The 69,688-nt window shown below is 56.9% G+C and overlaps 1 protein-coding gene across 6 annotated transcripts; it reads right to left on the bottom strand.

The window, feature by feature from the left end:
* Positions 1-10,705: 10,705 nt before the first annotated feature.
* Positions 10,706-62,978, bottom strand: AP3B2 (adaptor related protein complex 3 subunit beta 2). 6 transcript variants are annotated; one of them, XM_077827596.1, is made up of 28 exons: positions 62,260-62,978; positions 50,631-50,706; positions 49,237-49,311; positions 48,485-48,580; positions 45,996-46,213; positions 40,801-40,867; positions 40,134-40,316; positions 39,119-39,295; positions 38,233-38,330; positions 37,701-37,755; positions 37,319-37,390; positions 36,868-36,930; positions 35,387-35,519; positions 34,790-34,899; positions 33,680-33,856; positions 32,810-32,996; positions 32,511-32,629; positions 32,169-32,225; positions 31,409-31,520; positions 30,385-30,565; positions 29,661-29,847; positions 28,216-28,291; positions 23,304-23,410; positions 22,202-22,433; positions 21,169-21,253; positions 20,122-20,219; positions 12,037-12,175; positions 10,706-11,354 (listed from the first exon to the last, which is right to left on the bottom strand). In XM_077827596.1, exons 1-28 carry the CDS (start codon positions 62,487-62,489, stop codon positions 11,204-11,206), a joined length of 3,561 nt encoding a protein of 1,186 aa, XP_077683722.1. In that variant the 5' UTR covers positions 62,490-62,978; the 3' UTR covers positions 10,706-11,203. The 6 variants fall into 6 exon arrangements, with proteins under 6 accessions (XP_077683722.1, XP_077683724.1, XP_077683728.1 ...); XM_077827598.1 differs by having other exon boundaries at positions 45,996-46,156; XM_077827602.1 differs by lacking the exon at positions 62,260-62,978 and adding an exon at positions 56,968-57,066.
* Positions 62,979-69,688: the final 6,710 nt, after the last annotated feature.

Here is a 69,688-nt window from a genome sequence, read left to right as displayed (position 1 = left end):
TCAGAGCTCGGGGCATTTTGCAAGAGAAGCAAGAGCAGGATAGGTCAGCTCTTGGGTGAGAAACTCAGGTTCTGTTAGCAATTGCTGATTCAATAGGTGGCACTGTTTTCTCTGTGTCAGTACTGGGCTAATGCCCCAGGGTGAGGCTAGGGGGCACTGTGCCGTGGAAAGAACTTATACTTTGTATTTGACAAAAAGGTGAGCCTGAGACTATGGTGTAGTCATTATAGATCTTGGGAGACAGCGATGTTCTAGCCTAATTCACATTCCTCTTTCCTAAAATTCCCTCTTCAGTTTCAGTTAGAATGTGGGATTCTTCTTCACTTCCTGTCCTAAACTGTGGTGTTGTTTGCACTGCGGAATTGACCAGAGGGATGGAAAACATGGTTATTATCCTGATCTTCCAACGCTCACCCCTCATTTTCCTTTTTAACTTTTTTTTAAACCTTTAAAAAAAATTACAAGCCATCAAACAGCTTGAAAGATTATTCTTCCTGAACTGCAGGCATTCCAGCATTTTCTCAGCTTTCAGAAAAACCAGTTGTCAAAGATCTTGTCCATTTTAGTTTGTTTCATTTTCTTTCCTAGATAACTCTTCAGGGGAGTTGGGGACATTACTGAATTATTCCAAGCTAGGATTTCTCTCTCTTTTGGACAATAAACCCTTTAATTTCTCTCTCTATTCCATCATAATTCTACCCCTGTCTTAGCCAGGTTGTAGCTGGCTGCCTCTTAGACTTAACACCTACCAATTGTTGGTACAGAGCGGACAATCCAAAGCGTATTAGACCAGCCTGCTCAAAAGCCAGTGGGTAATAAATACCAAGCCCAGATAAGCAAACATAGCTATGTGGAGCAGCTATCTCAGAATTAAGTCAGACGTCCTCTGAGATTAGACAAGACAATCAGTGACAGAGGAAAGCTCAGCATCTATCTGAGCACCAAAATAAGGGGCCGGCCTTTCAAAGAGCACTTTGTGTGGTGAACAATTTTGAAAATCAGGCCATTAGTGTGACATTGGGAGCTGAGCACATGGGAGATCTGTCGCTTATTTGGGGGCCTACCCAGGTGCTGAGCTCCTTGAAAGGCAGACCCCACATGTTACTAGTTTATCCCACAGAGCATGTAATGGTACCAGACTGTTGGCCTGTGCTCATTAGAAGCCTCCCCTGAATTCTGCTGTTTGAGGCTACGGAGCAAAGGGGCATGTTCCAAAGCACTGTGCTTTGTTGGTATTTGTTCTGCAGGACGAAGAAGTGCAGGTTGGGTGCCCTCAGGAATAAAGTCCCTTTAACTCCATTAATTCCCTGCGGCACTGGCCTAAGATCTTGGTGGGGCTCATACACTCTCAATCCCTCCCAGCCATTCCATGGCCCCACTTGTGGCCCCAGGATCCAGGGGTCTTCACTCCAGCTTCCTTTAAGAGATGATCTCTCCTCTCAGTAGCATCCTTTCCCTATTGGAGTAACGGAGTGAGTTGCCATTCTGCTCTCTCTTCTCCAGGAATTTTCCATTGCTGGCTTTTTCAAGCATATCAAGCTCAGCGCTAAGCTGCCCACCCACGCTTTGTATCAAGTACTTCGGTGCATGCATGGAGGGTGTTTTGCATCCTTTAGCTTTAGCATGCAGTATTCTCTGCTGGCCTGAGTCTGTTGGGAGGCGGGCCACAGAGACAGTGAGGCTGTCTCTTCTCTCCTGCTGGTTAATTGCCAGGCACACTTAGGGCCTGATTACACGTACACTTGCAAGGAGATAACTAGGGCTGGGCTACACCCCACTGGAAGTGAAGTAACTAGATCCATTTTATTTCACATCTTTTGTTGTTTCAGTGAAAGTCTCTCTGTGTGGACACGCTTATTTTGGATGAAGACTGTCCTGTTTGACTTTAATCTTTCTTTTTTATATACCGACTGAAATAGGCCACTCTTAGTCCAAAATAGGTATCCAGTCCACCCAGGGACCTGCCCCCAAATAACAAAAGGTGTGACATAAAACTGGCTGAGGATGTGTCTACAGACAGAACTGCCCTAGTTTCACGTCAGGTGGGCTTTTAAGATGAAACCAGTGCAAAAGGTTGTATGGATGCTTGTATTTCAGTTTAACCAGATTTCTGTTGGATTAGCTTCAGCTGATTAAGAACAGGTGTAAACTAAACCAAAACTAGCCCCTCTTAAATCAGATCAGCCATACCGTAGTGTGCAGTGGTTTAACTAAACCAGTTTAATTAAGGTAGGGTGTTAACAAGACTTTGTTATTATGGTACATGTTTGTGGGCAGACCAGTCCTTAGAAGACCACCACATTTTCAGGCTTCCCCCCACCCATAGCACATCCTCCACCTGATAAGCTCCCCATAGTATCATATTGTGCAGGGTTACACAAGAAATGGTGCCACTGGGCACTTGCACACCATCAGGAGGATTGTAGTCCACCCGCTTTGCAATAGCTTCAATGCCTATTTAACACCAATGCCTAGGCAATGTGGGGAGAATGGGTCTCTTTGTTAAGGTGTTAACACACCTTACTTTCCGTTTAGGAGTGAAAGGACTCCAAGACACAGCCCCTGGATGCCCTCCAGCAAAACCAGGGAGTGGCTTGAGATTTCTCTGGGCACGTCTACACTTGCAATGTTACGGCGCCGGGAGTTGCAGCGCCACTCAGAGAGCGCTGAAGGAAAACCACTGTTGTGTGTTCACACTGATAGCGGCCTGTGCAATAGCATGTTCACACTTGCGGCACTATTCGGAGCAGTGCACTCTGGGCAGCTGTCCCACAGAGCACCTCTTTCTCTTTTGTTGCTAAGACTTGTGGGAAGGCGGAAGGGGTTGCAGGGCATCCTGGGTCCTGTCCCAAGATGCATTGCTTTGCATCCCAGCAATCCCTGTGCTTCCCTACACATTTGGCGCCATCTTTCAACGGTTTATGTATTGCGTGCCCTGCCTTGCCTCTTTCTGGCTGCAGGAATGGATCCTGAGCTGCTGACCAGTATGCTGCTCACGAGTGGTAGTGGAGTTATTCCTTAAACTACAAAGGCAAGAGGAGTGTGACGTTGATCTTGCCACACGTAGTAGCTAAGACACGAGATTGCTTGTGGCATTCACGGAGGTGCTGACCACAGTGGAACGCTGCTGTGGGCTCGGGAAACAAGCACTGAGTGGTGGGATCACATCGTCATACACGCCTGGGATGACGAGCAGTGGCTGCAGAACTTTCGCATGAGGAAAGCCACATTCATGGGACTGTGTGATGAGCTCGCCCCAGCCCTGTGGCACAAGACCATGAGAATGAGAGCTGCCCCGCCATTGGAGAAGCATGTGGCGATTGCACTGTGGAAGCTGGCTACTCCAGACTGCTACCGATTGGTCGCTAACCAGTTTGGAGTGGGAAAGTCGACCGTTGGACTCATGTTGATGGAAGTGTGCAGGGCCATTAATCGCATCCTGCTTTGAAAGGCTGTGACTCTGGGCACCGTGCGTGAGATTGTGGATGGCTTTGCATAAATGGGCTTCCCTAACTGCAGAGGGGCGATCGATGGCACGCATATTCCAATTCTGGCATCAGACCACCTAGCCACCGAGTATATTAATCACAGGGGGTATTTCTCAATGGTTCTCCAGGCACTTGTGGATCACCGTGGGCATTTTACAGACATTAATGTAGGCTGGTCCGGAAAGGTGCATGACACATGTATCTTTTGGAACAATGGCCTATCCAAGAAGCTGCAAGCAAGGACTTTCTTCCCTGACCAGAAGATCACAGTAGGGGAAGTCGAAATGCCCATTGTGATCCTGGGAGACCCCGCCTACCCCTTAATGCCGTGGCTTATGAAGCCATACAGGGGGCAACTTGACAGCAACAAGGAGCGGTTCAAAAACAGGCTGAGCAAGTGCAGAATGACTGTTGAGTGTGCATTTGGCCGTTTAAAAGCCCACTGGCAATGCCTGTATGGGAAGCTGGACCTGGCCGATGACAATATTCCTATGCTTATAGCCGTGTGCTGTACGCTCCATAATATTTGTGAAGGGAAGGGTGAAAGCTTCACTCAGGGCTGGACCGCAGAGGCTCAGCACCTGGAGGCTGAGTTTGAACAGCCAGAGACCAGGGCTGTTAGAGGGGCACAGTGCGGAGCCATAAGGATCATGGATGCTTTGAGGCAGCAATTTGAAGCTGAAAGTCACGAATATTTGTTGCTATGCTCGTAATGTTAGGAGGTGATTGGTGCATATGATGCAAGAAGGGACCTTAACATAATTGCATGTTGCTTTGCAGGGCTCTTTTTGCTTTCACTTAACAGAATAAAGATTGCTTTCAAACCAACCCAATTCTTTTATTGAAAGACAGCAACAAGAGGAGAGAGTCAAATGAAAAAAATCATCAACAGGGAGGGTAATGGGGGATGGAGGAAGGGAAGGTCTCCAGAGGAGGAGGAGGGGTCCCGGGACGGCTACAGATTTGTTTATGTCCAGGGATCACACCAGCCTTCTCCTCTGGAGTACGATGCAGCGGGTGCTGGACTTCAGCAGGGCCAAACTGCAGAGGGATGGGTGTTGAGTGCGGTGGGTGGTGGGAGTCCTCAGTGCTGGACTGTGAGGAGGGAGGAGTGGAATGCTGCAGGTAGAGAGTGGAGCCAGAAGGTTGATAACAGTGTGTTGGTGTGTGTGTGTGGGGGGGTGGGCACATGGGAAAGAGTTTTGCGACAGAGGCTGCAGGGTAGGGAGGGCATGGGGCTGCTCGGTTTGAAGAGCTAGTATCACCTGGAGCACGTCCGCTTGGTGCTCCATAACTGTTAAGAGCCGCTCTGTGGCTTCTTTCTCGTGTGCTGCGTTCTTCTTTCGGTCCCTCTTCTCACTGTCCCGCCAGTCCTTCTATTCTTTTTTCTCTGGCAACATAACCTCACGCATAAAGTCCTCCTTAGTTCTTTGTGGCTGCTTTCTAATTCTGCACAGCCGTTCTGCTGCTAATAAGGGAGGCTGGGCTCCCAAGGTCATCTCTGTGAAGTTAAAATGCAACATTTTACAGAAACAGTGTTGTCTGAAACACAGATAACACTGTTTCAGTGCTTTAAAACACAGCCAGTACTCACACACCTGTCACTAACTAACTGGCTGACCCCAGGCAAGCACACATGAACCACAAGACCCCCAGAATGGTGAGTAGCCGCAGGGGCTGAGTAAATCACTGTTCCCGGACCCTGCTGTACACTGGGCACAGGGCTCTTGGGCACTTGGGGAGAGCCAGCACTGTAGGGTGGGCCTGATAATCATTCCTGTCTCCACACTTTCCACAGGAGATGATCATTTTGGAAGATACCTCGCTGCTGAGGGTGAGCAGGGAATCAAGGGAGGGTCTTCTCCAAGCCTGCAGCTTCCGTCCTGGCCCCTATGCGGCTCGCCTGTGTGCAGCAATGGTCCCTCCCCCGGCCCACCCCCATGATGGCACAGTGGCGCAGGAAAGTTACCACTAATGGGGCAAGAAACAAAGCAGCTCTGCTGAGGAACCTGCGGCAGTGGATTGCCCAGTGTCTCCACAAGAGTTTCCTGGAGATCTCTGAGGGAGATTCCCATGAATGAGGGAGTCTATCAACAGCCTGTTCTGCAGCTCAGGCTAGGGATGAGGTGGGAGACGCCTGCTTTCTGCAGCCCTCCTGCCCCCAACAACGCGCTTCAGCAATTCCCAAAATCAGATCTACTTAGATCATAGAATATCAGGGTTGGAAGAGACCTCAGGAGGTCATCTAGTCCAACCCCCTGCTCAAAGCAGGACCAATCCCCAATTTTTGCCCCAGATCCCTAAATGGCCCCCTCAAGGATTGAACTCACAACCCTGGGTTTAGCAGGCCAGTGCTCAAACCACTGAGCTATCCCTTACCTGGGTCCTCCTCTCCTGTTTGCGCTTCACCAAGCTCCGACAGCTGTGACTGGCTAGGCTCCTCCGTGGTAGAAAAGAGCTCCTGACTGCATGCATCTCTGGCCTCCGAGTCATCCTCTGCCTCTGGGTCCCCCTCCCCCTCTTCGTCCAAGATTGCCTCCTCCTGGCTCGGTCCACTCTTGACTGGCAATGAAGCGAACAATGTATCCATATTGGTCTTTGCAGTGGAGGTGGGGTCGCCACTGAGTATCGCGTCCAGCTCTTTGTAGAACCGGCAGCTCGTGGGTGCAGCACCGGGGCGGCGGTTTGGCTCGTGTGCCTTGTGGTAGGCGTTCTGCAGCTCCTTCACTTTGACCCTGCACTGCAGCGTGTCCCGGTCATGGTCCTTTTCTATCATGCATCTAGAAATCTGTCCGTAGGTATCATAATACCTATGGTTGGAGAGCAGCTGGGGCTGCACAGCCTCCTTTCCCCAAATGCTGATGAGGTCCAGCAGCTCGACATTGCTCCAAGCGGGGGATCACCTGGTGCATGGAGCTGGCATGGCCATCTGGAAAGACCACTGCACGCATCACCGAGCAAACAGGAAGGGGACTTTCAAATTTGCAGAGGAACGTACGGGGTGCGGCTGACGAATTCAAGGCCCCCTAGATCTGCAGCTAAGGGATACTAGTGTACAAAAGTGCTGAAGGCTGCAAGGTTTCTACAAGGAAACAGCATTAAACCTGTCCTGTGTGTGCACTTGGCCAGCACTGAGCTACCTGAAATTGTGTGCTCTCCACTGAGGGCCAACCCTGTGCCTCTGGGAAATAGCCATGCTCATCCCCCTGTAGTATGACTCCATTCCTCAGGGTGCCTACCACAGTCCTTCCTTGGGGAAAAAGGCTTGTGTGGTGTCTGGTGGTTTGGCACCCGCCTGGGGCTTGGGCCACCGGGGATCACTGCCCTGCTTTGCTTCAGATTTGCTGCCTGTGTGAGCTTGGGAAAGTCACAATCTCTCTGTGCCTCAGTTTCCCATCTGTGAAGCAGGGCTAATAATCCTTCCTTCGTCTAAAGAATTGCTGCTTGGGGCAGGCACAACTTCTGCCTGGGTGTTTGCAACAAGGCCCTGATCACAGCAGGGGCCTCTCGCTGTTACTGGAATATAAACCAACAGTCATGATCATTAATAGGGAATAAAGAGCTCCCTTGAGCCAGTGAAAGCCCAAAGCAGGCTGGCTCCATGGCACCCTGGCTTGGGGGGAGCTAAGCCCCTTGTCAGGAGCGCCATGTACACCAGGGAATTAGCCAGGTTCTTGAAATAAAGGGTTTCAAACCAAATCTCTGGCCTGGTTGCAGGCCACATGGCCACGTTGGCCAGCCCAGGGAGCTGGCTCTGAAAGCCATCTGGTCTGGTGGGCTGGGCTGGATCCTAGGTGCAGGCGTGGGCCCTGTGTGACCCGCACCCCTGGGGGCACAGTATGGCCCTGCAGATGCACTGCCCCCTCCTCCCCTGCTGGGCACCCAGATCCGAGCACGCTAGACAAGATTCGGCTGTGAGGGCTCTCGTTTCTTACAGCGTCTCGGCTTAGTCCTTAGCGTGACTGGGAGAGGCTGATGACTCCGGTAAGCGGCCCTGCCTGCACCCAGAGTCTCTCAGCCCTGCAGAGTCTGTGCTGATCATTCCAGCTGGCTGCAGCCACCACTCGGCTTCTCTGAGCATCCCCTCTAATCCTGGCCTGGCTGGGGGGCGGGCAGGCCTCCTTCAAGCTGGATACTCCTTCGCTGCCTTGGGCTCCCTGCAGATTTCTGGCTCAGCCCTCGGCCTGGGCCTGATTCAGCTGTGGGAGCTCCCTGTCATGTGGCTGTGCTAACTGTCCCGAGCTGTGGCCGAGAGCTGAGCCAGGCACAGGTGGTCCTGGACCAGAAAGGGCCCCATCAGCCTGGGACATGCTGCCTCTGCCCTTCTCCGGGTCTCCCCCACCCTGTGCCTGGCACCCGTATTAGATCGTGAGCCCTTCGGGGCACACCTGACACAGGAGGCGCCTGAGCTGTTGGGGCCACTTCGGGAATACAAATAATAATAACCCGCTCCAGGATGGGGCTCCGAGGTACTGTGGCCACGCGTGCAATCAGATGACGTCCGCTGTCCCCTGGCGGCTTGCCAGAGCTGGCCATCGCCGCTCTGGCAGCCACAGCTCCGGGCAGTGTCCAGATGCCAGTTTTCACCTGTGGGGGGCAGGGAGCCGTGTGGCGCAGACCCCGGTCTGACGAGGAGGAACGTCGCTGCGCTGCAGTGGGTCGTGTTCCTGGCACAGACACCAGCTGGGGCTGGGAGACCCTCCGGGCCCTTCAAGCCAACTGACTGTTTCACAGTACCACCCCGGGGCGACTGAACACTACACCCCACGTTCCCCCAGCCCAGGCCGGTCCTCCCACCCAGCGGAGCTGCTGTGCCATGAAACCACAAGAGGGGAGAGGAGCAACAGGCGCACTAGGCGTTACCCAAATGCCGCAGGGTGCACCAAAGAAACCTGCCTATGCTCAGCCGAACCGTCCCCCGGAAGAACTAAGGGCATCAGCCCCAGGACCCACAGACACAGCGTCCCGGAGAACAACTGCAGGTACTGGGGCGGGGGGGAGGTGCAGTGTGTTTCCAGGCTGGCTTGGGGGCAGCAGAATGGGCCTGCTGCAGAGGGAACAGACGAAGGGAGCTGCCATCCAGGCCCTGGGATGGGTGAGATCCTGGGTGCTCTGGGGAATGCAGTCCCTTGCTAGAGTCTGGTTGAAAGCTGCTGCAAGGGCACCTATAGGGTATGGTCTAGTGGTTAGAGCAGGGAACTGAGCTTTGTGGCCATGGTGAGTCCCAGCCCATCTGTGCCTCAATTTCCCTACCTTTGTAAAGGGCTTGGGTTCCCTCAGTGGGAGGAGCCAAATGCGGGTGTTGTTATAACACAGCAAGGGCTGTAGCTGAGTTCAGGGTCCCAGCACGTGTTATTCTGGATGCTAATGGGCTCGGGCCTTGCTTCTTCCTCAGGGCCCAAGACCAGCCCACGGGTTGGTGTCATGGCCAAAGGGGCCACCTGGCCTGGCAGGCTGTGAGGGAAGCAGGAGATTTCTCGCAGGGGCACTGCTCCCACAGCATGCCCGTCCCCAGGTGTGAGATGGGCAGGGAGCCTGGGCCAGCGCCAGGAGCCTGACTGGTCTGTGCCAGTGTTTGTTGGTGGCAGGGGGTGGCCGATTTCTGCATCTGGGCGGTGGCAGTACTATCCTGGAGGTGGCCAGAAGCTGCTGTGGAGAAGGATGCCCTTGGCTGCAGCCCAGCAGGGCATCTCTTCCTGCAGTGCACCTCAGCCCAGTGCCAGAGCGTCAGTTCTTGGCCTTTCTCCTGAGCCAGCCAGGGAGGGCCCAAGGCAGTGGGGAGGCCTGTGATGCGGACATTCAGCGCTGACCTGGGGTGAAAGATTCCCTGTCCCACTGCCAACCTCCTGGGAACATACTGTGGGCACTGTAACCCCACGCCAACCTGGTGCCCACACTTGAGAACCCCTAAGAAAGGGCCCAGGCTCCCCCCAGCTTCATGGGGCAGGGTTGGGTCGAGGTGCTGGGCTGGGCCCAAGTTGGGTGGCACCTCACCACGAGTGCTGACTGCCCAGCCTCTCCCTGCACTGCACCATCATACTCCCATACATGGCGCCGAAGAAGACTGTAGCAGCAGATCCAAAAATCCGCGCCCTCCAGGGGGCAGTCCTCCTGCCCCACCTGCAGGGTGATTAGCCTCGCCTCTTGGCTGCAGCTGGGCAACAGGCATCACGCCACTGAGTGGCCTCCAGAGGGACTGGCCCACAAGCCGCCCCAGAGTCCCAGGAGGGACTGAGGCCAGGCTGCTGAGCAGGGCCTGGGCAGGATGAGCTGGAATTTGGTTGAGCTGGGCCTTTCACTTGGCCCCATGGAGATCCCTGCAGCGGGGGGCTGCTCCCTGGTGAAGAGTGGGGCCCTTGCTGCAGCTTGCTGTTAATGGGGATTCCCCTCTCCCTGTGCGGAGCTGCCATGTAGGGTCACCGTGTGGTGCTTACAGGCCACTAGCCTGCGCCCCAGAGGCAGCTGCAGTGTTGGGGGAGGTGCACTTGGTGTATGGCTGGCGTGTTGAGTGGCTATGTCAGTGAGGGGGGCTAGCGAACACAGGGGCTCTCCCCACCCCCCTGCCCTGAGCTCTGCAGTGCCAAGGCCCCACTTCCCCACTGCATTCCTGCCCCTCCCTCCCAGGGACCCCCTCTGCAGGCCTGACAGCTGCACTGGCTGGAGGGCGGGGCTGGGCCAAGGCCAGGGCAGGGCTCTTCAGAGCGGAAAGTGCAGAGAACCCTTCCCTAGGTGCAGAGGGGCCTGCGGACTCTTCCATCTCCTTCTGGCAGAGGGGCTAATACCGCCCCAAAGCAGCATCATCCATGGGGAGCACTGATCCAGGGCCGGCTGCCCCCTTCCTACCCTCTCCAAGCCCAGAGGAGGTGGCAGAGGGGCTCTCTGGACCTCCCCTCCCCTCCCCTCCCTTCCTGTGCTAGGCTCACTCCAAGCAGCATGATATTTCCATGGCATCTCTCCTCCAGGGTGTTTGCCAGCAGGGCCCCAGGAGCTGGATCTTGCAGATCAGGACGCTAAGGCCCCCACCCGCTCCCATAGCAAGGCTGTGCCGAGAGGTGACAGCCTCGCCACCCCCTTAGACTGGGGCCTACGTTACAGGGCCAGCTGCCAGCCGACTGGGACTGGAGAGGCTGCCGAGCCTGAGTGGGATGGGCACCTGGGCAGACCCACCGGGGGCTGGAGGAATGATTCCATACACAAGGCAGAGCTGGGGAACGGGGCAGTTTCCAAGGGATTGTATTGAGGTTCCTGGTCATAATAAATAGAGCTACAGCGAGACCGGCACAGAGTGACTTCATGGCACAGGGACCATGGCCACACTGCTAGGGCACCAGCAGGGCTCGCCCTCCGTTGGCTGCTGCTCCGGTACCCACCCCCAAGCTCAGCAGCCTTCATCTGCTCCCCTCCCTCATCCCCTGCTCCTTAGGGATGCAGCCAGGTCTCGGGGGGGCAAAAACCTCCAGGGCAGTGACGGTGCACCAGGGGCGGGGGGGGGGTGGGACGGGAAGAGGGGGGCTACGGACAGCTGGGAGCATCCCGTCCCGGTTCCCAGGCTGCAGAAAGGGGTGGGAGGAGCAGGTCTGTCTGTCACTGCTGCCAGCCAGTGGAGGGGGGCTGAGATGTGGACAACGGAAAGTGTGGAGGGGGGATATCGGTGGAAATGGGCAGGGTGCTGTTCACAGGCTGTGGGGGGATGGGGAGGAGCAGCAGCCTCCTGGTCACTGTGCCAAGGCCTGGCTAATGTCCTGCACCAGCATGGTGCCAATCACCATCTTCTCACTGTTGACAGTTAGGTGGGCCCTGGCTCCTTCCTTCTGCTCCAAGGTGATGAGGACGAGGCTCCCGCTGGTCACCGTCTTGGCAGCGAACCTGCCCATGGGAAAGGAGGGGGTGTGAAAGCGCTGGCCTAGGGCAACGCCCAGCTGTGCCGCTCTCGCTCATCCCCGGGGCTGCAGCCCAGTGCCAGAAGAGGCGGCCCTGAGGCAGCCACAGCCTGTGCATCTGCACTGGGCCTTAGCCAGCCCTTGCGCCTGCATAGCGCCGGAAGGGGCACACTGGGGGCAGAGACTTCCCACCGACGGCTGCTCCGTTCACCCACCTGGTGCGGCCAGACCCGCTGACCACAGAGCTGCCTTGCAAACCATGGGGGAGCTGGGCCGCAGCCTGGAGCCCCTGTCCGAACAAGGGACTGCCACAAGCAGCATGCCAGCATTACATCCACTTTACAACAGTGTCCCCTGGTACTAATCTAGCCCAGGAACCGGCAGCCAAAGGCACCAGGAGCTGGCGGGTCCCAGAGTGGCACCGGCAGGATCAGGGAGGGCGAATGAGTAGAACATGGACCTGCCCCAGCCAGTGCCTGCCTGTTTCCCAATGGGGCAACAGGGGCTCTGGCCACAGCCCCTCTGTAACCACAGCTCCTCGGTGTGGTGCTGTCTTCCCCTAGGGGTGGCCGGCTCACAGAGGGAACCTGCTCCAGCCTGGGCTACCAGGGCTGCTCCTTTCAGCTCCAGCAGTTGGGACTTGTGTGTGTAGATTGGGGTCCCCCCACCTGTACTCATTGTCTGCTCCGCAGGGCACGCGGCTGACGTTGGCGGCCGCTGTCACTCGCTGGACGATCGTGTGGTCGCTCTGGCATTTGTCCGGCAGCGTCAGCTTCTCCATGATCTCACTCATTCCTGTCAGCTTGCCTGGAAAGGGGATTGGGGGGGTCAGCCTGGGGCAGCTCCGCAAAGGGCTGGGCGGAGCCGTCTGTGTGGCTGATCCGGTTTAAAGGATGGATGTGGCCAGGGCTGCGTCCAGCCCCCCGAGACAGGCACCTTCCCTGATTCGAATGGCAGGGCTGAGCTGCCCGAGGACCCTCCCTGCAGCGGCTGGAGGAGGCAGGGCTGGGCCTTTGGCAACAAGGACGAAAACCACGCAGGGAGCAGAGGACAACTTCGTGCACTTTTGTGTGTCCAGCAGAGGGCACCAGCTCCCTCTCTTTGGGATGCCTGGTGTCAGAGGGATCAGTGGGGCTCCAGCAGACTGCCCCAGCGGGGTGGGACGGCTCCGTCCCTCCCTGTGCTCCCAGGGCTGAGGTCTTTTCCTGCAGTAAGCAGAGCTGACACAGAGTCACATCCTCACGTTCCATCTACAGTGCATCACACCAGCGTAACAGGGGGCTGTTCAGAAGGCACTCCTGTCCTAATAGCACCCGCTATCGCCAGAGAAACAGATCTTCAGGTGGCTAAAGAAAACTGTCTGGTGGCAAGGAGCCACTTCTCAACAGTTCCGACTGTGAACTCTCTACTTCTATGGTTTGGCCTTTATGGTCTCTACTTCGCTATTGTTTATCTGTAGGGTCTCCGTCTGGTTCTTCGATTGTATTTGATACACAACTGATTTTGCAAGGTATAAATTGACTAATGCGGTGGGGTCTAATTGGTTAAAGAATTGTTTCATAATGGGCTAGGATGGGTGAAAAATTCAGTTTTGTGGACTTTAGTTTAAAATGATTGGTTGAGGTACAGTTAAGTAGGACCCACATTTTAACTATATATACTGGGGTCCAAAGGGAAATTCTTTGGAACCTAACTTCAGGGCGCAGCCCACGATCAGAGCTGCCAGACCTCAACAGCCTGCCAACGACACCTTGCAGAAACTGGAACCCCAGATGACCTGATCTTGACTGGCCAGCAGGAAAAATCTGCCTGCCTTATTGTCAGTGGTGAGCATAGTATGCTTAGCATGTGCGTTCTGTTTTGGGAACTGTTAATAAATAGAGGTTAAGGATATTACTGTGTAAAGCTCTTTCCCTGGTAAAAGGCCCCGCAAACCTGCAGATGAGTACGCCCTGAGCCCTAGGAACTGGGTCAGGGTGCATGCCTTTCAGCCCAGGCCCTAGGAATTGGGAAAGGGTGGAGGTGCCTAAATGAACTGGGTGATGCCTCGAGGCCACAGAACGGTAAAGGTGGGGCACCCTACAGTGTGTGGGTAACAAACCGATGCCAGGGACCAGTCCACACATGACTCTTCCAGACACCAGCTCCACCCAGCATCTGAGGACCCAGGTGGGCTCCTTCTGCCTGGGCCAGCACCGCCCCAATGGATTCTCCAGCGAGAACATGGCTGGCGGGTCAGGCGATGATGTGGGCCGGAGTCAGGCAGGGGTAGCTGTCTGTGTCAGCCCCAGGCTCTCCAAGCCTGCTGAGCAGTGCTGGGCAGGGCCAATGGGCCGACTCTAGCGGCACTGTAACAAGCTCCGGTTGTGCCTTGCAGCTTATGTCAAACATCAGAGGAAGGAGCCAGCTGGCCCGTGGGGCCCCAGGAATAGTGCGTGCTAACTATACATGTGCCAGGCCTAAGGGCACACCCTGCTGCTCCAGCTGATTTCAAACACACAACACAGTGAGTGCCACGAGAAGGTCCACAAACTATTTAAAGGGATACTACCTATGTACTACATCAATGGAACGAGAACCAGGAGGGCCACAGAGTCCCTGTTCACAGAGGCTGGGAGAGATAGTCCCTTGGGGGCTCCTCCCAATTCACCCCAAGCCCTGGGGTCTTAAAAGGCCTGAAAACCCCCACAGCGGCTGAGAAGGAGTGGCGGTGAGCCCAGGAGCACTTCATGCACTGGCTGGGGGTGTCATGCCCTCCCTAGGGCAGGCCAGCTCCCCATGCCCTGCCCATGTTGGTTCTGACACTGGGCTGGACCTCCTGCACTGGGTGGCCACAACCTGTTATTGAATGAAGTCAGAGAGTTGAACCCTGTCTGGGGCTCCCCGTGTGAGCTCATCTCTGGGACGGTTGAATCCCAGACCCCCAAGGCCGGGTCTGGGTCCAGAATTCCAGTCCCCACAGTGCAGTGTTCGTAGTGGGGAACTTTGCTGCAGGCTCCGATCCCACTGAACTGTAACTGCTCCTCATAGATTGCTCTGACGCTGCACAAGAAATGGCTCAAAGGCCATTAGCTTTACTGGATCTTGTGCAGCCATGTCCTGCAGGCACTGTCCATGGGGGGACACAAGTGGGAATTCCCTCCTTCGCCCTGTGCTAACAGGGCTCTCTAGCCTAGGCCCAAGTCACACAATCATCATTAAACCAGCACAGGGTGGCTGTGAAACGCTCCCGTTCCAAGTGAGCAGCGTTGTACCATGGGCCCTTCTTGTCCAGCCTCCTGCAATAGCCACCAACAGCTCCTCACAAGGAAGGCAACCCCCCCACACACCGAGCCAGCTCCCGCTGTTGTCCAGCAGGACAGGAGTTCTGTCCTGGCTGCTCAGCGCCCAGCTTAGCCCCTGCCGCTGCAGGAGGTCTGACCTTAGCCTGCTGGCAGCAGAGCCAGCCATGGCACTATTGGCCACAAACCCATTTGGTTCAGGAGAAAAAGCTAGCAGAGCAGAAAAAGAAGTAAAGTAGTTATATATCTCGAGCTCAGCTACAGCCAGCTATGGGGTGTGGGGTGGGGGGCTTCCTGACAGGACAGGCGGGGCCTAGCTGGCACATTGGGGTGACATGAGGCTGGACTTGCCCTAGGGAGACGTATGGGGCAGCCTAGGGGAACTGGCAGGAGCCCCCTTGCTCATTTCACCTAGTCCAACGCTAATGCTAGGGACCAATCTGGCACTGGTCCCAGAAGAGGGGCTGGACAGGGCAGCAGGCCTTTTCCATCGCATTCGACCAGGATTCTGACATCACCCAGCAAGTCCTGCTTTTGGAGAAAGAGGCAAACCCCTTCCCAGTGAGGGGGTGGGAATGAGAGGGGCTAACGAGCCCAGTGGGCCAGTGGAACAGCGCAGGCAGCCAGCCCCACGCGGGAGCTGCCAAACAGCCCAGGGGGTCCAGCTCCAGCTTGTTCGACTGGGGCAGGCCTGAGGGGGTGATGCTTGCAGCGCCAAGGCTGGTGGGTGATTGACTGTTAGGGGGCATTGCTGTAAAGCTGCCTCCAGCAATGGCCTCAGGAACCATGAGACTCAGCTCTGGTAGAGGCTGCACTGAGCCTGGGCACACATACCCACGGATGCAGAACTATACACGGAGGATGGAAACCCCTCCTTGTCCCACCATGGCTCTCTGAGTTGCTGCCTGCCCAGAACCTCAGCACCAATTAAATGAATCTCCTCTAGCTCCCCACACTTCTCTCTGCACCCCTGTACCCACAACACCAGCTGCTCTGGAGCTCTGTCCATGGCCCAGTTTGGATCACACCTCCCACCCCATGATCCAGCTGGAGGGACCATGCTTCAGCAAAGGGCCTCTTCCTTTACCAAGCAGGAAGAGCCCTGAGAATGCACATGCCAGCAGCCTCCCCATTGCCATGCTGGTATGGGAACCCGAGGGACGCTGGCTTACAGCGTGAGACCCTGGGCTCCTCCCTCCCCTTGGCAGGTGGGATTGGCGGGGGATGGCCAAGCCCCTCCTGCAATTTGCAGTCAGACCCCCCTGGGGGCCCTGGGTGCATCTTGCACCCCAAGCTCATGGGCGTGTAAAGCTTCACGTTGATTGGGGGTCCTGACATTGCACTGATGGTGCAGAGCAGTGACGCACCATGATGGCCGCACAGGTATGAGAGGTGGTGGCTCTACCACCCGCCACCAACAGAGGGCGCCAAGAAACATCTATTGGAATTTAACCCTTTCGTGTCATGGGCTCCTCTGTATCTGCCTCCCAGGGAACTCGCTGTTGCTAAAGCATGGTGCCTAGCTGAGTGCAGCAGAGGAGGGAAGATTCCTCTGCCATCAAACCTTTCCCATCCCCAGTCTGGGGATTGTGGGCACCTGAGCTCTCCTTGCCTGCAGCTCTCAGGATCTGGCTGGGACTTGAGCATGGTTGCTGTAATGCAACCAGTCAGGCAGGAGCTGGGGGGTCCTGGCCAGCTCCTGGGACTGCCAGGCAGATTCTGCAGCCTCAGGAGGTTCAAATCTGACCTCAGAGCTTCCCACATCCCCAGCCTGGGCCCATCCCAGGGAGTTCCCAGAGCTGATCTGTAACCTGTTTCCAGGTGAGCTATTAGACAGGAGTAGCCCTTGGGATCACACTGGGGAGAATTCCTCCACCTTCCCCACCCTCTCTGAGCCAGGCTCTGGGGATGGTTGGGCCTGAGGTGTGTTACGGCACTCAGAACAGGAGCACGTGCAAGCCACAGTCACGGGTCAATGCAGGCTCCGGCCCAGTGTGGCCAGCTCACAGCGCTGTGGGCTCATGTTTACGGTAAAGATGCTGCCAGGAAGCCCCCACTTGGACACCAGGGACCCAGCTCCTGAGCACAGCTCCGAACTCTGCAATGCAGGAGGGCAGCTGGTCAAACATTCGTGCCGGATGCTGGCTGGTCCTCTGAACCTCGGGGGGCTGCAGAGTGTGGTTGCAAGCATCCCCAGTGCAGGCTCAGGGGGGAGATGGTGGGAATTGGGAATGCTACCAGGGCAGCGTCTCTGTGGTATTTGAGCATGTCTGCTTTCCCAGCCATTTACATACCAATACCGGGGCCAGGGGCTGAACCTGGCACCTGAGCACCAAGAGTCAGGCCTTGGCCTAGAGCAGTGGTACCTAAAGTTTAACAGCCCGCGAACCCCTTTCACTAAATTGTGAAATCTCGTGAACCCCCTCCTAAAAATGAATATTTCCAGGGATTTAAGTTTAAATTTCCTCCGCATTCCTCCTGCTGCTGGACCCCGTTGACTGCCCTGGTCAACTGATCTCCACTGAGCTCGGGCTGCAGGTCCTGCTGACTGCTGGGGCTCGGGCTGCCAGCCCCAACTGCCCGGCCCCGCTCTCCCTGGGGCTCGGGCTGCCAGCCCCAACTGCCCGGCCCCGCTCTTCCTGGGGCTCGGGCTGCCAGCCCTGCAACCGCCCGGCCCCGCTCTTCCTGGGGCTCTGGCTGCCAGCCCTGCAACCGCCCGGCCCCGCTCTTCCTGGGGCTCGGGCTGCCAGCCCTGCAACCGCCCGGCCCCGCTCTTCCTGGGGCTCGGGCTGCCAGCCCTGCAACCGGGTCCCACCTGCTGCCTCCAATGCCTGGAGTCCTCTGGCCACCATTAGTGAAATGTTTCTGGCGAACCCCCTATAACGTTCTGCAAACCCCAATTTGGGAACCACTGGCCTAGAGGCATGACTCCACTAGGCTCAGCCCAGAGGGCAAGCTGTGACCACACACAGCCACTCCCGTACGGACCCAGGAGAGTCACCAGGAGAGTCCAGAGCCACGAGGGACAGTGAGGTCGAGAGACGGGCCAGCACCCAGGGTCCAGACCAGGCACAGTGGGGAGTGGGGGCAGGCTTCACATTAATGGGGAGCTATCCTAGGCCGGCACGGGAGGAAGGTGTGAGCCCTGTGGAGGGAGGGGAGGAGGCAGAGCGGTGGCTGGGTGCTCCACCTCGAGGAGAAGGAGCAGTGAGTGTAGGGCAAGGGGGTGAGAGGGTGATGCATGGTGAGAACGGCAGGGCGGGGGGAGGTGACCTGAGCAGCCTGGGATGTGCACTGAGCAGAGGGAGATGGGGGCGGGACAGGAGCTGGCTGAGGGCACCCACCCGTAGCCCCCGCGAGGAGCTGCAATGCCATGCTTACCGTGGATACTGCAATGTAGGCTGCAGCTGCCCTGGTCTAATGCGGCAGAGCAGCCTGCGGAGCCGACAGGAGCCCTGCACCCGCAGAGACACAGCCCAGCATACAAGGCTCTGCTTGGCTCTGGGCACCCTCTGCTCATAGCAGGGTGGCCCATTGGATGCTGGGAGTGTATTGTCTGATCCCAGCCAGCCCCCCGGGGAAGAGACCGCCAATACGGCGGGCCCACGCCGTGACCTGGTTGATGTGGGCCTCTGGATTCTGCCTGATGCTCCTTACTGCCGGGGGAGCTCCGTGGTGCCCTGGGAACCGGTCTCCTCCTGAGCCCTCTGGCAGTGCTGCACCACCTCCTCCCCATCCTGCCCCGATCTCCAAGGCCAGGCCCTAGGCTGGGGATGGGGGCTAAAACAGTGCTAGCTTGCTGATCTAGAGAGCAGCTCCCTGCCATGGACTCACTATGGGGCTGGCAGCAGAGCTAATGCTACAGCTGGTGGGGGAGTGGGGGAGGTAAGGGGGGCAGCAGCACCTCCTCCTCTGGGAGCTCCTGGAGCTGCGACTTACCTGCACCCGTCCTTAACAGCTGTGCTAAGGAAAGCAAGGATGCAGAGGGGGATAAAACTGGTGTTAACATCAGCCACTGGCACAGTCCCGCCAAGTGCAGTGCAGGGAGCCCCCCCTGTGCTAAGTTGCTGCAGGGGCGGGGGCTAGAAGTCACACAAGCATTAACTGAGAGGTGCTACCAGGCAGCGGCGGAGTAGCCACTGGGCCTACGGGGCCTGTGCCCAGAGGTCCTGGCCAACTGGGGGACCCTGGAGCCCCGGAAAGGTTGGGAAAGCCCCCGCGCCATGACCCCGCTCCTGGGCAGCGGCGCCGGGCAGGTGGGGCTGTAGGGGAAACCCCTGTGCCTCTTGACCCCGCTCCCCGACAGACAGCCGGTTGAGGGAAACTCCCGCTCGCCCCCGCTACTTGGTGTCCGCACTGGGGGAAGCCCCCTGCACCCCTGACCCCGCTCCCCAGCAGCGCCGGGCGGGTGCAGGGGCAAGGTAAGCCCCCCGTGCCCTCCTGACCCCATCCCCAGCAGAAGCTGGGGGGCAGCAGGGGAAGCCCCAGCACCAAGACCCCCGCTGCGGCCCCGGGGCTGGAGGAGCTCTCCCTCCCCGCTGCGGCCCCGGGCTAGGAGAACTCTCACTCTCTGCGGCAGACTGTGGCTGGGGGACAGAGCTTCTCCAGTCTTGGGGCCGCAGTGCGGGGGCAGAATGGGGAGGTACCCTGGGTGAAAGAGGGGCAGGGCCTTGGGGAAAGGGCAGAAAGGGGTGGGGCACAGGCAGGGTCACATGCAAAGGAAGTGAAAGGAGAGGGGAGGGGAAGGGAGGGGCCTCCCCACTTGCTCTGGCCCAGGGCCCCAGGAAACCTTAATCCGCCTCTGCTACCATAGGGGCCCTGCTGTGATGGCAGAAAATGAGACTTGAGCAAATGCTCCTCTTGGATGCGCCCAGCTGGTCTGGGCTCTCATATCTGGCTCCCCCTGTTGACCAGGGGTAGATCTGTGGCATCCAGAGCCTACGGCTGTCAAGTGGTACCCAGGGGAACGCTGCTCATCAAAGCCAGGGAGCGGGCAACAATGGAAGTAGATTGACTTGGATCAGGCTCACCCTGGTGCGGGGAGCCAGCACACCCAGCACAGGTTCAGAGATCCCAGCTGTGCTCTCCTGGGGAAGCAGTGATGCCCATGCGCAGTGCACAGCCTGGGGCACTGGCCTAGGGGCCAGAAGTCTTGTCAGCCACCAAACCCCCTTTTCAGTCTAGGCAGAAGGGGAGCTGGCTTCAGCCAGTCAGCACCTCCTGGTGTGGGATCAGGCCAGGTGAGCCAGTGAGGCCTGGACCTGTCATTGGCCAGGTGGGGAGGGAAGGGGTCATGAGGTCTTTCACCCTGCTCCGTGTGCCAGGGACACTGGACTCTGGAGACCTCCCTGCTTGGGCTGGGCAGGGCAGGGAGGAAGGCCAGGAGAGCTGTCCAGTGGGCTCTGGGTGCCCACGGCAGGGTGAGCTTTGCAGACGCTCTAAAGGCAATCAACACGCTCGATCAGCACTCACCTTGCTCCTTCTTGAACTCGTTCTCACTCATGAACACTGGGGCCATGAGCTCTCCCACCGGTGGCTGGATGGAGACGTAGAACTGGCGTGAGTGGGTGCTGGAGGAAACACACCACAGTGAGAAGGACCCAGCCTGGTTGAACCCGGGGAGTTGAGGGCAACTGTCAATCCCCACCATGCTCTGCCCTGCATGCCAGGCCCAGCTCATCAACAGCGGCAGCCACTCCTCCAAGAGCGCTCCAAAGCCCTGTGCAAATGGGGAAGGTGCCACTGCCCCACTATAGGGGTGGGGAAACTGAGGCACAGAGGGAGGGTCAGAAGGAGACCCCACCAGCGCTCAGCAGCCAACGCAGCAGCTTGTTATGACCCAGCCCTTGATGCTCTCTGGACAGCAGGGAGGAAGGAGCTCATCCGCCCCGGACAGACACTAGTGCCAGCGGGGAGTTGGGGAATGGGACTAGACACCCTGTTCCAAAGCACATGCTCTCCCATGTCAAGCAGTGGGGCAGCCCAACAGCTCAGTGCCAGGCGGTGCCATGTGACAGGCTATGTGCCCATTGCTGCCTAAGAGAAGGTAGGCCCTGCCTTAGTTCCCTTCTAAGGTGTGGGGGGGAGGACTCCCAAGCTGCGCCAGGGAGCAAATCCCCGGTGGTGTGGGAGTCACTGACTGATGGGGCCAGGAACAAGAACCCTTCTCTGCTCTCTGTAGGGCCCATTTGCGAGCCCCCTCTCTGATCAAAGCAGCTGCACTTGGGCTGGAACGGCTCTGCTGTGGACTCACGTGGGGAATCAAAGCCACCCTGCGCTGGTAACACCTGAATGCCTGGCATTACAGCTCCACTAGGCTCTACAGCCACCACCCCACTGAGATGAATGGGGCAGAGCCACTGCAGACAGCCCTGCCCCGGGTCCCAAGGTGATGTGTCTGGTGGGCCGGATCTGTGGCCAGCCGACACCAGCCCAGCCGAGCGCTGACCAGGGTCCTGGAGCCATGCTAAGAGGGGTAACTCCTGCCTGTACCCATGGGGGGCAGGGAGGGGAACTCACCACAGCTGGAAGTTGGCTGCCTGGGTGGAGTCGCAGAAGTCGATGCCCATGATTACGTTGGCGGTGTCGCCGGGCGCTAAGGACTCTAAACACAGGGACAGTGCGTGACTCCAGACATAGCGGTCTCCACCTGGGCTGGGCCAGGCTGGCAATGCACACAGTCATGGAATCCCCTCGGTCTCCGGAAGGGAGCCAAGGGGAATCCCCGCCTGTGATGCATGAACTGCAATGGCCTTAGCCAGCTCCCTGCTGCACATACACCTCAGGCCAGGTCCTTCCAGGAAGCCTACGAGGTTGGTGGGGAGGTGTCCTGAGGGTGCATGTGCAGCCCCCAGCCTGTGACTCCGCCCACAGGGCCCCGGGGGAGGAATGCTGCTCACTTTGGGGGAGGGTTCAGCCACCTAGAAGCGCTCAGGCCAGCACGGCTGACCGGGGGCTTCCGGCTGGGACCTCCCAGGTGGTCAGCCTGGGAAAGGCCAGTGCCAGTGGGGTGAGGATCCATCCCCCATCCCATGACAAACTGGGGTGCAGGTAAAGACACCACTACCCCTGACCACCCCTCCCCCCCATACAGTGTGCCTGGGTGACAATTAGGGCCCCATTCTAGTCTTCCCCGAAATGGCCCCTAGGAGACAGCAGCTGCAGCACATGTAGACAGAGGGGCCCAGGATCGTGTCCCAGGCAGGAAGCTTCGTGGGGCATCTTCTCTGCCCTACCCCCCTGATTTCAGTCCACAACTGAGCAGCTGGGCCCCCCTGCCCAACACAGAGTGTTTGGTGGCAACAGCCTAGCTGAGGGGCTTGCAGCCTGGCCCTGGCAGCGGGAGGGGCTGGCCACCTGGACTCCTGCTGGTCAGTGTGAAGCCCGCGTCCTGCAAAGCCCAGAACGTGCACCACGCCAGGAAGCCTCACTCAGTGGGCAGAGCCAGGCTTCGCCACTAACTCGCTGCATGAGCACCCCTGGCTGCAGCCCTGAGAGAGTGAGCCTGCCTTTGGGAGCCCCATCATCCCAGTTCAAGGCCAGCCGGCTTTACCGATCTCCTGGAACTCCTGGATTCGCATCCCAGACAGCAGCTTGGGATCGCTGACCCGCAGGTTCTTCACCTCCGACTCTGTATTGTTGGAGAACTGGATCTGCACGGCCACCATGTGGGGGTCGGGGGGGAAGGGCTGCCGGTTGAAGTAGTACTCCACCGAGAGCCCCTCGCCCGCCATGCGGTGCAGCAGCTCGTAGGTCTTCACAGTGCTGAATGTGGGGCTGAGCATCTGGGTGGAGGGAAAAAGGCCGATGGCACATGCCACGGGCGAGACGCAGGCTGGGGAGCAGCGATGAGCCAATCCCTATGCTCCGAGGCAGGGGAAGTGAAGGAATCACTTCAGGAGCTGGTCCTACCTCCATTGCTACCTGCAGATGCCTGAGGCCCTGGGCTGGGGGAGCAGGACTCTGGATGGCTGGCTGGGCTTGCAAGTTCTTCCCCCTCTTGAGCCATGGTGCTGGAACAGTTTTTGGAGTGGGGGTGCTGAGCTGCACCCCTCTTACCCCTGTCCATGCCCCTCACCGCCCCCTAGAGCTGGGGCTGGGAGCAGGGTCATGGCTCTGGGAGGGGGGGACGTGGACAGGGCTAAGGTGGTGGAGGCTAGGGCCACAGCTAGGGGCGGGTGCGGAGCCCTGGGTGCGGGGCTGGCGGCCGGGACTCTGGAGCCAGCAGTGGAGCCCTGGGGGGGCAGGGGCCGAGCGGGAGCCTGGGCTGGCAGCAGAGCCCCCAGGCACAGGACTGGCAGCCGAGTGGCAGCGAGGGCCAGCAGCGGGGCAGGCAGCCAGGACTCTGGGCAGCAGGGGAGCAGGGCCAGTGGCCAGGAAGCAGAATGTGAAACCTGGGGGTGCTGCAGCACCCCCACACCCCTACTTCCCATGTCTATGCTCTTGGGGTGGCCTAGTTCTCCTGAAGGGACCCCAGGGCCTACCTGCTGCCCCATCACTAACTCCCAGTCCCCCTCAAGTGGGGGAATCCCCCAGCAGAGTGTAGTGCAGGGGAGACCTCACTGCGGCTTTCTAGGCCTCCTTACGCGGTGCTCTGGAAGGAGGGATCCAGCGACAGGGCCGCCGTCCCAGCATGAAGAACCGGGGTCACTCACAGTAGGAACCAGCGAGGTGTCGGTCAGCGTGAGTCCCTCCAGGTCAGTCACCAGGCTGCTGGAGACGATAGCAGGGGAGGAGGCTGGCTGCGGTGGAGCGGGGGTGACTGCAAGGCAGAGACAAGTGCGGAACAAAGGGTTAAGAACCAGTGGTAGCCAGGACTGTCGAAAGCCCAGCGCAGCCTGGCAGGACCGGACAAATGGGGGCGGGAAGGGTGTTATGGGTTACGAGTCTCCTGACGCCTGGGGTTTGTTCTCCCGTCCCGTCAGTGTTGGCGGTGGAGGGGATTGTGCAGGTATCGCCCAGAGCCTGGGGGGGACACGACCCCACCCTCAGTGGCTTGGAAAGCGGGACACCCAGGAACGCCCAGCAGAGCCCTCTGCTGCCCCCGTTAGCAGCCCGGTTGGGCTGGCAGCCGCCTGATGAGACTGCAGGAAGTAGCAGGGAGTCTGGGAACTGCTGTGCATGGGGGTGGGGCACTGCCCTGAATACAGACTATGAAACTGACAACGAGCTGCAGAGCAGAGCTGAGCGTGGTGCCCCCTCGGGCAGGTCTCATCCAGGCCCAAGCCCAGCCCCAGGGGCACTGCTCGCTCTGCTGCTTCCCAGAGCCTTTGGTTTTGCTTTAAGCCACCTCAGTGGTGCTGAAAGGTGCCAGGCCCAGCCCAGCAGCCACAGCACAATAGGTGGCAAGGCTAGTGCCTGCTGAACCACCCAGCCCTGCCTTGGATGGGGCGTTAGGACTGAGAGGGCAGCTCCGTCTCCAGGGTGCGCTCGCTCCTCAGCCCCGCTCCCTTGCCCGACAACGGAGTTCGAGGCCAGCTGGGAGAGTGGTTTTGTGACGGGAACACAGAGAGGGCGGAGACCCAATTCACCACCCCATTGAGAGTGAGGGTGGCTCTGTGGGTGAAGCTCTAGCAGGGGAAGCAAGAGACCTGGACTCTATTCCCAGCTCTGCTGGTGACCATTGGCAAATCAGGTTTTCCTCAGTGCCTCTGTTTCCCCATCAGTTCAATGGGGCACTTTTCATCCAAGCACTTAACAAAGGTGATCAGTAGCATCACCCCCATTTTACAGATGGGAAAACTGAGGCACAGAGCGACGAGACTTGTCCAAGGTCACCCAGCAAAGCAGTGTAGAACCAGGACTAGAACCCAGGCCTAGCCACTAGGCAATGCTGCCTGTAGGCCTCCCTGGGGGATTGGGGAAGGATTTATTAGTATTTGTAACGTGGTTTGAGATTCTTGGCCAGAGAGAAGCAGGGGATCGTTAATTCGAACTGGCTGAAAACTTTCCACTGAAATGATTTGTTTGACAGAAAACAGCTTTTTCTTTGATGTCAGAACCAGATATTTTCACACACAAAAAATCCACTTCCATCAGAACTGTAGGGTTTTGTAACAAACCCTAAACAACTTAATGTGTCAGTTTCTGGCAACCAATTTTTTTTTGTTTTTACACAGAAATTTCAATTCTCAGCAACCAAAACACAAAAAAATTGTTCAGGTTTTGGTCAACTTAGATTAAATCCAAACCAAAAATTATTTGTGCCAACATTTTTCATAGATCAGAATCACAGTCATTTAGTTGTACTCTGGTAACCTGGGAGTGCTAGGTGCTGCACAAACACAGAACCAAAAGCTGGCCCCTGGCCCACAGGGCTGCAATGTCAGAGTCTTTAGCTTATTAGTCAGACTTTCCACAGGCCACTCTCCATCACCCTGGACACCCAGGGACAAACCCAACCTGACCTACATGGGCCAGCACCACACAGCACAATTATGGGGCCGGGGTAGGCTCTTGTGCTATTTATGTGGGATGGGCTCACTCGTCTTAGAACGTGGCTCTTTTCTCCTTAACTAGAGAAAGGTTTCCCAAGGTCCTGGAGGGTGAATTCCCATGGGGGAGTTTCTCTCCTGCCTGGATCCCAGGTGCCCACTCAAAAACTGAGAAAAAGGAGGGTGGGAACTAGGGACACTAGGTGAAATTCCCCCCCTGTACAGAGGGCTGGGCAAGGCCTAGGCACCTGAAGAAGAACACGCTCCCAGCATCTGTAGCCGTGAAATGTCAAGGCTCCCTCAGCACCATGGACAGATCACACAGCTATGAAGAACCAATCAGCAGGCAGCTCGTGAGCCCAGTGGGCGGGATATCAGAACTATATGCATAAGCACTCCCTCCCCGTCCAATGACATGGGCGCTACCCCTTTAGAGCATGCAAAGGTCCCAGAGTGCTTTGCAGGCAATGATGATTAGGCCAGGGCCAGGGAGACATTAGTTACATCTCACAGTGGACTAAGAAGAGCAGAGGTCTATTCCCAGCTCAGCCGCTGGCCTGCTGGGCAACCTTGGGAAGTCACTTCCCTGACCTGTGCCTCAGTTTCCCCATCTGTAAAAGGGGATAATGATACTGCCCTCCTCTGTGAAGCCCTTTGCGATCTAGGGATGGAAAGTGCTGTATTAGGATGAAGGGTTACTACAACAACTGGTTGCACTCTAAGTCATAAGGACAGGCAGAAATTGGAACCCAGGAGTCCTGGCTCCCTGTCCCTCTCTAACCACTAGACTATGCTACTACAAAATCTAGTCATACTCATCCAGCCTCTTCTGGTCTCCTTCCCTGGGCCTCACTCTGTCACCAAACGCAGGACCCCATAACAGAGCCAATCTGCTCCACAGCCTCTAGGGCACCCCTCAGAGTCTTGTCTCAGCCTCCAACTTCCCCACACGGAGCTCAGGCTGTTCCTGAAGGGGGTTGTCTCATCCTTTGCTCATTCCTTCCCCGAGAAGCCACGTTTCCCAGGACATCTGCTCTTAAAGGGCTCTCAGGCCATAAGGGACACCTGGGGTCCTGTGCACACATTGAGTGTGACACTGCCCCCGTCCTCAAAGTCTGTCCCAAGGAGAGTCCCTGTGTCTTTGCTGCACACCCCTCTCCCCAGCATGGCAGTGAGAACAGACTAACCCACTGCACCGGTGGCATTAGGCACATTCCCCCTTTGCAGTCCCAGAGAGCTCCCTGAAAGATAGATTTGGCCCACAAGGGCCTTCTATTTGGCTCACTGGGCATCAGATGCTCCCCCTCGCTCCCTGCTGGGGGTCCGCTGTAAGGATGGCCCCGCTGCCTGGCTCCAACTCTGCCTAGGGCCAGCTGGAGCCACATAGCAGCAGAAACCCTAATGGGGAGCAGGAAGGAACAGTTGATGCCTGGCGGGCCAAACAGAAGGCCTTCGCCAGCGGCTCCAGTCCCTGTGCTCCCCTGCAGTGCCAGGTTGCCCCTTTCCCTCCCCTACAGAGCAGCCTCCAGGTTGCCACGTGCCAGTCCCAGGCCTCGGTGAGGGGTGCTCAGAGGTGGGTCAGTGCAGGGATGCTACAGCCTAGGAGCAGGCAGGGGAGCACAGGGAGGACACAGAGGTGGAGCCAGACCTGAGTAGCATGACCTCCTGGACAGCAGAGCCCCCAGCTGGGAGCACAAGCCAGGCACAGGCAGGAGGAGGTGGGGATAGGACAGGCTCTGGGGGGAGCTACCTCCTGTGTCCCCCACAGTCCCCATCTTCCTCCCAGATAGGGCCCCCAGAATTGAGCTTTTCAGGGAGCCCTGTCAAATTATTGACTTGAACTGGGACCATATAGAACATGGTTGCAACCAAGGTCCTGTAGTGGCACCAAATCTTGTATAAAGGGGGTCAAATAAGGTATCTCAGACAAGGTTATGGTTTGCTGGTTATGATTATGCTGTCTACGTGTGTGTATCATTTTTGTAGTTATGAATATTGGCTCTATACTGTCTGTAGTTCAGACTTGTGTTATGCTTCTGGGTGACACCCCAGACAAGTTGGTGTCAGCTCTGCCTAGCTTGCTTGATGGCCCATTAAGGACCATCAGCTATACAACTGACCCACTGAGAGAAGGCAGACATGCCTTGGGACTCAGCAAGGTATGCAGGGACATGCCTATGGACCGAACTCTGAGGTTTTTCCAGGCCATGTGATGGACAGCTTGTCTTTGGGACAAAGAAAGAAAGACCACTTGGCAAGAGAACATAAAAAGCTGCTGCAGCTCCTCCATCTGGTCTTCAATCCTGCTTCTCACCTCTGGAGGGACTTTGCTACACTAAAGCCTTGAACCAAGTACTGAAAGACCCATCCCAGCTGTGGACGTACTCCAGAGACTTGATTTGAACCTGCAGTTTATTCTATCACTGCTGTAAGCCTGAACCAAGAACTTTGCCATGACTGTGTTTAATCGATTCCATTTAACCAATTCTAGCTCTCATCTGTATCTTTTTCCTTTTATGAATAAACCTTTAGATTTTAGATGCTAAAGGATTGGCAACAGCGTGATTTCTGGGTAAGATCTGATTTGTATATTGACCTGGGTCTAGGGCTTGGTCCTTTGGGATCGAGAGAACCTCTTTTCTTTTCCTGGGGTATTGGTTTTCATAACTATCTGTCCCCATAACAAGTGGCACTGGTGGGGATACTGGGAAACTGGAGTGTCTGAGGGAATTGCTTGTGTGACTTGTGCTTAGCCAGTGGGGTGAGACCAAAGTCCTCTCTGTCTGGCTGGTTTGGTTTGCCTTGGTGTGCATAGAAACCCCAGCCTTGGGCTGTAACTGCCCTGCTTTAAGCAGTTTGTCCTGAATTGGCACTCTCAGTTGGGTCCCACCAGAATCAGCATCGTTACAGGCCCCCATGGGCAAATGCCACCACTGACTCCCATGAGAGCCAGGCAGCAGGCAGGCAGGGAAGCTACAGTTCCAAACAGGGAGGAGGAGAAATGATAGCAAAGCAGAGGAGAGATGGGGAGATGGAGGGAAGGTGTCAAGAGAAGTCTCCCTGACTCTCTCCCCCGCCCCAGCCCTCCAGCCCATAGTGCAGTGGGGATGAGCCATGGGGCAGCGACACTCACAGTCATCCAGATCCAGCAAGGAGATCTCCTTGGTCCCTTTCCTGGCGTCCTTTGGAGTTGGTTTGCTGCTGGGAGGCTGCAAGAGAGGACAGAGCCGGGGCAGTATGACTGTCAGCAGGCGGGGTGCGGGCAGAGGGCTGGGAAAGGAGCACAGGGCCCTGAGAGGCCCAGCCAGTGGTGAGCTGGAGCCAGTTTGCACCGGTTTGCTAGAACCGGTTGTTAAATTTAGAAGCCCTTTTAGACCCGGTTGTTCAACAACCGGTTCTAAAAGGGCTTCTAAATTAACTGGCCAAAAGTGGCACCTTAAGCACCGACTCCATGGGTGTTCCAGCCCTGGAGCACCCAAAGGGAAAATATGGTGGGTGTAGAGCACCCACTGGCAGCTCCCTGCCCCACCCCCGGCCCCAGCTTGCCTCCACCTCCTCCCTGCTCTGCTTCACCACCGCCCCTAGGCTTCCGGCAAATCAGCTGTTTGCGCTGGAAGCTGGGGCGGGCTGAGAAGCAAGTGGCGGCTTCCTGCTCAGGCCCAGGGAGGCGGAGGTGAGCCGGGGAGGGAGGTGGGGGGGGGGGTGAGGAGGGCTGCCTGCGTGGCAGCAGGTAACCGAGGAGGGGGCGCGCAGGGGAACCGCTCCCCACCCCAGCTCACCTCCGCCACCCTCAGCCTGAGCGGGAAGCCGCCGCCTGCTTCTCAGCCCTCCCAGGCTTCCCGCCGAACAGCTGATTCGCGGGAAGCTGGGGCGGGGGGGGGGCAGCAGAGGTGAGGTGATCTGGAGCCGGGCGTGGGGCGGGGAGCTGCCGGTGCATGCTCTGCACCACCAAATTTTCCCAGTGGGTGCTCCAGCTCCGGAGCACCCAGGGAGTCGGCGCCTAAGGCGCCACTTTTGATGTGATCAGTGGGGGAGCGGCTGCTTCCCCCGCTCCCCACTAGCTATGCTCCCCCGCTCCTAGGAGCCAGAGGGACCTGCCAGATGCTTCCTGGGAGCTGCCCCAGGTAAGCACCTCTGGGACTCCCCACCTTGCCCCCTGGCAGGTTCCTCTGGCTCTTAGGGGCGGAGCGGGGTGGGCACCCACTACGGTGGCCCATGAGATCCTCCTGTCCAGTTCTGGGGGCAGCCAGGGGACAGGGGTAGATGGGGCAGGAGTCCTGGGGGGGCCTCAAGGAATGCGGGGGGGGTTGGGGGGGCAGTAGTCCTGGGGGGCGGAGGTGGGCAACTACCCCCTCGTGGGGTGAGGAGGGAACCCGTTATTAAGATTTTGGCAGCTCATCACTGGGCCCAGCTCAGCACTGGCACGGGGAGCCTTTGGTGCAGGATGCTCAGAGAGGGGCAGGAGCTGAGTCCCATCCCAGTGCATGGGAGCCCCGGCCCACCTCTGCAGGGCAGATGGGTGGTGCCAGGGCTCAGTGGCAGCAAGCCCCTCCCTGGACGCCCAGCCCGTCCCCTCACCTTGGTTCTCCTCTTGCTCTCCGGCTCTGACTGGGATTCCTCTGCCTCGGAGCCTGAGTCCGACTCAGATGAGCTGCTCTCCGAGATGCTGCCCTCCTCCCAAGAGGACTCGGAACCCCCTTTCCCTTCGTGCTGCGGCTTCTTCTTCTTCCCCTTCTTCCCCTGCTCCTCCTCCTCGCTGGGGTCGCTGCGGGAAGGAGAGGGTCAGGCACAGGGCACCACCACACCTCGCATGCCCCTCGAACAGGAGGACTGCCAGGGGGTGCCTGCTACCAGTGGCTAATTTATATACTTTGATATCATGGGTAAGAGCCACGGCTGGGGACCACGCGTCTGAGCTAGGCTCACACTCTCCGGCAGATTTATCTGGCAGGACAATCACATTGTGCCAATGTTGGGGTGATGTCATCCCAAGCTGTGACACACCCTGGGTGGCTGACACCCTCCCCACCCCCAGCACTCCTGAGCTGTCCCCTGCTGGTTGAGTGACTGACATCCCCCCCACCAACACTCCTGCATATCCCCCTGCTGGCACTGGAGTAGCTGGGCCCAGCCTTTCAGCCTGGGATCACTGCCTGGCACATGGGCAAAGGTGCTGGGTGTTAAAGGCATGAGAAACAGACATGGTGGGATGGGCTGCAGTCCCCCCATATCCCCGGGGGTGTTCCTCAGTCCCTATCCGGTGGCACCTCCTGCCCCGTCTCCCCTCCACAGCCTGTGATACCTCCCGGCGATCTCCAGACAGGCTTTCCGGGGCCCTTCCTTTCCCTTCTTTTTCTTCTTCTTCTTCTTCTCCTCCTCCTCCGACTGGTCTCCACTCTCCCCGCCCCGGCTTCCCGAGTCAGAGCCGCTCTCACTGCTGCTGCTGCTGCTCTCACTCTCCAACTCGCTGACTGATTCCGGTTCTGGGAGAGAGAGAGAAAATCTCAGGGTTCACAGCCCTTGCCATGGCACCGTCTGCAAGGCTGGCCCACCCACTGGCTCCATGCCAACAACTGCCCCGCCCAGCCCGCCGCTGGCCGCTACGCCACACTGCCATCCCATGCACTTGATCTTTCCCTCCAGGGCCCTTACACTGCCATGGTCGCTGGGCCGGGGTTCCCCCAGCTGGTGCGCTGGGGAGCGGGCAGGAAGGGAGTCATCATGTCATTCCCATACATGCACAGAGATGCGCCCTGTCCCGTGTGGGCGACGCTGGCTGTGCCCGCTCCCCACAAATAGCCAGGAGGCAGGGGTGGATGGGCTCTTCAGACAACACATTGTGTCCTGGGCCTTTCCCAGGGAGGAAGGGCTCCTGAGCGAGGGTCAGTCCAATTCGAGGACCCTGAATGCTCCTAGGCATTGAGTGAGAAGGGCTCTGTAGCCCCTGTCATCTGGGTGCTGGCCAAGGGCTCACAGCCCTTTCCAGTCAGGCTGCTGGCAGCCCAGCCTGGGCCAGCAGGGAAGGTGGGGGATGCACAGTGGAGAAGCTTTGGAAGGGCTGGCCCTTTGCCTCTCAGACACATCTTATCCACCCCCACCCAGGGGTGCTGCAGATGCCTCCCCCATCAGGAATATGACAGAGCCCACAGCTCACAACACTAGCAGATGAGAGCAGATTGCACTGCCATCCCCATGCAGCAGACGCCTGTGCTCAGCACAGCACAGGTAGGTAATGCAGGAGCCTGCTGCCCTCTGGCCGTGGGAACACTGTCAGGGCCAGGCAGTGCCACCCTGCTGCCCGGCACGGAGACGGCCAGGTCCCTCACCGCTGTCTGCTGATTCTGTGGGCCCGGACTCTCCCTCCGAATCCGAGTAGAATGGCTTCTCCACCTTCTCTTTCCTCTTCTCCCGGCTGGTGCACTTGGTCCATTCCGGAACCTGCGCGGGAGCAGAAAAGGAGGTGAGGCATGTGCCAGCCGTGGGGAGGACCATGCCAATCCCCTGTGAACCTCCCACAGCAGAGAGCTGACCCAAGGAGAGGAGATCGCAGAGGCCAGGCCCTTCCAAAGGGATTCTGCAGTGATGGACAGGCTGATTCCCAAGAAAATGTCCCTAGGGTCAGTACCATGGGGACTCTGTCCTGGAGGGGGGTGTGGAGACCACACAGCGATGCACGGACCATGCTCCCGTCCCTCTTCTCAGCACCCTCATGGCACGAAGCTGGCCAGCCTTCTCCTTGACAGGTGGATCACCCAGCAGCGAGCGCTGGGGGCAGATCCAGAGACAGGCATGGCAGGGCTCTGGCTGGGGGCTACGCTCCTGAGCAGGTGTGTGCTTGTGCACGTGCAATGCACGCTCAGCCCGGCTCAAGTTTAGCCCCGAGAGATTAAAAGGAGTTTAATCTACACACACGTTTGTGCGGAGGATGGGGATGTGGGTCTGTCTTTTACTCTCTGCTGAGATGTCAGATCCTTTTTGTGTGTTATAGAAAAAAGCCAACACATGCGCGCACACACAATTCCCAAGAGCTGGAGGTTAAAAGCAAGAGAGAGGGGAAAGGCACCATAACAAACACACACGAGCCACCTCTCTGAGCTCTCCCAGCAACCCGATGTGGCTTTCAATGGGGAAGGCGGTTTCTTCCTGCAAACGAGGGAGATTGCTGTCACAGGAGCAGAGCGACGCTGCAGGGCGTCAGCCCCAGCCCCTCCACTCCGTACCCCACTCCTCCTGCCCTAAGCATCAGGACAGGAACCACCCATGTCTCTGGACACCTGGGAGGTTCAGCAGCTGCCCGGAGCTTCGCACCAGAGCCCAGGGTCCCCTGAGACCAAGGCTGCGAGTAGTGCAGTGAGCACCCGTTCCCCGGGATTACACAAATGGAGCACAACACGAAGCCCCATTCCCAGAGCCCGGCTATCATCGTACCTCCACATTGCGCACAGATGGGTCGGGGGCCTCGTCCGGCCAGTCGGGGAGCTCCTGGTAGCCCACTGCCTTGGCATTGAGGAGGTGTGAGAGCGAGCCAAGCTGGAAATGGTCCCGATCTGCAGCAGAAAGGGAGAGTTCAGAGCACAGCCCTCCTGGCCCCACTCCCCACCCTAGGGGCTTCCAGCCTCACAGCCCAGCAGGCCCCATGTTCGACATCACCCAGCCCTTACTGGGAGGAACTGGCTCCCCTCTCATAGTCAGACAGGGACCCCAGGGTCCAGTGCACCTTGCCATACCTTTGAAGGAGGACTCCAAGATGGGGGCGGGCTTCTGCGCCAGGAAGAGCTTCTTGGCGTATTTGTTAAGGGCCCCGCTCTTCTCGGTGGGCACGATGAGCTGGCGGATGAAGCGGGCCCGGTCCCGGATGTCGTAGTTCTGGTCGTACTTGGCCAGGTTCAGCACGTACTGGGTCAGCAGCTTGCTCTATGGCGACACTTGGCAGTTGGGACTTTACAGGGCTACCACGCTGAGCAGACCCTTTTCCCACCCCACAGATGGGGAAACAGAGGCACAGGGAGGGGAAGGGACTTGCCCAAGGGCACCCACCCCAGCTCTGCTGATTCCCTGAGCCCAGCCCAAACATCACCCACTGGACAGGGCAACCCTAAGTGCAGGGACTGTGGGCCCAATCCAGCAAGGTGCCGAGTGCCCTCCACATCCCCCAGCTTCAGCTGGCACAGAGCTACTTGCAGGATTGGGCCCACGGGTTGCAGGCTCAGCTGGCCGGCCAGGCTGTTTCAGACGGAAGTGTCCCCACAGCACCCCACTGTCTGGCAGGGGCCAAGACACTTGGAGACAGCTGCGCCTCTATCCCAGAGCGCCCAGCACTGTCACCGTGGGGACTGGCCAGCTAGGTGGCCCTGCAGTGTGGGGTGGAGCCAGGCACAGCTGCGATGGTCGCAGTTTCCTTGCAGCGGTTGGGGGAAGCCACTGCAGGGGGCACAGGCTCAGCCAGCCCTGCACTAATTGCGTGTGCAATGCCCGCTTTGCACGGAGCCTGCCGCGGCAGAGCCAGCTGCGTGGTGAGAGCAGGGTCTTGGAGCCAGTCTGGGAAGCTGCCGATGCTGCCACTCGCTCCCTGTCCTGCCCACCCAGATGGTGCTTACCTGCTTGGAGTTGGTCAGGTAGAGCTTGGCTGCCAGGTTGATGACCTGCAGCTTGACGATGTCCTCCTCGCCGGTGAAGGACTTGGCCATCTTGCGGAGCACGTCAGGCGCGATCTTGGGCACGTGCTCGCAGTACTCACCAATCAGCCAGAGGATGCTGGCCCGGGCCATGGGCACCTGCAGACAGGCACATGGCAGTGCCCCAGCTCTGCCGAAATCCCTTGCACCCAGCCAGGGCAAGCTCCAGAGGGACGGGCTGGGGCCAGGAACGTCACCCAGAGCTGGTGCAAGTGCAGTACAGTCCATGGGAGACCTGCCCACACCCTGCAGCCACTATGCTCTGGAGTCCCTAGGCCAGGATTTGCTGGTCCTGCCCAATGCCCCCACTGCTCCCCAGTCCCATCAACCCAGCCAGTTCCTTCTCCCAGTCAGGGCCCAGCTGCTGCATTGCCTAGCACATCCAGGATCCTTTGCACTGGGGCACCCAGCACAGGGAATTCTAGGACCCAAGCACAGAGACTCTGGGGGGATGGGGACAGGGCAGAGAGGCCTGAGAGGACAAGATGGCCCCACTCCATTCCAGCGATGCCCCCCTGAGGTTGCGTCCTAGGTGGGTGCCTGCCCGTGCCCATCTGGGGAAGCACAGCGGCAGGCCTGCACAGTGCTGCCCCTTCCAGGACACACACAGCTGGGAGCCTGGCAATGCCCACCCACTGCACCAGCCACACCAGGAAGCAAGCGGGTCCTGCCGGGGCTGAGCTGGCAGTTTGAAGAGCTCGGCCAGTCCCTCCCGTTGGGAGGCCTGACTCCAGGAGGCCTCGCGGGGCAAGCGCTGGCACGGGAGTCCCAGCCCTGGTGGCACAGGGGATTCGAACTCAGGGCCTTGCAGAAGCAGGGGACCCAGACACGGAGTGCAGCACCCCTTGGGGAGAAAGGGGGCAACAGGCGGCAGCACTTCCACAGGGAGGGCAGCTTAGGACACCAAGGACCCCACTGAACTAACCCCTACTCCTCCCTGTGAGCACAGCCCCCTCCACACTCGCCCCCATACAGCTGGAGCCCCCAGCCCCTCTGGCGGTGGGAACAGCTGGGCCCCGAGCCCAGACATACCTGGATGTTGTCGGTGAGCTTGGCCATGTGCTTGATGATCTCGCTGTGCTGAGAGGGCTGCATCTGCAGCAGCTTCTTAATGACGACCACGGACTCAGCCACCACCAGCTCTGCGGGCAACAGAGATCCCCACCCGCCAATGAGCGCAGAGACGTCTCCGTCCCCCGCACTGCCAGGACTCAGCCACGGCCAGCTCGGGGGGTGGTTCCTCTCCCCACCCTGTTGAGGCTGTGCAGGATGTCAGTGGGTGAGGGGCCTCAGCCAGGGGTGTGCTACCAAACACTGGGATGCTGACAACATGCAGCTGTGGAAATTTGCTCAATCAGACATTTAACTCCCAGAAGAACGTCCCAGCACAGGGTGCCCCTTCCGCCAGCTCTCCCCAGCCCATGGCCTCCTCACACCCAGTCGGATCGTCCCGGGCTGGTGACGGGAAGGTCCGAGACACAGGAGGAGCAGATAGCTCCTCGCAGGCTGTGAATGGTTCTGACTATCACTCATTGCTGGATCTTCCCCTGCAAGCTCTGAAAAGCAATATCTCCTGTAGGAAGTCCCTGGACAGCTCCCCCTAGCCCCTCTCTGCCCCCAGGCTCTCACCATCCCTGTTGGAGAGGAGCTGAACAAGGCCGTTCAGGCAGGTGTCTCGGACCTTCCCGATGTTTGTGGCACAGCGCCCGATGGCCTGGATGGTGGCAGCTACAAAGTCCTTGTCCATGCTCCGGATGTAGGTCTGTGGGACAAGAGGTGTGGCAGCTTTCCCAGCATGCACCGGGAGTCAGGACACCATGCTGGAGCAGCCCCATCTGAGAGCTGATGGCGCGGCCTCAGACGACATGCAGGGTGGCTCCCAGCAGCTGCACTTGCTCAGGGTTCCTAGCAGCTGCTGTAGCGAAGGTCACACGGCTGTCTGTAATGCCCGGTTCTCCCATAGTCCCCTTGTTTGGGAACAGGCCCTGGCAGGGCTGGACGTTTCTCTTTTCCACCCCATTTTAGGGAAATCCATCCAGCAGAAGTAGTAATTTACTTATATTCCAGTAGCACGTAGAGGCCCCGATGAGGATCGGGCCCACTGTGTGGGCATGTACAGACACCTCAGCCTCTGCCCCAAGGAGTCTACATGAGACCCAATACACATGCTTCCCCCCACATGTATTGCAGAACAACCTGGCTTCTTCCTCCAGGGCTGCAGTTCCACGCCCATTCTCCAAACCCAGTGAGGAGCAGGGGCTGGGCCAAGGCCAGGGTAAAAACAAAAAGGGGTTTTGCTAATAAAGTGGGAAGGGTTTGGGCCCCCAGAAACCTACACCCAGAGTCTTGGTGTTTAACTATGAAACAGCCACTGCCAAGCCCAACACAGCCAGCCGACTCCAGGACCACGTAGGGCTGGCCACAAATTTTCCATCAAAACTGTCTCTACTTTTCATGAAAAATGTAGATTTTTTCATTGAATAACCAAGCAGCTGAAAACCAAAGTATTTGGATTGCACTAAGCTGTCATGGAGCCTCTTGGGAACTGTAGGGCCAGGCTCTCCAGCCATCTCCCATGATGCATGCAGGAACGTCCACCATTGGGGTGCATCCTGGGAGATGTAGTCTCCACAGGGAGACCAGCCCATGGAGGAGAATGGGAGCATGAACAGCCAAACTCCAACTCCCATGAGGCACCACGGCAGCATTCCCAAATTGAAACATTCCATTTTCCATTTCCTTCCCCCACCCAAAAGCCCATTTTCTGCCCAGCTCTGGCAACGGGGACAGCTCCCAATGGCGGGTGGAGATGAGATTGTGAGAGTGAGCCTGCAGGGCAGCAGCATTGAAAGCCCTGAGCTCTCGGGAGAAGCCCCGGTCTCCCCTCTCTCTATAGTGGGCACTCGCCACAGCAGGTAGCTCCTCCCAGGCTGTGAATGGTTCTTTTCTTGCTCACGGCTGGGGGGGGGTAGCAATCGAGGTGAGCTCACACTGCACCCAAAGCCCCTCTCTTTTACCCCCATGCTGACAGCATCACCGCTGAAATGCTTCCAGCTCTGCCCCATGCCGCCCCCACCCGGCTCTGCCCGCCAGCCCCCTGCCCTGAGTACCTGGAACTCCCGCAGGATGGTGGAGATGTTGGTTTCGTTAGCGAGATTGGTGAGAACTTCCAGCTGAAGGCGGGGGAGAGAGAGCAGCACAAGAGCGTGCGCGTGAGAGAGAGATGGAAAGATTTACCCCCACGTGCCTAGAGACAGAGGTATCTCCAAGGATCCTGCATGCGGGGAGAGTGAGAGGAGCCAGACTCCGGGTGCAGCAGACTGTGCATGTCCAGGCTCGGGGAGAAGGTGACACATGGCCGCATGGAGCTTCCCGTGGGGTCCAGAGGATCAGACGGTGTTTAGAAGGGAAGGCAGTGCCTACAAGCTCCCAGGGATGGTGGGGGCAGATCACCTATGGCAGGGGAGTTTGGGTAGCTCGGTGCCCAGGCTATGTCCAGGAGGCATGTAGGGGATGCCGCGATGTGAACATGCATCAGGCCGTCCTGCGTATTTGACTCACCTTGAGGATCTTAATCTGGGTGGGGTCTGTGGATCTGATGTAGAAGCTCTTCAGATATGGCTCAAACATCCCCTGCATGGACAAAGCAGCTTTAGCAGCAGCCCAGTTACCCTGCTGGGGGTCAGTCAGGGGACAGGGCAACGGGCCAAGTGCATGATGGGGGATTTCTCTGCAGCATCTAGCACTGGCCCCTATTGGAGACAGGCCCCCATGGACTGGACTGATCTGACATCCCAGAGTCCCCGCATACAGCTCAGGAATGGGTCAGACCCAAGCCCCAGGCTTGGGGGAACTCAGCCCCAAATGCCCCCATGCTGCAGCCTCGCCCCAGCCTCTAGAGAAAAGAAAGGTGATTTCTCAAGTGCAGGGAACCGGGACTCACCCGCCGCTTAATGGACATCGTGGCCACGTTCTGCAGCACCACCCACTGTACCTCACTACCGGGAGAGAAAGAGATCCATCAGCTGGCCCCGGAGAAGCGAGGCAGCAAGGAGAATCCATGCAACAGGCTGCTCTTACACAATTCCTCCGCTTGACCCAATCTGGGTCAAATTCCCCCCCGCTGCACTGAAATAACAAGCCCCAGCTTCATATTCTGCCCCGAGATGTTTCAGGGGTTTCTCCCTCCAGGACCTCACTGGTTCCATCTCAGAAACTTTCATACTCCCGAGATGGAGCCAATAGGAACCACCTGGTCAGGCTGCCAGGGTGAGTCATCAGAAGAGCTGTGCAGCTCTGTGCAGGGCCCGAGCCCTGATAGCCTGTGACACAGACTTCAGCCTCTTTGGAACAAGTCATGGAAGAAAGTTCAGGTGGTTGCTTGAGAGAAAGAAAGGAGGGTGTGGGGAGGGGGGGTGAGCAGAAGACAGAAGGAGAAAAGGGAGAAAGGAGGAGAAGCTGCAGCAGTTGCAGACCTGTGGCTCCTCAGGAGACGCACCAGTGCCTTGGCAATGACCCCGACCTCGGCCTTGGGTGCCAGGTGGAAGTACAGCTGAGATACGGCCATCACCACCTGTGTGGGAGGGGGAGGAGAGAGACAGGAGGTCATGGGAGGGCGCCAAGCAATGGGCCAGCCACTACAGGCTGAGTGCTGCCCAGGGCTGGGTTTAAAGCACCTGACTGCAGAGACAGGCATCCCGTTTTCTGTGTACTGCCCCTTCACGTGTCGGGTTTCCCTGGGGCAGCAGTCAGTGCAGGGCAGCCAGTGGGAGAGCACCGCTCCCAGCGAGACCCCTGTCAATGGCCAGCTGGGCAGAGCGCTGGAGCTCCGGCGGTGTCGGGGCAGGGGGCTTGCTGAGCTTGGGGCCTACGCGTCCCCATTCAGATGCAGAGCGAGTCACCGGGCGCATGCTCCTGCAGGGACACTGTGAATTGTGTCTCCTTCCTTGGAGAGCCCCACGCGCCGGCAAACCCGCCTGTCACTCCTCAGGCACGAGGGGAAGCGTCACACCGACGGGATCCTGGACGCAGGGCAGTGGAGGGGCTCACCATGTCATTACAGCTCTGTGGCAGGAGGTCGTGGGGCTCCCACGGTGTTGCGGCTCTGTGGCAGGGTGGGAGGAGAAGGGCTTGGGGGGGGCATAGGGCTCACATGGCGTTGCCGCTCTTGTGGGGGGCAGGGCGAGGGGCTCACTGCGGCATTGTGGCTCGGGGGGCAGGGCAAAGGAGAGAAGCGAGGGGCTCACTGTGGTGTTGCAGCTCTGTGGCGGGGGGCAGGGTGAGGGGGGGCATGTAGCTCACTGGGGGGTTGCGGCTCTGTGGTGAGGGGGGCAGGGTGAGGCAGGGGGCCATGTAGCTCACTGCGGCATTGCGGCTCTGCAGCAGGGGCTTTGTGTTGCGCAGCAGCAGCCGGTGGTCAGGGTCCATCACATAGGGCTTGCGCTTCACCAGAGAGCCTGCGTCTGGCTTGTCGTCCTTGGAGTCCTCCTCGTCGGAGCCGTAGAAGGCCTTCTCCGGGTTCTCCTCCAGCAGGGACTCCTGCCAGGCACAGTTGGGGGGGGGCACGAGCGGGGATGTAGCACTAACTCCTGCTCAGCAGCCCCCTCAGCCAGGCAGAGCTCCAAGTCCAGTAAACCCACCCCAGAGACACTAACTAGGAGCTGCTACAACTCAGGCTTTTCCTCTCAGGCCCCATTGGCAGCCACTCGGACTAGTCTCCCAGCCAACCCCAGAGCAGCGACAAGACCCTGAGGGGTCCCTGCATCAGCGAGGACAAGATGTGGGAGGGAAATCAGGGCCAGCCTGTGCGAGCCCCAGGACAGCTTCAGGGGGGTTGTTTCATGATCCAGAGGGGACACAGATCCAGAGGGGAGTGGTAATCACCCAGGCTGACCTCCTGCATAGCACAGACTGGAGACCCACATCCAGGGATTCTGCACAGTTTGTGGCTGAAGTAGAACAGAGCTTTGGAAAAACACCGTCTCTGTGTACAGTCTCCGTGGGATGCAGGATCCCTTCCCTAGCTCACGTGCTCCAGCGTATGCCTTGTTTCTAGTCCAAGCTAAGGGGGGATGCTGCGTTGCCACCACACGACAGCACCGTATGGCGCACCACCAAGGAGTCACAGCCGCAGGGGCTCGTGGGCACCCTGAGCCAGATGCTGCCCGGTCACCTCAGACTGAGCATCGCTGCTTCAGGTCCCGTGGCTCTGAGATGGGCAGTGCAGCCACGTGTGTCAGGGCTAGGAGGCCTGGCACTATCACAGAGACGCTGTAGGTCCCTGAGTCAGTCTTTTCCCTCTCAGCACTCTGTTCCGGCATGAACTCCCCTCCCTGCCTCTCTGGGGTCATGCGTCCCCTGCCCTGGTCTGACTCACGTTCTGGTTGGGGCTGAGGAACTGGGTGCGCGCGTAGCGGGTCAGCATGTTGATGATCACCACTTGGCCCCACTCCTCCACGTCGATCAGCAGGTTGCACAGCTTCCGGTAGTTCTTGTGGATCAGGTCGATGCGCTCGGGGCAAACCTCCTCGAAGGCCATCACCACGCTGCCCGCCACCAGCTGGGACAGAGGGGAGAGAGCAGTAGCAAGGTGGGCAGGGCAGGAGGGAGAGTGATGTGATTTGCACTGTGGGGCACTACTCACACTTCCCACCGACTGGAGCAGTCTCTGGATCTCTCCCCAGGGAGCTCTGGGGAGGGCTCCATCTCAGCCCTGACATGGAAGGACAGCCCCAGGGCAGCATTTCTATCAGGACTCTGCTCTGAAGGCACTGCCAGTAGGGCACATGGGTAGGAGACTAGGATCAGCCAACAGGAAAGCAGGGTCAGTGAGGTTACAGTTTAATAGCACCCTATCCCAGGGTGGCCAGATGCTGGCCCTTTAAGAATCCAGTTCCCCGGTTATCTTCCTGGGAGCCCTGGAGTTGTACATTTGATGGGCCTTTGCCTGAAATTTGGGAAGGGGATCCTTTAATAATACAGTGCCCCTCTGCCCCCACCCCATGGGGTTAATGTGGCTACCCTGGAACACCACCCCCACTCACCGTGGTCTTATCTGCCAGCAGCTTCTCAATCACTTCAATCAGCTGGTCCTTCTGATCTGAATCCAAGCTGCAAGGGAGAGTCAGATGATGATGCTACCAGCAGGGGGAGGGGAGAGGTACTGGGAGAGCCCTATCCCCCGCCCCACTGAGCGAAAGGGGAGACAAGTGAAGCAGGCAGGACTGTGGTGAATTGGAAGAGAATGAGGCAGGATCCGCTGTGCTGCCCCGCACAGATCTTTGCAGCTCTGCAACAGCGCAGCTAGGCCCCAGATCCCCCTGCTGCTAGCCCATGAGCTAAGGAGAATCTCCATCAGTTGTTAGCAGTGTTGGGCCAATGATCCATAGCTGAGCAGTCCCAATTCCATCCCCTCTCACAGAAGCAGTAAATAGATGGCCTTTGAGCTTCCCTGCAGAGCAAACAGCTTGATCCCAATTAGAGAGGGGTCCCTATGAAGCGTTTGGCTGCTGGTCTTATTTCTCCCTCCTCTAGGTATCAGCTGAAAACAACCACTCAGTGTGCAGCAGCAGTCAAAAAAGCAGAGAGAATGTTGGGAATCAATAAGAAAGGGATAGATAATAAGACAGAAAATATCATATTGACACTATATAAATCCATGGTACGCCCACATCTTGGTACATACAGATGTGGTGGCCCCATCTCAAAAAAGATATATTGGAATTGGAAAAGGTTCAGAAAAGGGCAACAAAAATGTTTAGGCATATGGAACATCTTCCGTATGAGGAGCGATTAATAAGACTGAGACTTTTCAGCTTGGAAAAGAGATGACTAATGGGGGACACAATAGAGATCTATAAAATCATGACTGGTGTGGAGAAAGTGAATAAGGACATGTTATTTACGCCTTCTCATAACACAAGAACTAGGGGTCACTAAACGAAATTAATAGGCATCAGGATGTTGTGAAGGCCAAGACACTAACAGGGATGCCTATTAATTTCGTTTGGTGAAGTAATGAACTAGATAAATCCATGGAGGATAGGTCCATCAATGGCTATTAGCGAGGATGGGCAGGGATGGTGTCCCTAGCCTCTGTTTGCCAGAAGCTGGGAATGAGTGACAGGGGCTGGATCACTTCATGATTACCTGTTCTGTTCATTCCCTCTGGGGCACCTGGCACTGGCCACTGTCAGAAGACAGGATACTGGGCTAGATGGACCTTTGGTCTGACCCTGTTTGGCCATTCTTATTTTCTTAGCTAATGTGGTTCGGTTCCTTCTAACAATAGCTAAAGGTTAAATATTTAACACGGGAGATGCAGGCACATAATCGCTCAGTGATTTTCACACCAGGTTCAGAGAATGTTCATTCACTGTTCATTCTGGGTCACTCCTGCTTTATCCCTTCCATTCCTCTGCCTCTGACCCACATGCACCTTCTTGACTGGAGTTTAGGACAGCACCAGACACTCTGTCACCTTTCTGCAGCAGCCTATCCTATTGTACAGTCATGTCCTGCCCACTCTGGTTCATTACGCCCTGTATTGATCCATGCTGCGAGGCCACATGTGCTTTCTGGGTCCATTCATTCTAGGACTATGAAAGAGCCAATAGCCCGGGGCAGGCCTGAGTGCTGGGCTTTGACAAGGAAATGTCCAGGAAACAAAATCCAACAGCCAAATTCTGGGCTGTTACACCATGAACAAGGGGGCAAAAACACCCAGAATTCAGCCCAAGGATTTCTGGTCTATATCACACACACTGTCTCAGTGGCTAAAACAAACAGAATTAAAAAAAAAAAATTAAAATTGACTTTTCACTCTTATTCCGCCCGTTTATTTGCTTCCGCTGTTTTACTCTCTGCTGGAGGAACAGAAACAGACCGTAGCCAGTTTCTTGCTAGTTTAACCCCCACGGGTTTGCTTATGCCAGCACAAGGCCGCAAAGTTTGCAAAAACAGTCCTGGGAGTGCTTCTAGATCCATGGATTGGAAGGCCAGACTGCATTAGGATTGGCTAGGCCAAGCTCCTGCATCACAGGAGCCAGAGAATCTTACCCTGCACTAGGCCCAGAGTCTGTGGTTGAACCAGAATGTATCTTTAGGGTTTAGATCCAAGCCAAAACCCAGAAATAGCGCAAACCTGATCTCCTTGAAAAATATATTTTTTTAAGAAATCCGTCCAAACATTCCTATTAAATAGGAGGATTTGTAAAACTGTAAACAAATCCCTACACGCTCAAAGCCCTACATCTTGGCCATCAGTGGCCCAATAGCGGCTCTTCCAGACGTTTTCCATGCCAGCCATGTATCAGTAGGATCCAGATGGCTTGTCAGTTAGCATAGCTGCATTATCTGGGCAGTCAGTGCTTGACCTAGCAAACAGAAGCATTTGGCTGCTGGTCTCGTTTCCAGTTACTGTTCATTTCCTTGTTGCTGTTGGTGTGATGGGAGAAACGTCTCACCCACAGCCCCTGCTGGTGCCTGCGCTTCCTGCCCATGGTGCTAGGGGGAGCAGTTCATGAGGGTTTTTGTGTGTTTGGGGGGGGTGGTGGTGGTCAGTAGGATGCCCTGCTGCATCTCTGTATTGGCATTGAGCAGCAGGGGACAGGAGCTCCTGGGCTCGCACGTCTGCGTCCCCAAAGAGAGAACAGGGAGTCTGACCCCCAAAGAATAGGCAGTTGAATCTACTGGTTGTATACCAAGTTCTTGTGTATTAATATATGTCAGGTAGGGTCTTTTCTGAAAGCTGGCAATGCTCTGACCTGGATGGTCAGTAGGAGATCTGTATGCAGGTTCTGGCTGTGAACGTAGGCAGGGCTGTATGTGTAGAACACTGTACTTGTAACCAGGGTGCTACGGCAGCATCTCCTCACAGCAGAGTGGAGATGCAATAGGGCAGGGAGGCGCGCCTCCCAAGCTAGCTGTTCACACAAAACTAACTCCACACCAGCTCTGACGACGAGTTCTGGGTGGTTCAAAAGCTTGTCTCTCTTCCCAACAGCAGCTGGTCCAAGAACAGATATTGCCTCACCCACTGTGTGTCCACACACGTAGCATCCTACGACCGAGGGAAAGACAACGGCTTTACAACTTTAAAGTGAATAGAAGGCCATTGAAACGGAGAAGAAAACCCAAGTCTTGGAACACTAAGGCAGGAGAGTTTCCCCTCTTTGTGTAACCATGAACGACCATAGTCTGAGAGAAAGGAAACCCTGTTAAGAGGGAAGGGGGTTGAAGTGAAGGGCCAGCATCTAAGAGGGGTGTTGTCCATGGAACACAGGATCCCCGACAGGGGGCATGTGGGGAGACTGTTCAGAGGCAATAGGTAGTGGTATTAGAGAAGGGAAGTTAGCTCCTAGAGAAATGTACAGACAGGGCCGTGCCTTTTATGTTTATTTTCTGTGTAACTCGGCTGTTTGCTTCCTGACTATTCCATCTTTGAATCTATGATTTTTCTATTAAACAAACTTCTTGTTGATCTATGCCCCATGCAGGTCTCCAGTGGGCACCCTGTTTGTGGCAAAGTGAGCTGATAACCGGGGGGCAGGTTTCACCCCTGTAGGGGTGCTGAGCCAGAGAGGAAAGTCCCAGTGTCTGGCACTTAAGAACTCAGGCAGATGGATCTGGGGGGAGTCAGGACCAGAAGGGCTTGTTGGGGTCACCCTGCCAGGAGTAACTAGGCTGATGGAAGCCAGGGTGAGACCTTTATGCTGGCAGGCTGGCTACGGGGCTCAGAACTCTGAGTCATAGCAGCCCAGCATTAAGGCATCCAAAGTCACAAGGCAGGCGGTGACAGAAACCCATACTGGTCTGGGTGATCCCCAAAATGTCACATTCCTCCATGCACATTCCAGAATTCTGATTCTGTGCAATCTGACCAAGTCACAAGAGGCCCCAGGGCACCATCACCCTGTGTCCCATGCCTTCCTCCATAAAAGGTGGGTGGCTGGGATTTGATGGTGTGAGTCCCCGCTGTGCACCGGTGTAAATGACGGCGCAAGGTGCAACGTGTGAGCAAAGTGAGTCCAGCATGTATTTAGAATCATAGAATATCAGGGTTGGAAGGGACCTCAGGAGGTCATCTAGTCCAACCCCCTGCTCAAAGCAGGACCGATCCCCAGTTAAATCACCCCAGCCAGGGCTTTGTCAAGCCTGACCTTAAAAACTTCTAAGGAAGGAGATTCCACCACCTCCCTAGGTAACGCATTCCAGCGTTTCACCACCCTCACAGTGAAAAAGTTTTCCTAATATCCAACCTAAATCTCCCCCACTGCAACTTGAGACCATTACTCCTTGTCCTGTCATCCACTACCACTGAGAATAGTCTAGATCCATCCTCTTTGGAACCACCTTTCAGGTAGTTGAAAGCAGCTATCAAATCTCCCCTCATTCTTCTCTTCTGTAGACTAAACAATCCCAGTTCCCTCAGCCTCTCCTCATAAGTCATGTGTTCCAGTCCCCTAATAATTTTTGTTGCCCTTCGCTGGACTCTCTCTCCAATTTTTCCACATGCTTCTTGTACTGTGGGGCCCAAAACTGGACACAGTACTCCAGATGAGCCCTCACCAATGTCGATAGAGGGGAATGATCACGTCCCTCAATCTGCTGGCAATGCCCCTACTTATACATCCCAAAATGCCGTTGGCCTTCTTGGCTACAAGGGCACACTGTTGACTCATATCCAGCTTCTAGTCCACTGTAACCCCTAGGTCCTTTTCTGCAGAACTGCTGCCTAGCCATTCAGTCCCTAGTCTGTAGCAGTGCATGGGATTCTTCCGTCCTAAGTGCAGGACTCTGCACTTGTCCTTGTTGAACCTCATCAGATTTCTTTTGGCCCAATCCTCCAATTTGTCTAGGTCCCTCTGTATCCTATCTCTACCCTCCAGCGTATCTACCACTCCTCCCAGCTTAGTGTCGTCTGCAAACTTGCTGAGGGTGCAATCCACACCATCCTCCAGATCATTAATAAAGATATTGAACAAAACCGGCCCCAGGACCGACCCCTGGGGCACTCTGCTTGATACTGGCTGCCAACTGTACATGGAGCCATTGATCACTACCCGTTGAGCCCAACAATCTAGCCAATTTTCTATCGACCTTATAGTGCATTCATCCAGCCCATACTTCTTTAACTTGCTGACAAGAATACTGTGGGAGACAGTGTCAAAAGCTTTGCTTATTTCAGGAGGGGGGGCAGTTTGTGAAGGGTGGGGACACAGCCCATTGTCCCAGTTACCTGTACAGCTTGGGGATGGCGTGAGCAGCCGTCTTGCGCACGTACGGAGACATGTCTGACGCCGCCTCCTTGATGGCCAGCATCATGATGGGCACTATGATGGGCACCCGGATGCTGGAGAGAACCCGCAGGGCGCTGGCCCGGATCAGCTGGTTGGGATCCTGCAGTGGGGGGACACGGAGGCAGCTCCAGGAAGGCTTCGCAGCAGATCGCTCTTCCTGACACAGTTAGGGCAGGGTGAGGGCCCAGCAGCACCCAGGGCTGCCAGAGGGAATCCAGGGGCTCGCTTGGCACTGCACTGAGCACTTGGAAGTTGATTCTCTATGAGGCGAGGCTCTCGCTCCTTAACACAGATCTGCAATCCCTCTGGCCAGTGCCCACTTCGGATCTCCGGCCTCGCTCCTGGGGGGGCTGGGGAATTTAGCTGGAGTTGTGGGTGCTGCTCAGCACCTCCAGGAACCAGGATTATGATGGCCCCATGGGGTGGGGAGAAGTAAATGGCTGGGGGTCCCTGCAGCAGTCTGAGCAGTGGGGCACAAGGGCTCCATAGCAGATCTGCTAGGGACACAAACCCGGCATTGGCTCTTTCGACATCACCCCATTCTCTAACCCCTGCCCTATCCCATGGGAGCCCCAGGCCTCCCAGTGACAGAAGCTGGGCCTTCCCCATAGCTTCTCAGAGGCAGGGGTCCCAGTAGGGCCCCCCACTCACATAGGGCTTTATACCGGGACCCTTTGGGGAAGGCGTGAGCAGCTGGGAGGGGGAGGGAGCGAGCGCATTCAACCTATGCAACCCACTGCTTTGGCTCTGCCTCCAGCCTGCCTCCCCCCGGCTAGATCACAGCCTCACACCTGTCCCAGAGCCCAATAACCCCACATGCCGAGCTCTGCCCACTGCCTGAAAAGGCTCGGATGGGGTGCAGCGACCTCCCTGCCAGGGGCCCCTTTGAGTTTTTCTACCCACTAGTCCCCAGGGTAGCACTGGAGCCCCGGATCCGCATGACAGAAGCACACACCATCCACAGCAGGGCCCCCCACCATCAGCTCTCAGGTACTGGGCTTCTAAGGGCCTGTGCCAGCTGACTCGGGCTTGGGCTAAGGGGCTGTTTATGGGGTGGAGGTGTTCGGGCTCTGGGACCCTCCCACCTTGCAGGGTCCTAGAGTCTGGGCTCCAGCCTGAGCTTGAGGCAGCTGGCACAGGCCAGCAGCAGGTTTTAACTGCAGTGTAGACACACCCTGAAAGACCCACAGCCCCTCACCATGGGGCCATCTGGTTCCTCCCCTTGTGCCTATCGCTTCATTCTGACCAATCTGCACCTCCAAGAGGAAGTGGAGATGTGGACAGGTACTGCGGGGGCAGTGCTCTCTCCTCCTCCACAGCAGCACCCTTGGGAGCTGGGCACCAAAAGGGCACCTGGTATGGAGGGGAGAAAGGCAAGGAATTGCTTCGAACATGCCTGTGCACCAGAACCCAGCAGAGCCAGCCATCCCCTGGGGCCAGCCTCAGCAAAGCACTTAGGGATTAGGCACTGCCCGGGCTCACTCTGTGGTGCTGTAGTGACATGCAGAGCCCGCGCCAGGCTGTGCCAAGGGCGAAGGGGCAGCAGGTTGTACTGGGGTGGCACTGGGACGGTAACACATGGGCATGAGACGGGTGGGTGCCTGCTAGGGAGGATCCTCAGAGAGAGCGCCCCACTACATCTCTCGTTCTCTGTCAGTCCAACTGGGAGAGGCTGGAGTGCAGCTTGGGCGTCAGGAGTCGTGGTCCAATGTCGGCAGGTGGGGCCAGGGCCAGAATTTGCCCCCTGGGAGACCTGTGCCTTACCTCACCTGCAGCAGGTTGAGCTGACAGCCCCTGGGCCTGTATGTGTGGAGTGCATGGATGAGTCCAGACTGCAACACCGTGGGGGTGTCTCATTAGGGACAGAGTCGGGGCTGCTCCCTGGGGCACTGGGTAACCCCAAATGTCAGGGCTGCAGCAGCTGCTGCTCAGTTAGGGCATTGCTAACTTTCCAGCAGAGGCCCCGTTTGGCCTCCCAGCCCGCTCGCTTCCTCACTTCCCCCCTGCCTGCCCGTCTCTTGTGGGGGCTGCGCCGGGGAGATTCCATAGGGCAACTCTCAGGTCAGCTGGACGATAGGAGCCAGAGAAGTGTGTCCGAGTCTTGCTCCGGGGAGGGCCCCACACTGTGGAGGGCTTATAGCTACAGGGCCACAGCAGGATGCCTGAGGTGTCTGTTTCTCGATTGCCTTCAGTCTAGGCTTGGGTGTGGGGGGGTGCAGGTGTGTGGGGGCGCAGGCGAGTGGGCGGGCGTACAAAAGCCAGCTCTGTAAGCTAAGGCCAAGCAAGACCACCCCAATCCCAGCAGTGAGCACCAGCAGAGCCATCTACTTCTGTCCTGGCTGGAAAACAGGTGGCACCATCCCCCAGCCCACCGTAAGCCCCTGAGGTGCCCACACCCCAGTCCCCGCCTCCGTCCGTGACCCCTGACCTTTAGTCCACGCTGGAAAGTGGAGATGGAGAGCAGGGCCAGGTCCTGCTGTTCTTCCGCGTAGCGGACCAGGTAGACATAAACCAGCTTCTTCACCTGCCAGACGCGCGGGCAGAGACCGAACCTTGTCAACCAGGCTCCAAATCCTCCCATCCTGTCTGCTCCCCACCCCCATGGCTTCCTCCACTGCCACCCGTGCCAGCGAAGAGGGGCGATTGCCCCCACATCTAGAGGCCCAGGGTATCGGGGCGGGGGGCAGAGGCAGGAGGGCTTGAGCTCAGAGGGATTGGGTATGAGGGATGTCACAGGGAAGTTCTGTTAAGTAAGCTGAGTGCATCACACCAGCTGCTTCTCCCAGAATCCTCTTTGCTGCGGCGGGGTCTGGGCCGGATTCTGGCACCTCCTGCAATCCTGGGCTGGGATGCCGTCCCACGTCCATCTCTCACTACATGGCCACCCTGCTGCCAAATCTCAGGGTGCCACAAGCCCATGGCCCTCCAGGCAACCCCACCTGGCCATTGCTGCCACAGAGGGCAGCAGGATCCCACTGGCTGTTATGGGGGCCCCTCAAAGCCAGCTTGCCACTTAGGACAGGGAGCGGGTGCCCCCATATGGGAGCAGTTTCCTGCCTGGCATATGTGTGCAGATCAGACCCAGGCAAGCCGCAAGCAACCCCACGGCAGATACCGCTCCCCCCAAACGCTGTCCCCTGCTGGCTCGCAAGTTGCTATGACCCCGAAGGAGAGGCTCACCTCAATGTTCTTGCAAGCCACATTTTTGACGACAGCTGGGAAGAGGTCGGACGCATTCTTCCCCCTGGCGATCATCTGGGGACATGAGAAAGAAGACTGTGACCCGACAACACATCTGCAGGCGTCACAGCCCCTGTGCCCAGCACCTGGGCTAGAAAGCAGAACTCCACTAGCTTGGGGTGTGTGTGTTTACAACACATAGCACAATGGGGCCCTGATCCATGATTGGGGCCCTGAGGCTCCATCACAATACACATGATAATAACAGCAGTATGTGGTCTCAGAGCCCCACTCTAGGACTCCCACCACTAGAGGGCATGAGCGCCCAGACACCTGATCCGCTCCGAGTCCCTTTAGCAGAGAACAATGGGGCACAGCCAACAGGCTACAGCCAGAGGAGCTGGCTGCTGTCCAGCTCTAGAAAGTCGGAGGGGTGGGGGGTTACTAACATGGCGGGAGGGATAGCAGAACAGTGCAGTCTGGGGAAACGAGCCCAGGGCTGGGAGCCAGGAGGGATCAAGTTCTATTCCTAGCTCTGAGATCGACTCACTGCATGATCTCAGGGAGGTTTTTTCTCTCTGTGCCTCAGTCTCCCCATCTGGGAACGGGAAGGATGATTCATACGTGGCGAGGGTTTAAGGCCAGAAGGGACCACCAGATCCTCCAGTCTACTCTCCGGCATCTCACACATACACCACCGCCCCCCTGCACACTAAACCCACCCTCTGAAATTTGACCAAGGATTCACAGTCCACAGGCACCTAGATAGTACGTGCCACAGGCAGAGAACAGGAGCAACCAAGGGGCACCAGTGCCCGAGGCCCCCTCAATGGCAGGGAAATGGTTAATTAGATACACCCAGGTAATCCTGGCAAGTGACCCGCACCCCCATGCTGCAGAGGAAGGTGAAACCCCCAAGGTCCCTGCCAATCGGATCTGGGGGGAAATTCCTTCCTGACCCCTCATATGGTGATCAGTGAGACCCTGAGCATGTGAGAAGAACCAGGCAGCCAAGCACCCGAGAGAGACAGTGCTCAGTGCCACCTCATAGCCTGGCCCACCCCGCCCAGAGTCCCCTCTGCAGCTGTGGCCATCCCTCATGTTTCAGAGGAAGGAGACCAAAAAAACCTCCTAAACCCAGACTACAATGTGTGGGGGAGAGACCCTTCCTGACCCCTGCAGGTGGCTGTGTGAAGCCCTGAAACATGAGCTTTGGGAACAAAAGACAGTGGGGAGGGAAACTCCACAGAGGGGACTCTGAGGCACAGCAGGGCAGCGACTGGCTCAGGTTGCACAGTGACGCTATCACTGCTGGGGCTGGGACTCAGGAGCTCCTGGCACTCAGGCCATGCCTCAGTGCCCCACCCCCACCCCGCCCTGCGGGAGACACTCACAGCCACAATCCTCTTCATGGCCTCCAGCTTCAGTGAGTCCTTGTTACTGTCCAGCATCTCCTTCAGGTCATCGTGTCTGCAAGTCACAGGGAGCCTTGTCACCAGCCGAGCAGGCACAGATGCAACGAGGTTTAGCAGCTCTCAGCCATGCACAGCCATGGCGTACGCCACATACACCAGCCCACAAGTGAGCATGAACACAGCCACTGCCCCCAGTCCTGCCCCAGCCAGTGGGGGTGGGGGTAGCTGATGAGGCTGACCGCTCAAGGGCTCCATCACAGGCGCCACTGAGCAGTAACTGCAGCCACAGCCGTGTGCTACTCAGGCTGAGTCACTGCCCCACAAGGGAGTTCAGACCACATGCTCTCTGGGGGACCCTGGAAAAGCAGGAACCCCTCCCCCCAATGCTGCAACTGAAGCAGATACCCCTCTGCCTGGCCCCTTCCAATGGAGGAGCTGGCAGCACTTGACAATTCATTGTCTACATCACCCACCTTTCACAGACGGGGAAACAGAGGCAGAGAGGGCAGTGACTCAGCCCAGGCCAGAGCTGGCAATAGGAGCCCGGACTCCTGGGTTCTAGCACACTGCCAGGAGAAAGCGGTCTCTTTTTCCAGATGCGTGTGATAATGCCCCACATGATTCCAAGTGGCACTGTGATCACTGTGCAAAGCCAGGCTGTTAATGACCCCCTAGGAAGTCCCCATCACCAGAGGTGTAGCCCTCCCCAGTGCCCCAATGCTGGGTGCATGACTGTGTCTGATAAATTCTGACACATAGACGAACAAAATCTGATGGAGAAGAGCCAACGCAGCTTTTGTAAAGGGAAATCGTGTCTCACCAATCTCTTAGAATTCTTGGAGGGGGGTCAACAAATATATGGACAAGGGGGATCCAGTGGATGTAGTGTCCTTGGACTTTCAGAAAGTCTTTGAGGCACTTAAGCAAAATAAGCTGTCATGGGATAAGAGGGAAGGTCCTCTCATGGACCAGTAACTAGTTAAAAGACAGGAAACAAAGGGTAGGAATAAATGGTCAGTTTTCAGAAAGGAGAGAGGTAAATAGTGGTGTCCCCCAGGGGTCTGTACTGGGACCAGTGCTGTTCAACATATTCATAAATGATCTGGAAAAAGGGGTAAACAGTGAGGTGGCAAAGGTTGGAGATGCTACAAAATTACTCAAGATAGTTAAGTCCAAAGCTGACTGCGAAGAGTTACAAAGGGATCACACAAAACTGGGTAACTGGGCAACAAAACGTCAGATGAAATTCAATGTTGATAAATGCAAAGTAATGCCCATTGGAAAACATAATCCCAACTAGACATACAAAATGATGGGGTCTAAATTAACTGTTACCACTCAAGAAAGATCATTGTGGACAGTTTTCTGAAAACATCCGCTCCATGTGCAGTGGCCGTCAAAAAAGCGAATGGAAAGTTAGAAACCATTAGGAAAGGGATAGATGATAAAACAGAAAATATCACAATGCCACTACATAAATCCATGGTATGCCCATACCCTGAATACTGTGTGCAGTTCTGGTGGCCCCATCTCAAAAAAGATATATTGGAATTGGAAAAGGTTCAGAAAAGGGCAACAAAAATTATTAGGTGTCTGGAACATCTTCCATATGAGGAGATATTTGAAAGACTGGAACTGTTCAGTTTATAAAAGAGATGACTAAGGGGGGATATGATAGAGGTCTATAAAATCATGAATGGTTGGAGAAAGTGAATAAGGAAAGGTTATTTACCCCTTCACATAACACAAGAACCTGGAGGGTCACGCAGATGAAATTAATAGACAGCAGGTTTAAAACAAACAAAAGGCTAAAACTATAACCGGGTTCAAAAAAGAATGAGATTAGTTCATGGGGGGATACATCCATCAATGGCTATTAGCCAAGATGGTCAGGGATACAACCCCATGCTCTGGGTGTCCCTAAATTTCTGATAGCCAGTTGCTGGGACTGGACGACAAGGGATGGATCACTTGATGATTGCCCTGTTCTGTTCATTCCCTCTGGAGCACCTGGCCGCTGTCAGAAGACAGGATACTGGGCTGGATGGACCATTGGTCTGACCCAGTATGGCCATTTTTATGTTCTTATGCACACAGCCGCAGAGAGAAGACCATGCCCTGCTAGTAGGCTGACGGGCCATACCCTCTGCCCCCCATCCCACAGCATGGACGTATACATGCCACAGATCTGACATGCTGCCACCTTCCAAAGCTTTATGGGTCTCTGGCCCATCAACTGACTGAGTACCAGTGGAATAGCAAGGACGATCTAGCAACAGGCAGACTGGAAAGTGTTCCTGTCCAGGGACAGGGGTTGGCGAGCCCCTCAGAGGCTGGATGCTTTGATGGATCCTCTTGGCTCTGGGTGGCTCATTTCTGGTACATCCCGGCAGCAGCTGGTGGGTATCTGAAATACCCCATATCTGACACAAGGTCCTGGCCCCCCAGTGATAGCTGGGGATGTGATCCACTGTCAGACCATGAAGGCTCAGCAGAGGGAGATTCTGGGGATGCCTGCTGGCTGGTTCCCCTGATCCAGGGCACCAAAGAGCCATTCGCTGGCTGCTAGCTCTCACAGTTTGATTGGGAGTTTCAGGATATTTGGTATTTGATTCAAAGCCCCAGCGCCTAATTCCTGTGAGTACGGGACAATCTCAGCTTTCATTTAGAGAAAGGGTTACGTTAGCAGCCCTCCTGGACGTGCAGAAAAGCTGGACATGATCCAAGCATAACTGAAAGGCTCAGAACCCAGAAGGCGAAGAACCCCCAGCCCCCGCCCCAAATGCACTGGTTTTAAAATCTCATGATTCTGGGGCCCAAACTCCTGGCTTTTGGACAGCTGAAGTGGGAATACTGCATTCGCCAGCTGGTAGGATGAGCACCCTCCACCTCCCAGAGTGCTCAGGCCTGGGGTGAGTCAGCTAACAACGTGCATTAGCCAGGCCAATTCACTCTTTTCCCTGACGCTGGCTGCAGCAGGCTGCTCTGTGCACTCTGTGGTTGAAGAGAGAGCGCCCAGCCTGCTGGGTTCTGCTCTAGCCCTTGGGGGAGCTGGGGTTCCACTCTCTGTCCTGGGGAAGCCAGGGAATTAACAGACAGCGAGGTCAGGAGATCTTTCGAACCTTAGCCTGGGTGGGGTGAAGGATCAGGCCAGATCCTCTGGGGGAAGTCACTTGTCCAGGGTAAGGAGCTGGGCCAGCCCTGCTCTTGGATCCAGGATCCATGGAAGCCTGCCAGTACTGCCCCCCATTCCAATCACACGCTGTACCCCAAAAGCATGGCTGGGTTCAGACTCCCTCAGAGCAGTTAAACTGAGCTGGAGAACTCAGTGCTGCAGCCATAAACTCTGCCCAGGGAAACCTTTCCTGTAGCTGGCACTCCACCCACCTGTGGCATGGGGCCAGGCACAGGCAGCATGTACAGCACACAGCAGCCATTTTATCTCTCAGCACTGGCCCCTGCAAAGAAAGGGGGCCAGCTCAGAGCAGTGGGTCACAGCACCTGGCTCATCCTGGGCAGGGCCATGCCACATACCGATCGCTGGCTGTCACAGCAGGGACTTGGCCCAGCCCAGAGCATGGCAGCTGCTATATGTGCTGTGGATGCCGAGTTTGTGGTGGGATTACTGGGGGGGGAAGAAAGGAGAGGGAATGTCTCCCATCCCCCTGCCTCTCCTGTATTTAGGCTCACAGCTGTAAGCAGTTTCCACTACCCCTTTCCCTCCAGCTCTGGGATTTCATCCGTCCTTCCAGCTGCCCCTGAGCCCTGATGGGGGTTAGACCTGGCCTAAGGAGGCCAGCACCCAAAGCTCTCCTCCTCCCTTCTAGAACAGGAACCCCACTGCCAATGCCACAACAAGGAGGCTGCCCCAGGTCACAGAGAGGTGCCCCTCAGAGCCACTTCCCAGCAGCAGGGACTGCTCACAACGGACCTGATTCAAACTGTGAGAGAGATGGAATTACACACGCTGTTCTTCTCTGCAGGAGACAGGCGCTAACGGAACAGGCCTCACAGGGAGAGACGCAAGGAGCTGTGCAAGAGAAGGGGAAGGGCCGAGTTGGTCACAGTCTGAAAGTAGCGCAATTTGTATTTTTATAATTTCAACTGATAAAATCGATGTTCATTTTTAAGCATATCTGTCTATTTTTATCTATTTAATTGTTCGGGTTTGTGGAAACTTATACGGGGAGAGGGGGTCAGACAATTATTTAATGACAGTAGAGGTCAAGAGTCAGAAAGTTAAAGCTTTATAACCTTTAAAACATAAATTGTCAGCGTCACATGTCAAAATAGACAAAGGAAATAGGCATAAAAAAAAAATCAAACTCTAGTAAGTTCTCAAGCATCATTTCTCTTCCTTTGCCCTACACGGGGAACAAATATTTGACACCAGGCTCTTTGATCTAGCAGACAAAGGTCTAACAAGATCCAATGGCTGGAAGTTGAAACTAGACAAATTCAGATGGGAAATAAGGCGTGAATTTTTAACAATGAGGTAATTAACTGTTGGAACAATTTACCAAGGGCCATGGTGGATACTCCATCACTGGTAATTTTTAAATCAAGACTGGATGTCTTTCTAAAAAAGATCTGCTCTAGTTCAAGCACAGATACTGTACTTGAAGCAGGGAGTAATACAGGGAAGCCTTATGGCCTGTGTTGTACAGGGGGGTCAGATAAGATGATCACAATGATTTCTTCTGGCCTTATAATCTGTGAACAGAGCAGCAGTGAGTAGATGCAATACATGTCTGGGAACAATCAGGGGATCAGAGGGGCAGAACCAGGAAAGCAACAGGCCGACGGAGCAGGTTATAGTTTGCAAGTTAATTTGGCTAAAGAATCCAGTTCAGTCATAACTACCACTTGCTTCAGTCAGGATACAACAGGTTCCCACTGCTCAGAACATACAATCATAGAAATGTGGGCCCGGAAGGGACCTCGAGAGGGCATCAAGTCCAGCCCCTGCTCTGAGGCCAAACTAGATAAACCTAGATGATCCCTAATAGGTATTTGTCCATTCTTAAAATCCTTCAGTGATGGGGATTCCACACCTTCCTTGGAAGCCTGTTCTGGTATTTAACTATCCTTAAAATTAGAAAGCTTTTCCTAATATCTAAGCTAAATCTCCTCTTCTGCAAATTATGCCCATTACTTCTTGGCCTACATTCAGTGGACATGGAGAACAATTGATCATCGTCCTCCTTATAACAGCCTTTAACATATTGGAAGACTGTTATCAGGTCCCCCGCAGTCTTTTTCTCAAGACTAAACATACCCAGTTTTTTCACCTTTCCTCATAGGTCAGGTTTTCCAAACTTGTTATCATTTTGGTTGCTCTTCTCCGGACGTCTAAAACTTTCTTAAAATGTGGGCCCAGAACTGGACAAAATACTCCAGCTGAGGCCTCACCAGTGCTGAGTAGAGCAGGATAATTATCTCCTGTGTCTTACATACAACATTCCTGTTAGTACACCACAGAATACTATTAGCCTTTTTTCACAACTGCATCACATTGTTGACTCATATTCAATTTGTGATCCACTATAACCCCCGGATCCTCTCCAGCAGTACTGCTGCCTAGTCAGTTATTTCTCATTTTATGGTTGTGCATTTGATTTTTCTTTCCTATGTGTAGTACTCTACACTTATCTTTATTGAATTTCATCTTGTTGATTTCAGACCAATCCTCCAATTTATCAAGGTCATTTTGAACTCTAATCCTGCCCACCAAAGTGCTTGCAACCCCTCCCAGCTTGGTGTCATCTGCAAGTTTTATAAGCATACTCCCCACTCCATTATCGAAGTCATTAATGAAAATATTGACTAGTACAGACCTGATACATCCCCCAAGTTTGACAGAGAACCATTGATAACCAGTCATTGAATAAGGTCTTTCAACCAGTTCTGAACCCACCTGACAGTAAGTTCTTCTAGACCACTTTTCCCTAATTTATTTATGAGAATGTCATGTGGAACCGTATCAAAAGCCTTGCTAAAATCAAGATATATCACATCCACTGCTTCCCCCATCCACTAGACCAGTAACCCTGTTAAAGAAGGAAATTAGGTTGTTTTGGCATGATTTGTTCTTGACAAATCCATGCTGGCTATTCTTTATAACCCTATTATCCTCTAGACACAGGGCAACAGGTGCTATGGATCAGGTGCAACAAGGACCCACCTGACATACAGCCACAGATGGACTCCAATCCTATGGGACTTCCACCACGTCCCTGGTCACACAGCCTAGAGCCCCCTGCTCCAAACGCATAGGCTCCTAAGCCCAGATCCTCAAAGGTATTTAGGCTCCTACCTTCTGTTGATTTAAAAACCCAGTGCCAGAGCTAGAGGAGAATCTTCCTTTGCTATTAGCAGAGTGGGGCCTAGGACACATTTGAGCCCTTCACCCTAGTCTGTAGATATCAGTGAGGCATTCAGATAATTCAGCACAGCAGCCACACCAGGGAAATAGCAGCAAGTCATCACCCCCACCCCCCTACCCGCTTGTCAGCAATAAACAGCAGGCTGGTGTTGTGTGATTAAACTAGGCAAATAAAAAACATTGCACAAACTCCCAGAGATGTCTGAGCAACTTATTCCTGCACAGACCATGTTTGCTTGGTTTTACAGCGTCTCTGCAAAGCCATTCCCTGGGTCTTGATTTGATTGGCATCCCTCGTCCCCCAGGAACTTCACTCGGGAGTTCAGTTTTGAACCCTGAAGTTCACCACTGGACTCAGGGCCCAAGTGCCAAGTCTCACATGGGAATCGATGAGGTGGCTGACTTTCAGTGTGCCCCTCCCCTCAGCTCCCAGAGAGCTGGGCCCAGGCCAGGGGAGGGGGCTGGCCAGGAGCCAACCCCACAGGGAGAGGAATGGGGGGAGGGGGAAGCCAGCCCCGCAGCTCTGTTAATGAATTCAGTCTGCAATGAAACCGGAGACCCCAGGAAACCAGAGAAGCTCCTGGTTGTAACCTCTGGCTCTGCACAGGGCCCAGCTGTGGTGGGGGAGGGGAGGCCTTGGTTGATCATTTGGTTGTGGAGGGCAGGGGGATGCTCGGGGCACTTACTGGAGCTCAGCAGTGTCTTGCTGCCCATGGTGAGGTGCCCATGGTGAGGTTCCCTACCTGGGTGTGCTAAGGCATGGGAGGAGGGCCGCTATCCAAGGCTACATGGTGAATAAGGGGCAGAAATGGGTCAGAACTGCCCAGGCCTGTGCCAAACACAAGGCCAGCCCCCACCTTCACCTCCCAACCTGTCCCTTCTCACTGAGCCCCAGTAGCCCCCAGCCCCAGCTCTGCATCCGACAGTGGGGCAGACCCCTCACACCCTCCCCCCGCCACCACGCTGCAGAACCTGGCGCAGCTGAGCAGCGGGCAGCTTAGCACAAGCCACAGGGGCCGAGGGGCCCAGGAGGAGGTGGACAGGGGGATCTACCCCCCTTGCAGACTCTGCAAGGAGCAGGGCCCAGGAGGCTGCAGAGCTGCCTGCCTTGGCCAGGGAACCCAACCCGCAGCCACCTGTGAAATATTCATCCCGTCAGGAATCCACTGACAGCACCATGGCAACCTCAACGCCAGGCTTCTCTTACACCTATTCCATTCACAGGCCCTGGGCAGCTGGGATTACACACACAGTGGGGGCGGTTACGGGGGGGCGGCGGGGGGAGGCAAGGTGCCTTCCTCGCAGCAGCCTCTGGGGCCAGGAGGACACTGAGTCCCTTATGGGCTGAGTTTGCTGGTCCTCAGCTAAGCCCCCAGCTTCTGCTACATGAAATCCCTTCTGAACATCCCCCTCCTGCCCCCAGCTGGATGCCCCCAGGCCTGTCGCCCCCCACCTGGATACTGGGGGTCTGAGCACAGTGGGCAGGAGCTCTCTGTAATGGACACTCAGGCCCCCACTGAGACTCTTGCCAATTAGAGGCAGAGCCCCCCTGACCCTCAGCTGGGCTGGGACACATCAGCACCGGTTAGCGTATGGGCTGCCCAGCCTGCAGCCCCCTGGGCTGTCCCTGGCGTGGCGATCAATAGGAACTGACCCAGTCCCTATGTCTCTTTTTCAGTTTCACCTGGGGCAAAACTCCCAGTCACAATGTGACCCCTGAGCAGGGGTGAAATTAACTCAGGACACTTACCGGTATGGGGCAGGGGCTGGCTCCAGCCCCTGGAAGGGATGGGGCCTCAGGCGGAAGGGGCGGCATTGGGGGGTCAGCATCCCCCATCCAGCCCTTCCAGGCCGCCTGGCCCGTGCCACCTGGGGCAATTTAAAGGGCCCAGGGCTCCGGATGCCGCTGCTGCAGTATCGGCAGCAGCGTCTGGAGCCCCAAACCCTTTTAAATTCCCCACCCCGGCCCGGGTGGCCGAGTGGGGACAAAAGGGGCAGGGACGTTAAAACGGTGCAGGGTCGTTTGCCGCGGCAGCGCTTTAACGTTGCTGCCCCTTCCCCCCCACGCCCCGTCAGCGGCCCTGCTGGTACGGACCCTACCAGCAGGGCCGCCAACAAGGGAGGCAAAAGGGGCAGGGACATTAAAGCTCTGCCACAGGCCGGGCTGGGTCCAGGCTGGTGCGGGTTCTTACTGGTATGCCATACCAGCCCGTACTGGCTCACTTTCACCCCGCCCCGAGGGCAGAAACTCCCAAACGCGACCCAAAAGCATGGCGGTGGTGGCAAGGGGGCACTCCGGGGTCTGAGCTCATCACACAGGGGGCTCCCTGTGAGTCACTGGAAGCTCCACGTGCACGTCCCCAGTTGGATGGCATTTAATAGGGACAAAAACCAGCCAGCGCCTCAGCTGGGGTAAATCGGTGGAGCTCCACCGGATCGAATAATTAACACCAGCTGAGAATCTGGTCACAGCTTTTTATAGCGTCCTTTCCATAGCAGGGATAGAATTCTATATTCCATTCTATAGGGGGCTTTTAAACAAAACCCTAAAGATCAGGGGTGGGCAAACTACTGCCCGCAAGCTGTTTTAAGCCGGCCCATGAGCTGCACTACATGGCTTGGCCCCGGTCCAGCTGGGGCACTGGGTCGGGGCCCAGACCATGCAGCTCGGCCCCGCTCCAGCGGGGTTGCTGGGTCGGGGCCGCACCACATGGCTCGGCCCTGCTCTGGCACTCTGGCCGGGGTGCTGGGCGGGGCCGCATCATGCGGCTTAGCCCCGCTCCGGTGCTCTGGCTGGGGCTCTGGGTTGGGGCTGCACCATGCAACTTAGCTGTGCTGCGGCCGGGGCGCAGCTCCCGGAAGCTGCGGCATGGCCCCACTCCAGCTCCTACGTGCTCCAATGGGAGCTGCAGGGGCGGTATCTGCAGATGGGGCAGCGTGCAGACCCACCTGGCTGCACCTCCATGTAGGAGCCGGAGAAGGGACATGCCACTGCTTCCGGGAACTGCTTGAAGTAAGCACCGCTTGGAGCCTGCACCCTCTGAGCCTCTCCCCATGCCCCCACCCCCTGTTCCAGCCCTGATCCCCCTCCCGCTCTCCAAACCCTTCGATCCCAGCCCGGAATACCCTCCTGTCCCCCAAACTCCTCATCCCCAGCCCCACTCCAGAGCCCGTACCCCATCCCGCACCCCAACCCCAATTTTGTGAGCATTCATAGCCTGTCATACAATTTCTATTCCCTGATGTGGCCCTCGGGCCAAAAAGTTTGTCCACCCCTGCTATAGGTAGCGTATAACTCTTGATTCAAATCTCTGGGGCTTTCCTATAAGAGTTCAGCCCCTTTGCTGGCACACCTGAGGCTCCCTAAATGCACAGAAGTGACATGGGGACAAAACAATCCAAACCATTTCCAAAAGCAGCCCCAGAGTTTCCAGGGAATAGTACATCTCCAATTCAAGGGCAGATGCCTCTGAGCTGGCGCGAACTCTCTCAGTGTGTTCTGAGGTTCGAGCCTCAAGACTTGCAGAGCAGGACCGGGCTGAGTCAGAGCTAAGTGGGAGGAGGGTGGGCTGGGGCTGGGAGTGGGGGGACAAGAAGTCACACCTTCTAGCTAGGATGCACCTCCCCTCAAATGGGGAGGGGGGCCCCCCATTAACCATAAACACTCCACAGATACTAGCTTGTCCAAAACGTAGCACCACAGCATGGACAGGGAAGACCCATGCAGCAACATGGGAGCCCTTGCCCTGGTAATCAGTGGGGGAGGAGTACCCAGCTCCCAGAGGGCCAGGAACAGAGGTATTAAGGACGGAAATGGAACAATGAGATCTGCAGTTGGGGCTGAGACAAGCCCCCAGAGCACAGGGAGACTGGTTCAGACCCAAGTGTCTCTAGAGCAGGCCGAACCGGAATCCTCCATCCAAACCTCCCGTGCTGTGGGGTCGTCTGATGCAACCCCAAACTTCGATTGAAGCTGGGACCACGTCACAGAGTGTGAGGCTATCCCTAGGGGACCCCCATGCTCAGGCGGCAGGTGAGGCTGAGCTGGCCGCTTTCCCTCCTAACGCCCTATTCCCAGTCACAGGTTCTGGGCTCCAGGACTTGGAGGGACTCATCCTGGCTCCAAGGGAGCAGATTTGGGGAAAGCCAGAGCTAAATCCCTTCCAACGAACAGCAAAACTGCCATTTTGTGCTGCCAAGAGCTCAGCGGACATGGAGCCCCCAGCGCGGGAGATTCACAGCTCCAGCATGAAGCAAGGCACTATGTATTGAGGTTCTGCTATAGTATCCTCAGTGTCCTCTCCTTCCCCTGCCCCCAGAGCCAGGCGTGGGTGAGCGAAGGACTCACAGAATGATGGCACCACTTCAGGAACACCAGGCAGACAAGGTGCGGCAGGGTTGCCACTCAACTGGCATGGAGAGACCCTGAGGATGCAGGGGCAGGGCTGGACGAAGAGGGACACAGAAAACAGATTCCACTGGGCCAGCTTCACTCGCACCCTCAAAGAGATGGGCCCTTTGGACAGCTCCATGGACACAGCAGGGTGGCACTGGGCCCTCAAGGCTCAGAGGTGCTTTACTAGCTGTCATTAAAGCTGTGTCCTTGTCTATTACCCCAGCATCCCAAGCTCCCCTCATAGGTAGCCATATGGCCCCCTGCAGCCCCTTGTGTCTCCTCCCCATGCCCCCATCACCCAGCAAGCACCACTTGAAGCATGCTTGACACTCACTGAAATGCAGGCCCTTGTGTCCCAGAGAGACTCTGTCTCAGACACAGACCCAGCAACTCCTGTTACAGTCCAGTAGGGCCAGATCCCCCATGGGCCATGCTGGGGACAGTGGAAGAGTTATGCAGGGTGGAGTTTTGAAGGGAAAGCCAAGGGGCTAGAGCTCTCCTAACATCACTCTGATGGGGTGCGTTATGGGGCAGTGTTGTGGAGAACCCACTCCCCTTCTCCCTCCCTTTCAGTGGGGATCAGGGTCTTGTAGGACCAGGAAACCCACTCCCAATTTGACAATGGGGAGCCCAGGGACAGAGTCTCTCTGGGAAGAGGCTCCTCCCATCTCATCCCACTACTGCCACCATCCAGTTGAGATCTTAAGAGGATCAAGTTGCTAGCATTTTATTCCTAAGGGGAGAATGGTTCTATGTCCTCCAAGCACTCCCGTCCCTTCCCTGCCTCCCAAACTCACAAGAGCCCCCCTCCCCACCAGTGGCCCTACCGTAGTGGCTGTGTCTGGCTGCCACTGGTGCTGTTTTCTGGGGCAGCCGCCTGCTCTGGCGACTTGAGCAGACGGAGCTCGTCAGCCTGCATAGCGTTGTACCAGACCTGCTGCCCTCCGTCAGGTGTCAGCACTGGGCTCTTGGCCTCTTCACTTGCCATCCCCTGCTGGAACCTCACCAGGTTCACTGCGCTGGCTGGCAGCTGCAGCAGCTTCTGCATCGGATTCATCGCAGCTGCGGAGGGGAGCAAGGGTCGCCGACAGGTAGAGAGAGGTGATGGCCCCTCAGCAACAGGGACACTGATTCTTCTGCAGTCAGTGTGCCAGCCCTCAAAGGGTTAACCTGGCTCTGCCAAGCTCCCCCCGGCCAGCTCCCCAGTGGGGTTCCAGCACAGCTGGGGGGCTTCCTGCCCCCTCTCTCACTGGCACCCCCTCTGGACCCCCCAGGGTTGTCGTCTCTGATCCTGAATCCCAGATCCCGAGCTGGTGGGTGCGATTCAAGGCATGAGGAAGGAAGGCAGCAGCGAGGAGCTGGGGCTGGCTGCCTGTGAGGGGAGCACCCACATGGCTATGGGGGAGCAGCTTCTGGGCTCCCCGGAGGGCTTGGCTGGCGCTGGCACAGCAGGCTAGAGAGGCTCCTCGTGCCCACACTGCGCTGCCCCAACCACCCCAGCTCCTGCCCCGGGCCAGACGCTCAGCACAGCCCAGCCACGTTTGCAGGTCAGCTGGCTCAGCTCTATGACTCAGCTCCCCTCCTCTCCGAGCTCCCCTCCGCCTGACAGCCCCCGCCCTCCTGTCCCTGGGCTGAAATCTGATGCTGCAGCAGCTGGAAGGCAGCTGAAGAGGAGCCCTTGCTCCTCGCCTGGCTTGCAGCGCCTCCTGCTGGCCACACACAAACTGCCACTCAGAGTGAGCCAGCCCCACCACCCCCTCTGCCCCTGGGGATTGCCACCCATCCCCTGCCCCCCAGGGACATAGGGCAGACCCCAGCTAAGTCCATGCTAGCTGCCAGTGCTCAGCACCTCCAAGCATCAGGCCCAGAGGGTGACTGTACCTGCCATCCGTGGGCACTTGCAGGCTACCAGCTCCCATCCACAGGGCACAGGCAGGACAGAGCTGGCAAGCACTCAGCTAGGTGCAGGGAGGGACTCACAGAGAGGGATATCGAGGATATCTAGAGTCATGCTACCAAGGAGAATGGAAGTGAGATAAACCCTCATGCTTCAGAGCTTCAGCTACTCTGTCTTAGGGGCTCAGGGGAGACATTCATGGGGGCTGATCACCCCACATCTGCCACTGCAGGGTTCCTACACCTTTCCCTAAGGCATCTGGTGCTGGCCACTGGCAGAGATGAGACACTGGGCTAGACGGACCTTGGTTCTGCTCCAGCCTAGCGATGCCGCTGTGCATATGCCATGGACTGAGGCAGCCCCCAGAGGATTTAACAGGGATGCCCACTGCTGCCAGAGGATCTCATTCCAGGCATCCAGAGAGTTGTTCCAGCCCTGGTCAGCTCTTTTGTAGGACAAAGAGGCCTGAGCTACCCCCTGGCCTTTAACCCTTCAGTGCCAGGGATGCTGTTCTTGGCTAAAGACCCAGCCACGACCTCACCAGAGCTAGGGGGGAGCCTGTGGAGTGGTCCAGAGCGACATCCCCTGCACAGAGAGCTCAACATCATGCATTAAGCCCACAGAGAGCCACCCCCGACAGGAGTTTTCGAGAGCAAGAACCCCTTGCTGCAGGCTCGAAGCTGTCCGAGAGCAGGCAGGGAATTCACTGTTCTCATTTTCCATTCATTTCAGCAGGGGCAGGCTGGGGTCACGGGGAGTGATTCCCGCTCCCCACGCTGTGCACGAGGGCCCGACGCACGGCAGCCACCCCAGACGGAAGGGCCGCGAGGCAGGTGAGCACAGCACTAGGACAGAAGGGAGCCATGGAGCCACTCCAGGAGGAGGAAGCAGGGCAGGGAAGGAGCCAGCTGTGGTGCGGTTCCCAGGTGCTGGCCAGAGGGAAAGGCAGCCCAGGAAGCTGCTAGGTGAGAGGGGGCTGGGTGAAGGAGTGAGAGAGGACAGTGCCTGGCTCATGGGGCCTCTGGCAGGCGTAATCACATCCAGGACACCCCTGAGAGAGGACAAGCCCGGATCCATGGCCCTGTCCCGTGCAGTGCTCCCCTGGTGCATCCCTGCCAGCGCCACACAGGGACAGAGCCGTTCACACAGGCGTCACGGCAGCCAGCACTGCAGATGAGTCACCAGTCGCCAGCGCATCATGCAGCTTCACGCTGGGCTGCAGCACAGACACGGGGAGCTGAGCGGACGTGTGGGCGTTTGACGCCCCCGGACCCAGACTGCCTGGACACACCACACATATGGGGAGCTGTCACAGCCTCTGGAGCCGCGCCCCAGACGCCAGCCGAGGGGAGGGACAGAGGGGCAAGAGCCCCACTTAGGTGCCAGTTGGGTTGGTTCTGTTGGGGGGGGAAACGGCATCATCCAGTAGCCACGGTGCATGATCGCCCTCCCAGCCGGGCTTTACCCCCTTGCTTGTGTCTGTGGCTCTGTTTGCATTCCAGTAGTGCCTGTAGTGCCCCATTGTGCTGGGCTTGTTACAGACACACCTATTAAGAGGCAGTGGCTGCCCCTACGTTTACAATACAACTAAGACACAGAAAGCATCACTAGCCCTATTTTATGGATGGGGGGCTGAGGGATTTGCCCCGGTCACACCGGGAGTCTATGGCAGAGTCAGGCCCAGAACCTAACTCCCGAATCCCAGCACAGCAACTCAACCAGAAGCCCACCCTCCCCCTGCCATGCAATTCCTGTGCCTCCCTTCCCCCAGCCCAGAATTTTGCACTAAGGTGCTAAATTCCAAACGTGGATGGCTGTTCAGACCGGATTGTGATCTCACACCAGGTTTACCCTGGGGCAGCAGCACTGGCTTCCGTGGGGTTCCTCCTGGCTTACCCAGGGCACTCGACAGGAGGAGCAGGCCCAAAGTGCTTCACTGAAGCTGAAGCCCCATGGACGGCCGAGCTCCTTCCCAGGCTGCCATGTCTGCGCTGTACACGCAGCACCACAGCAAGTGCTGCTGAGCCAGGGCCAGGCCAACTCATCCAGACTCCTTCTTAGCCCACAGGGCCATTGAGTGCGGGGGACCCAAGCTGTCCTGACACCAGGGTAGATGGCGCTCCCAGTACCTCTGGGCTGGTATCAGAACGTCTCCAGTGAAATCCAGCCTGCCTTCGGGTTCACGTTACTCACAGAGAGCAGGGAAGGAAAAGTTCAGAGACGGCGTCAGAAGGGGAAACTGAGGAAAGAGGAGCCAAATTTTGGTGACAGCTGTCAGCTTGACAGTGTTGGAGAAGGAAATCCTCAGGGCAGGTAACTGCCCCCCTTCTGTAGGGAGCCCACTAATAGGGGCGAGATGGGCACTCAGTCTCCACGGCCAGGCCAGTCCTTGGTCCCCATCAGGGCTGCCAGCAAGCAGCCCCTCGACTCAGGTGCCAATCATGGGGGTGGTTGGTGCGGGGAATACTCACCCTGGTAGTTCCTGGGCCCGACCCTGTGAGTGGAATCCCCACTGGAGTCAGTGCAGGGGTGACGCTGGGAGCATTTACAAGCTCACCCTGAGCCCATGGCTAGTTTGGCTCCCGTCTCTGAGCAGTGAGGATTCCCGCAGATCCCCGTAGCCCAGCCCCTGTAGAACGGGCTGATCGATAGCATTGCTGGACAGCGGGGAACTGCATAGATCCCCAGCATTGCTCTGCACAAAGGTTAATCCTGGGCCTGCACTAAGTGGCTGCAGCTATCCTGCTGTAAGGCTAATGGGCAGATGATACTTTAGCCCCCCATACCCCTCTGGAGCGTTACTGGGATCTTTGCTATTCTCCCCCTAAAAGGGTGTGTGTAGGGGGTCTCTCTGCCATTCCACCTACCCCACAGCTTCCGGGGGTCCCCTGCCTCATGAACAGCTCCCATCCCTGCCCTACTGATCGAGCCCCTGGTGCAGCAGCAGCGTGAAAGAGACAGGATTCTTGTGTGGAGCTGTTTGGGAACGGGGGCAGGACTGCAGTAGCAGGGGGCTGCGGGTCAGGATTGAGGGGCACTGGCAGAGCTGACTGGGAGCTGGCCCAGCTCCTACCTGCACCGTGCCAGGCTCTCCCCACGCTCCCAGCCCTTACATTTACCCTGAAGTTTATCTCAGAGCCCTGGGCAGCGCAAGCTCCCGTTGGGAGAAGGGCCTGGAACATGCAGAGTCTCCATTCCCTGCTTTCCCAACAATACTGGGGATCCAGTGTCCTCCTGGGGCTGGGGCACCTGTTAGAAGACGTGCAGGATTTGGGAATAAGACTCAGTGGGAGCGGGAGGCCGTGACTGTTTCAGGGAGAGCCCCACGTTCCCAGCTGAGCCTCAGCTCAACTGTGATGGTGGATGGCCGAGGTGTGGGCCTGGGGCCTAAAACATCCACGTGACAGAGGCCCACCAATCATCTCCCCTCCAGACCTGGAAGTGATGCTGGCTGGGTTGCCTTGCCACAGTCCCAGTGCAGGGGGCGCTGGAGAGCACTCAGCCCTAGATCTGATGGGCAGCGGAGATGAGTGAGCAGGGGGGCACCATACCCCCAATAGGGCTCAGGCAGGCATGGGGCAGAGCACAGTCCCCACTGTACCTACCCCTCTGCTGTGGGCAGCCTGGCAACGTGGCTCATTTACAGCCCCAGCAGTTCTGCACAGACCCTGGTGGCGTCAGCCCGGAGGGGCTGTCCCAGACCCCTCATGCTGGGGTTCCCTCGTTATTCCCACCCCCTGCCATGGTTGCAGGCCTGTGGCCATAGCAAGAAGACTCAGGCATCGGTTTTGGGTTCACAGGCCTCGCCCGGCTGGACCATCACCGGGAGTGTCTGACTCCCACAGAGCCATTCAAAATAGTCTGCCCAAGCGAGCATGCCCAGCGGGCATGGTACAGTCAGTGAGAGTGTGGGGGCACAAAGCCCACCACAGGGAGCCCAGCAGGACAGGCTCGGAGCAGTTCCCTGTGGGACCTGTGTGAAACAGGCCTGGGGACCACAAGAGGCACCAATCTACACCCTGCTTGGCAGCCTCTGGGGCTCCGATTACCCCTCTCCTCGCTCAGACCGAGGCCTATTGGTGGGTGCGGTGGGCAGGAGCTCGCCAGTCGCTGCCCAGCTGTGCAGGCTCTGAGGATCCATCATTTCAGCCTCCCCAGTGCCAGTCCCTCTAACCCCTTCCACCTGCGTTGAGACTCCCATGGGAATGGGCAAAAGCCTTCTGAAGCCCCAAAACCTTGCATAGAGCCCTGGACATTGGTCTGGTCCCTGCCTGCAAGTCTGGAAAGCTGGCAGAGGAGAAGCCTGGGCAGAACTCAGCTGTGCTCCATGGTACGTGGGGGAAGGAGCCATCCCCAGCCTGCTCAGAGGATGGCAACTGACTCCTTGAAGTGCACCGGGGCTGAGTGGGGCTGGGACCCAGCAGCCTGCCCCAGATGTAGCTGCCAGATGCCCTTCAAGGACAGCCCTACGTACAGTGCGTAGGAGTGGTCTAACTGGGAGAGAAAGGCATGGATGCTTTCCCTCACCAGACACACACACGACCCAGCTGTGTGATTCAAATGCTGGAGCGATGCAGCCCCAGCCCTGAGTCCTCCCCACACCCACCTTCTCCAGCAGAACAGCCAGCCAGCATGTAAAATCCAAACGCAGCAGAGCCCTGCACATGCGGGAGGCAAAGGTAGCAGGAAGCTCTGGTGGGAGCATGATAACTAGCAGGCAGCCAGGATCCTGCTTCTCCAACCCTCTCTATCCCCTTTCATCCCAGGGGATTCCAATAAGCTGCTATACACAGAGATTGTTTCACCCACCACTGAAATGCAGCCACCTCTGGGGTAGAATGCAGCTGCTGTTATAAAGCACACAGCTACTCTGCACAACAGTTTAGGACCGGAAGTGAAGAACACCACTGTGTACAGCTGGGACTGTAGGGGGAGTTAGCAGCTGTAGGACATAGCAAAGAGTGGCACAGGAACATGAGTGGGCAGGATCTCAGTTTTACATCTCATCCAAGAATTGGCACCTCCAGCAGCAAGGCGCCTTCCAGCTATTAGCATCAGCGTTGTGCTGCTGGGGAAACAGCACCTCCTGCTGAATCCTCAGCACCATCTCTGTCCCAACCGGCACTGGCAGAGTGCTGCTGTCCAGCCATTTCACACCGGCTGGCTGCAGGCAGGCAGGCAGGCAGGCAGGCAGCTGCTGACAGGTGGCAGGCGAGTGGTGGGTCAGCAACATCCCCGCAGGGGGTTACACCCCTCAGAGAGGAAGGAATCAGGCAGATGGGGCAGCCCCTGCAGTCCCACCCCGGCACCAGGCTGCAGCAGTATCAGGAACTCAGCTTCCATCTGAGCAGGCGTCTGTCAGGAAGTCAAATCTGTGCCTACACCACTGGGGCTGCGGTCAGGAGTGAGCTGTCCAATGTACCGGAGCAGTTCCCTCCAGCAGGGCTGGGGAGGACAGATGGATCCATGCCCAGGGATGGGAGAAAGCCGATCCTAGTAGGGCGCTCTTCCCACTGAAGAGATCAGGGCAATCAGAGGGAGGCGCATGAGTTCATTCAGGCCAGGTGCCAGCCTGTAACAATCCCCAGCAATGCTAAGGAACCTGGGCCAGTTACCCTGCACACACCAAACCTGTCCTCTGCTCTCCACACCAGTCTCCCATAGAGAACAGAGTCAAGTTCCAGGTCTCAATCCTGACCTTCAGAGCGCTCAATGGCCTGGAACCAGCATATCTAAAAGACCCTCTAATGCTCCAGGGCAAGGATTGTGATCAACATCTCTGGCACCATGGAGTTCTCTCCAATAACTCTGTACAAGAGACAGAGCTTCTCGGGGGGCCAGTACCAGATCGCGGACCGACCTCCCCCAGGAACCAAGGGCCATCCCAAACATCCCACTCGCACTCCAAGGGCAAAACATAGTTCTGCCTTCTCTAACTCCACACTGAGCAGCACGGACACAAAACCAAAATCCTACCAAAACAAATCAGCTGCACACACAGCCCTCTCCCTGGGGAGAGGATGAGAAAGTACAAACCACGCGTCCGGCTGTTTAATGCTCGACTGGAAGGTGCTCAGATACCACGGTGACGAGATAGTGTAAGAACCCACCTGGATTGCAAGCAGGGAAAAGAAAAATGCGAAGAAAAATGGGGTTTGCCATGGAAAGGAGAGAATCCCAGCTGCTGAATCTTAACATATGGAACCTTGACACCTGGTTCTCCGATGGGGATTCCCAACCACACTCTGCCCCTAATCAATGGCACCTCACTTATAAACGGCAACATACCCCCAGCCCATGGTGAGCTGCCTGCCTGCCTGATGAGAAGGTTTGTCAGATGCTAACGCTGAGTCAGTGCT

This window comes from Eretmochelys imbricata, chromosome 10, assembly GCF_965152235.1.
Source record: "Eretmochelys imbricata isolate rEreImb1 chromosome 10, rEreImb1.hap1, whole genome shotgun sequence".
In the NCBI taxonomy this organism is placed as follows: domain Eukaryota; kingdom Metazoa; phylum Chordata; order Testudines; family Cheloniidae; genus Eretmochelys; species Eretmochelys imbricata.
This window is presented reverse-complemented; position numbering and strand designations above follow the sequence as displayed.

Bases quoted from the DNA above. Each gene is read 5' to 3' on its own strand.
- AP3B2 (XM_077827596.1), bottom strand. From the start codon at position 62,489: ATGAATCCGATGCAGAAGCTGCTGCAGCTGCCAGCCAGCGCAGTGAAC. The intron at 49,312-50,630 runs GTGAGTGTCTCC...TCATGTCCCCAG, and splicing joins CCATGAAGAGGATTGTGGCT to ATGATCGCCAGGGGGAAGAA. The intron at 20,220-21,168 runs GTGAGTTCCCCT...TGTTTCCTCCAG, and splicing joins GCAGCCAACTTCCAGCTGTG to CACCCACTCACGCCAGTTCT.